This window comes from Carassius gibelio, chromosome B16 (assembly GCF_023724105.1).
Source record: "Carassius gibelio isolate Cgi1373 ecotype wild population from Czech Republic chromosome B16, carGib1.2-hapl.c, whole genome shotgun sequence".
Classification (NCBI taxonomy): Eukaryota; Metazoa; Chordata; class Actinopteri; order Cypriniformes; family Cyprinidae; genus Carassius; species Carassius gibelio.
The window spans coordinates 2648459-2720547 of NC_068411.1; positions in this window are offsets into that span (position 1 = coordinate 2648459).

The following is a 72089-nucleotide window of genomic DNA, read 5'->3' on the forward strand; positions in this document are numbered from 1 at the left end:
TGAAACAGCTTTATCTAATAGAGAGAAAAGCTTTTGAGCAGATTTGGGCTTGATTTCACTTCATTTCAACAGAAACACTATTTCAGCATTACTGGACTCAGAAAGCTGTAAACTGACAATCTTGATCATTGAAGTCCTAACATAAGTTTTTGTGCATATAACTTCTAACACATTAAAAACTGCCTAACAGCATTGCAGAAAACATTGTACTTCATAAGACATAAGCTTGTTTCAGTTTGGCAAGATTTGCACTGAATACTGAATGAAACAGCTTTATCTAATAGAGAGAAAAGCTTTTGAGCAGATTTGGGCTTGATTTCACTTCATTTGAAAAGAAACACTATTTCAGCATTACTGGATTCAGAAAGCTGTAAACTGACAATCTTGATCATTGAAGTCCTAACATTAGTTTTTGTGCATATAACATCTAACACATTAAAAACTGTCTTACAGCATTGCAGAAAACATTGTACTTCATAAGGTATAAGCTTGTTTCAGTTTGGCAAGATTTGCACTGAATATTGAATGAAACAGCTTTCTCTAATAGAGAGAAAAGCTTTTGAGCAGATTTGGGCTTGATTTCACTTCATTTGAACAGAAACACTATTTCAACATTACTGGACTCAGAAAGCTGTAAACTGACAATCTTGATCATTGCAGTCCTAACATTAGTTTTTGTGCATATAACTTCTAACACATTAAAAACTGTCTTACAGCATTGCAGAAAACATTGTACTTCATAAGGCATACGCTTGTTTCAGTTTGGCAAGATTTGCACTGAATATTGAATGAAACAGCTTTCTCTAATAGAGAGAAAAGCTTTTGAGCAGATTTGGGCTTGATTTCACTTCATTTGAACAGAAACACTATTTCAACATTACTGGACTCAGAAAGCTGTAAACTGACAATCTTGATCATTGCAGTCCTAACATTAGTTTTTGTGTATATAACTTCTAACACATTAAAAACTGTCTTACAGCATTGCAGAAAACATTTTATTTCATAAGACATAAGCATGTTTCAGTTTGGCAAGATTTGCACTGAATACTGAATGAAACAGCTTTCTCTAATAGAGAGAAAAGCTTTTGAGCAGATTTGGGCTTGATTTCACTTCATTTGAACAGAAACACTATTTCAACATTACTGGACTCAGAAAGCTGTAAACTGACAATCTTGATCATTGCAGTCCTAACATTAGTTTTTGTGTATATAACTTCTAACACATTAAAAACTGTCTTACAGCATTGCAGAAAACATTTTATTTCATAAGACATAAGCATGTTTCAGTTTGGCAAGATTTGCACTGAATACTGAATGAAACAGCTTTCTCTAATAGAGAGAAAAGCTTTTGAGCAGATTTGGGCTTGATTTCACTTCATTTGAACAGAAACACTATTTCAGCATTACTGGACTCAGAAAGCTGTAAACTGACAATCTTGATCATTGAAGTCCTAACATTAGTTTTTGTGCATATAACTTCTAACACATTAAAAACTGTCTTACAGCATTGCAGAAAACATTGTACTTCATAAGGCATAAGCTTGTTTCAGTTTGGCAAGATTTGCACTGAATACTGAATGAAACAGCTTTATCTAATAGAGAGAAAAGCTTTTGAGCAGATTTGGGCTTGATTTCACTTCATTTCAACAGAAACACTATTTCAGCATTACTGGACTCAGAAAGCTGTAAACTGACAATCTTGATCATTGAAGTCCTAACATAAGTTTTTGTGCATATAACTTCTAACACATTAAAAGCTGTCTTACAGCATTGCAGAAAACATTGTACTTCATAAGACATAAGCTTGTTTCAGTTTGGCAAGATTTGCACTGAATACTGAATGAAACAGCTTTATCTAATAGAGAGAAAAGCTTTTGAGCAGATTTGGGCTTGATTTCACTTCATTTCAACAGAAACACTATTTCAGCATTACTGGACTCAGAAAGCTGTAAACTGACAATCTTGATCATTGAAGTCCTAACATAAGTTTTTGTGCATATAACTTCTAACACATTAAAAACTGTCTTACAGCATTGCAGAAAACATTGTACTTCATAAGACATAAGCTTGTTTCAGTTTGGCAAGATTTGCACTGAATACTGAATGAAACAGCTTTATCTAATAGAGAGAAAAGCTTTTGAGCAGATTTGGGCTTGATTTCACTTCATTTCAACAGAAACACTATTTCAGCATTACTGGACTCAGAAAGCTGTAAACTGACAATCTTGATCATTGAAGTCCTAACATAAGATTTTGTGCATATAACTTCTAACACATTAAAAACTGTCTTACAGCATTGCAGAAAACATTGTACTTCATGAGACATAAGCTTGTTTCAGTTTGGCAAGATTTGCACTGAATACTGAATGAAACAGCTTTATCTAATAGAGAGAAAAGCTTTTGAGCAGATTTGGGCTTGATTTCACTTCATTTCAACAGAAACACTATTTCAGCATTACTGGACTCAGAAAGCTGTAAACTGACAATCTTGATCATTGAAGTCCTAACATTAGTTTTTGTGCATATAACTTCTAACACATTAAAAACTGTCTTACAGCATTGCAGAAAACATTGTACTTCATAAGACATAAGCTTGTTTCAGTTTGGCAAGATTTGCACTGAATACTGAATGAAACAGCTTTATCTAATAGAGAGAAAAGCTTTTGAGCAGATTTGGGCTTGATTTTACTTCATTTCAACAGAAACACTATTTCAGCATTACTGGACTCAGAAAGCTGTAAACTGACAATCTTGATCATTGAAGTCCTAACATTAGTTTTTGTGCCTATAACTTCTAACACATTAAAAACTGTCTTACAGCATTGCAAAAAACATTTCATTTCATAAGACATAAGCTTGTTTCAGTTTGGCAAGATTTGCACTGAATACTGAATGAAACAGCTTTATCTAATAGAGAGAAAAGCTTTTGAGCAGATTTGGGCTTGATTTCACTTCATTTCAACAGAAACACTATTTCAGCATTACTGGACTCAGAAAGCTGTAAACTGACAATCTTGATCATTGAAGTCCTAACATTAGTTTTTGTGCCTATAACTTCTAACACATTAAAAACTGTCTTACAGCATTGCAAAAAACATTTCATTTCATAAGACATAAGCTTGTTTCAGTTTGGCAAGATTTGCACTGAATACTCAATGAAACCGCATTCTCTATTAGAGAGAAAAGCTTTTGAGCAGATTTGGGCTTGATTTCACTTCATTTGAACAGAAACACTATTTCAGCATTACTGGACTCAGAAAGCTGTAAACTGACAATCTTGATCATTGAAGTCCTAACATAAGTTTTTGTGCATATAACTTCTAACACATTAAAAACTGTCTTACAGCATTGCAGAAAACATTGTACTTCATAAGGCATAAGCTTGTTTCAGTTTGGCAAGATTTGCACTGAATACTGAATGAAACAGCTTTATCTAATAGAGAGAAAAGCTTTTGAGCAGATTTGGGCTTGATTTCACTTCATTTCAACAGAAACACTATTTCAGCATTACTGGACTCAGAAAGCTGTAAACTGACAATCTTGATCATTGAAGTCCTAACATTAGTTTTTGTGCATATAACTTTTAACACATTAAAAACTGTCTTACAGCATTGCAGAAAACATTGTACTTCATAAGACATAAGCTTGTTTCAGTTTGGCAAGATTTGCACTGAATACTGAATGAAACAGCTTTATCTAATAGAGAGAAAAGCTTTTGAGCAGATTTGGGCTTGATTTCACTTCATTTCAACAGAAACACTATTTCAGCATTACTGGACTCAGAAAGCTGTAAACTGACAATCTTGATCATTGAAGTCCTAACATAAGTTTTTGTGCATATAACTTCTAACACATTAAAAACTGTCTTACAGCATTGCAGAAAACATTGTACTTCATAAGACATAAGCTTGTTTCAGTTTGGCAAGATTTGCACTGAATACTGAATGAAACAGCTTTATCTAATAGAGAGAAAAGCTTTTGAGCAGATTTGGGCTTGATTTCACTTCATTTCAACAGAAACACTATTTCAGCATTACTGGACTCAGAAAGCTGTAAACTGACAATCTTGATCATTGAAGTCCTAACATTAGTTTTTGTGCATATAACTTCTAACACATTAAAAACTGTCTTACAGCATTGCAGAAAACATTGTACTTCATAAGACATAAGCTTGTTTCAGTTTGGCAAGATTTGCACTGAATACTGAATGAAACAGCTTTATCTAATAGAGAGAAAAGCTTTTGAGCAGATTTGGTCTTGATTTCACTTCATTTCAACAGAAACACTATTTCAGCATTACTGGACTCAGAAAGCTGTAAACTGACAATCTTGATCATTGAAGTCCTAACATAAGTTTTTGTGCATATAACTTCTAACACATTAAAAACTGTCTTACAGCATTGCAGAAAACATTGTACTTCATAAGACATAAGCTTGTTTCAGTTTGGCAAGATTTGCACTGAATACTGAATGAAACAGCTTTATCTAATAGAGAGAAAAGCTTTTGAACAGATTTGGGCTTGGTTTCACTTCATTTCAACAGAAACACTATTTCAGCATTACTGGACTCAGAAAGCTGTAAACTGACAATCTTGATCATTGAAGTCCTAACATAAGTTTTTGTGCATATAACTTCTAACACATTAAAAACTGTCTTACAGCATTGCAGAAAACATCGTACTTCATAAGACATAAGCTTGTTTCAGTTTGGCAAGATTTGCACTGAATACTGAATGAAACAGCTTTATCTAATAGAGAGAAAAGCTTTTGAGCAGATTTGGGCTTGATTTCACTTCATTTCAACAGAAACACTATTTCAGCATTACTGGACTCAGAAAGCTGTAAACTGACAATCTTGATCATTGAAGTCCTAACATAAGTTTTTGTGCATATAACTTCTAACACATTAAAAACTGTCTTACAGCATTGCAGAAAACATTGTACTTCATAAGACATAAGCTTGTTTCAGTTTGGCAAGATTTGCACTGAATACTGAATGAAACAGCTTTATCTAATAGAGAGAAAAGCTTTTGAGCAGATTTGGGCTTGATTTCACTTCATTTCAACAGAAACACTATTTCAGCATTACTGGACTCAGAAAGCTGTAAACTGACAATCTTGATCATTGAAGTCCTAACATTAGTTTTTGTGCATATAACTTCTAACACATTAAAAACTGTCTTACAGCATTGCAGAAAACATTGTACTTCATAAGACATAAGCTTGTTTCAGTTTGGCAAGATTTGCACTGAATACTGAATGAAACAGCTTTATCTAATAGAGAGAAAAGCTTTTGAGCAGATTTGGGCTTGATTTCACTTCATTTCAACAGAAACACTATTTCAGCATTACTGGACTCAGAAAGCTGTAAACTGACAATCTTGATCATTGAAGTCCTAACATAAGTTTTTGTGCATATAACTTCTAACACATTAAAAACTGTCTTACAGCATTGCAGAAAACATTGTACTTCATAAGACATAAGCTTGTTTCAGTTTGGCAAGATTTGCACTGAATACTGAATGAAACAGCTTTATCTAATAGAGAGAAAAGCTTTTGAGCAGATTTGGGCTTGATTTCACTTCATTTGAACAGAAACACTATTTCAGCATTACTGGACTCAGAAAGCTGTAAACTGACAATCTTGATCATTGAAGTCCTAACATAAGTTTTTGTGCATATAACTTCTAACACATTAAAAACTGTCTTACAGCATTGCAGAAAACATTGTACTTCATAAGACATAAGCTTGTTTCAGTTTGGCAAGATTTGCACTGAATACTGAATGAAACAGCTTTATCTAATAGAGAGAAAAGCTTTTGAGCAGATTTGGGCTTGATTTCACTTCATTTCAACAGAAACACTATTTCAGCATTACTGGACTCAGAAAGCTGTAAACTGACAATCTTGATCATTGAAGTCCTAACATAAGATTTTGTGCATATAACTTCTAACACATTAAAAACTGTCTTACAGCATTGCAGAAAACATTGTACTTCATAAGACATAAGCTTGTTTCAGTTTGGCAAGATTTGCACTGAATATTGAATGAAACAGCTTTCTCTAATAGAGAGAAAAGCTTTTGAGCAGATTTGGGCTTGATTTCACTTCATTTCAACAGAAACACTATTTCAGCATTACTGGACTCAGAAAGCTGTAAACTGACAATCTTGATCATTGAAGTCCTAACATTAGTTTTTGTGCCTATAACTTCTAACACATTAAAAACTGTCTTACAGCATTGCAAAAAACATTTCATTTCATAAGACATAAGCTTGTTTCAGTTTGGCAAGATTTGCACTGAATACTCAATGAAACCGCATTCTCTATTAGAGAGAAAAGCTTTTGAGCAGATTTGGGCTTGATTTCACTTCATTTGAACAGAAACACTATTTCAGCATTACTGGACTCAGAAAGCTGTAAACTGACAATCTTGATCATTGAAGTCCTAACATAAGTTTTTGTGCATATAACTTCTAACACATTAAAAACTGTCTTACAGCATTGCAGAAAACATTGTACTTCATAAGGCATAAGCTTGTTTCAGTTTGGCAAGATTTGCACTGAATACTGAATGAAACAGCTTTATCTAATAGAGAGAAAAGCTTTTGAGCAGATTTGGGCTTGATTTCACTTCATTTCAACAGAAACACTATTTCAGCATTACTGGACTCAGAAAGCTGTAAACTGACAATCTTGATCATTGAAGTCCTAACATTAGTTTTTGTGCATATAACTTTTAACACATTAAAAACTGTCTTACAGCATTGCAGAAAACATTGTACTTCATAAGACATAAGCTTGTTTCAGTTTGGCAAGATTTGCACTGAATACTGAATGAAACAGCTTTATCTAATAGAGAGAAAAGCTTTTGAGCAGATTTGGGCTTGATTTCACTTCATTTCAACAGAAACACTATTTCAGCATTACTGGACTCAGAAAGCTGTAAACTGACAATCTTGATCATTGAAGTCCTAACATAAGTTTTTGTGCATATAACTTCTAACACATTAAAAACTGTCTTACAGCATTGCAGAAAACATTGTACTTCATAAGACATAAGCTTGTTTCAGTTTGGCAAGATTTGCACTGAATACTGAATGAAACAGCTTTATCTAATAGAGAGAAAAGCTTTTGAGCAGATTTGGGCTTGATTTCACTTCATTTCAACAGAAACACTATTTCAGCATTACTGGACTCAGAAAGCTGTAAACTGACAATCTTGATCATTGAAGTCCTAACATTAGTTTTTGTGCATATAACTTCTAACACATTAAAAACTGTCTTACAGCATTGCAGAAAACATTGTACTTCATAAGACATAAGCTTGTTTCAGTTTGGCAAGATTTGCACTGAATACTGAATGAAACAGCTTTATCTAATAGAGAGAAAAGCTTTTGAGCAGATTTGGTCTTGATTTCACTTCATTTCAACAGAAACACTATTTCAGCATTACTGGACTCAGAAAGCTGTAAACTGACAATCTTGATCATTGAAGTCCTAACATAAGTTTTTGTGCATATAACTTCTAACACATTAAAAACTGTCTTACAGCATTGCAGAAAACATTGTACTTCATAAGACATAAGCTTGTTTCAGTTTGGCAAGATTTGCACTGAATACTGAATGAAACAGCTTTATCTAATAGAGAGAAAAGCTTTTGAACAGATTTGGGCTTGGTTTCACTTCATTTCAACAGAAACACTATTTCAGCATTACTGGACTCAGAAAGCTGTAAACTGACAATCTTGATCATTGAAGTCCTAACATAAGTTTTTGTGCATATAACTTCTAACACATTAAAAACTGTCTTACAGCATTGCAGAAAACATCGTACTTCATAAGACATAAGCTTGTTTCAGTTTGGCAAGATTTGCACTGAATACTGAATGAAACAGCTTTATCTAATAGAGAGAAAAGCTTTTGAGCAGATTTGGGCTTGATTTCACTTCATTTCAACAGAAACACTATTTCAGCATTACTGGACTCAGAAAGCTGTAAACTGACAATCTTGATCATTGAAGTCCTAACATAAGTTTTTGTGCATATAACTTCTAACACATTAAAAACTGTCTTACAGCATTGCAGAAAACATTGTACTTCATAAGACATAAGCTTGTTTCAGTTTGGCAAGATTTGCACTGAATACTGAATGAAACAGCTTTATCTAATAGAGAGAAAAGCTTTTGAGCAGATTTGGGCTTGATTTCACTTCATTTCAACAGAAACACTATTTCAGCATTACTGGACTCAGAAAGCTGTAAACTGACAATCTTGATCATTGAAGTCCTAACATTAGTTTTTGTGCATATAACTTCTAACACATTAAAAACTGTCTTACAGCATTGCAGAAAACATTGTACTTCATAAGACATAAGCTTGTTTCAGTTTGGCAAGATTTGCACTGAATACTGAATGAAACAGCTTTATCTAATAGAGAGAAAAGCTTTTGAGCAGATTTGGGCTTGATTTCACTTCATTTCAACAGAAACACTATTTCAGCATTACTGGACTCAGAAAGCTGTAAACTGACAATCTTGATCATTGAAGTCCTAACATAAGTTTTTGTGCATATAACTTCTAACACATTAAAAACTGTCTTACAGCATTGCAGAAAACATTGTACTTCATAAGACATAAGCTTGTTTCAGTTTGGCAAGATTTGCACTGAATACTGAATGAAACAGCTTTATCTAATAGAGAGAAAAGCTTTTGAGCAGATTTGGGCTTGATTTCACTTCATTTGAACAGAAACACTATTTCAGCATTACTGGACTCAGAAAGCTGTAAACTGACAATCTTGATCATTGAAGTCCTAACATAAGTTTTTGTGCATATAACTTCTAACACATTAAAAACTGTCTTACAGCATTGCAGAAAACATTGTACTTCATAAGACATAAGCTTGTTTCAGTTTGGCAAGATTTGCACTGAATACTGAATGAAACAGCTTTATCTAATAGAGAGAAAAGCTTTTGAGCAGATTTGGGCTTGATTTCACTTCATTTCAACAGAAACACTATTTCAGCATTACTGGACTCAGAAAGCTGTAAACTGACAATCTTGATCATTGAAGTCCTAACATAAGATTTTGTGCATATAACTTCTAACACATTAAAAACTGTCTTACAGCATTGCAGAAAACATTGTACTTCATAAGACATAAGCTTGTTTCAGTTTGGCAAGATTTGCACTGAATATTGAATGAAACAGCTTTCTCTAATAGAGAGAAAAGCTTTTGAGCAGATTTGGGCTTGATTTCACTTCATTTCAACAGAAACACTATTTCAGCATTACTGGACTCAGAAAGCTGTAAACTGACAATCTTGATCATTGAAGTCCTAACATTAGTTTTTGTGCCTATAACTTCTAACACATTAAAAACTGTCTTACAGCATTGCAAAAAACATTTCATTTCATAAGACATAAGCTTGTTTCAGTTTGGCAAGATTTGCACTGAATACTCAATGAAACCGCATTCTCTATTAGAGAGAAAAGCTTTTGAGCAGATTTGGGCTTGATTTCACTTCATTTGAACAGAAACACTATTTCAGCATTACTGGACTCAGAAAGCTGTAAACTGACAATCTTGATCATTGAAGTCCTAACATAAGTTTTTGTGCATATAACTTCTAACACATTAAAAACTGTCTTACAGCATTGCAGAAAACATTGTACTTCATAAGGCATAAGCTTGTTTCAGTTTGGCAAGATTTGCACTGAATACTGAATGAAACAGCTTTATCTAATAGAGAGAAAAGCTTTTGAGCAGATTTGGGCTTGATTTCACTTCATTTCAACAGAAACACTATTTCAGCATTACTGGACTCAGAAAGCTGTAAACTGACAATCTTGATCATTGAAGTCCTAACATTAGTTTTTGTGCATATAACTTTTAACACATTAAAAACTGTCTTACAGCATTGCAGAAAACATTGTACTTCATAAGACATAAGCTTGTTTCAGTTTGGCAAGATTTGCACTGAATACTGAATGAAACAGCTTTATCTAATAGAGAGAAAAGCTTTTGAGCAGATTTGGGCTTGATTTCACTTCATTTCAACAGAAACACTATTTCAGCATTACTGGACTCAGAAAGCTGTAAACTGACAATCTTGATCATTGAAGTCCTAACATAAGTTTTTGTGCATATAACTTCTAACACATTAAAAACTGTCTTACAGCATTGCAGAAAACATTGTACTTCATAAGACATAAGCTTGTTTCAGTTTGGCAAGATTTGCACTGAATACTGAATGAAACAGCTTTATCTAATAGAGAGAAAAGCTTTTGAGCAGATTTGGGCTTGATTTCACTTCATTTCAACAGAAACACTATTTCAGCATTACTGGACTCAGAAAGCTGTAAACTGACAATCTTGATCATTGAAGTCCTAACATTAGTTTTTGTGCATATAACTTCTAACACATTAAAAACTGTCTTACAGCATTGCAGAAAACATTGTACTTCATAAGACATAAGCTTGTTTCAGTTTGGCAAGATTTGCACTGAATACTGAATGAAACAGCTTTATCTAATAGAGAGAAAAGCTTTTGAGCAGATTTGGTCTTGATTTCACTTCATTTCAACAGAAACACTATTTCAGCATTACTGGACTCAGAAAGCTGTAAACTGACAATCTTGATCATTGAAGTCCTAACATAAGTTTTTGTGCATATAACTTCTAACACATTAAAAACTGTCTTACAGCATTGCAGAAAACATTGTACTTCATAAGACATAAGCTTGTTTCAGTTTGGCAAGATTTGCACTGAATACTGAATGAAACAGCTTTATCTAATAGAGAGAAAAGCTTTTGAACAGATTTGGGCTTGGTTTCACTTCATTTCAACAGAAACACTATTTCAGCATTACTGGACTCAGAAAGCTGTAAACTGACAATCTTGATCATTGAAGTCCTAACATAAGTTTTTGTGCATATAACTTCTAACACATTAAAAACTGTCTTACAGCATTGCAGAAAACATCGTACTTCATAAGACATAAGCTTGTTTCAGTTTGGCAAGATTTGCACTGAATACTGAATGAAACAGCTTTATCTAATAGAGAGAAAAGCTTTTGAGCAGATTTGGGCTTGATTTCACTTCATTTCAACAGAAACACTATTTCAGCATTACTGGACTCAGAAAGCTGTAAACTGACAATCTTGATCATTGAAGTCCTAACATAAGTTTTTGTGCATATAACTTCTAACACATTAAAAACTGTCTTACAGCATTGCAGAAAACATTGTACTTCATAAGACATAAGCTTGTTTCAGTTTGGCAAGATTTGCACTGAATACTGAATGAAACAGCTTTATCTAATAGAGAGAAAAGCTTTTGAGCAGATTTGGGCTTGATTTCACTTCATTTCAACAGAAACACTATTTCAGCATTACTGGACTCAGAAAGCTGTAAACTGACAATCTTGATCATTGAAGTCCTAACATAAGTTTTTGTGCATATAACTTCTAACACATTAAAAACTGTCTTACAGCATTGCAGAAAACATTGTACTTCATAAGACATAAGCTTGTTTCAGTTTGGCAAGATTTGCACTGAATACTGAATGAAACAGCTTTATCTAATAGAGAGAAAAGCTTTTGAGCAGATTTGGGCTTGATTTCACTTCATTTGAACAGAAACACTATTTCAGCATTACTGGACTCAGAAAGCTGTAAACTGACAATCTTGATCATTGAAGTCCTAACATAAGTTTTTGTGCATATAACTTCTAACACATTAAAAACTGTCTTACAGCATTGCAGAAAACATTGTACTTCATAAGGCATAAGCTTGTTTCAGTTTGGCAAGATTTGCACTGAATACTGAATGAAACAGCTTTATCTAATAGAGAGAAAAGCTTTTGAGCAGATTTGTGCTTGATTTCACTTCATTTCAACAGAAACACTATTTCAGCATTACTGGACTCAGAAAGCTGTAAACTGACAATCTTGATCATTGAAGTCCTAACATTAGTTTTTGTGCATATAACTTCTAACACATTAAAAACTGTCTTACAGCATTGCAGAAAACATTGTACTTCATAAGACATAAGCTTGTTTCAGTTTGGCAAGATTTGCACTGAATACTGAATGAAACAGCTTTATCTAATAGAGAGAAAAGCTTTTGAGCAGATTTGGGCTTGATTTTACTTCATTTCAACAGAAACACTATTTCAGCATTACTGGACTCAGAAAGCTGTAAACTGACAATCTTGATCATTGAAGTCCTAACATAAGTTTTTGTGCATATAACTTCTAACACATTAAAAACTGTCTTACAGCATTGCAGAAAACATTGTACTTCATAAGACATAAGCTTGTTTCAGTTTGGCAAGATTTGCACTGAATACTGAATGAAACAGCTTTATCTAATAGAGAGAAAAGCTTTTGAGCAGATTTGGGCTTGATTTCACTTCATTTGAACAGAAACACTATTTCAGCATTACTGGACTCAGAAAGCTGTAAACTGACAATCTTGATCATTGAAGTCCTAACATAAGTTTTTGTGCATATAACTTCTAACACATTAAAAACTGTCTTACAGCATTGCAGAAAACATTGTACTTCATAAGGCATAAGCTTGTTTCAGTTTGGCAAGATTTGCACTGAATACTGAATGAAACAGCTTTATCTAATAGAGAGAAAAGCTTTTGAGCAGATTTGTGCTTGATTTCACTTCATTTCAACAGAAACACTATTTCAGCATTACTGGACTCAGAAAGCTGTAAACTGACAATCTTGATCATTGAAGTCCTAACATTAGTTTTTGTGCATATAACTTCTAACACATTAAAAACTGTCTTACAGCATTGCAGAAAACATTGTACTTCATAAGACATAAGCTTGTTTCAGTTTGGCAAGATTTGCACTGAATACTGAATGAAACAGCTTTATCTAATAGAGAGAAAAGCTTTTGAGCAGATTTGGGCTTGATTTTACTTCATTTCAACAGAAACACTATTTCAGCATTACTGGACTCAGAAAGCTGTAAACTGACAATCTTGATCATTGAAGTCCTAACATAAGTTTTTGTGCATATAACTTCTAACACATTAAAAACTGTCTTACAGCATTGCAGAAAACATTGTACTTCATAAGACATAAGCTTGTTTCAGTTTGGCAAGATTTGCACTGAATACTGAATGAAACAGCTTTATCTAATAGAGAGAAAAGCTTTTGAGCAGATTTGGTCTTGATTTCACTTCATTTCAACAGAAACACTATTTCAGCATTACTGGACTCAGAAAGCTGTAAACTGACAATCTTGATCATTGAAGTCCTAACATAAGTTTTTGTGCATATAACTTCTAACACATTAAAAACTGTCTTACAGCATTGCAGAAAACATTGTACTTCATAAGACATAAGCTTGTTTCAGTTTGGCAAGATTTGCACTGAATACTGAATGAAACAGCTTTATCTAATAGAGAGAAAAGCTTTTGAGCAGATTTGGGCTTGATTTCACTTCATTTCAACAGAAACACTATTTCAGCATTACTGGACTCAGAAAGCTGTAAACTGACAATCTTGATCATTGAAGTCCTAACATAAGTTTTTGTGCATATAACTTCTAACACATTAAAAACTGTCTTACAGCATTGCAGAAAACATTGTACTTCATAAGACATAAGCTTGTTTCAGTTTGGCAAGATTTGCACTGAATACTGAATGAAACAGCTTTATCTAATAGAGAGAAAAGCTTTTGAGCAGATTTGGGCTTGATTTCACTTCATTTCAACAGAAACACTATTTCAGCATTACTGGACTCAGAAAGCTGTAAACTGACAATCTTGATCATTGAAGTCCTAACATAAGATTTTGGGCATATAACTTCTAACACATTAAAAACTGTCTTACAGCATTGCAGAAAACATTGTACTTCATAAGACATAAGCTTGTTTCAGTTTGGCAAGATTTGCACTGAATATTGAATGAAACAGCTTTCTCTAATAGAGAGAAAAGCTTTTGAGCAGATTTGGGCTTGATTTCACTTCATTTCAACAGAAACACTATTTCAGCATTACTGGACTCAGAAAGCTGTAAACTGACAATCTTGATCATTGAAGTCCTAACATTAGTTTTTGTGCATATAACTTCTAACACATTAAAAACTGTCTTACAGCATTGCAGAAAACATTGTACTTCATAAGACATAAGCTTGTTTCAGTTTGGCAAGATTTGCACTGAATATTGAATGAAACAGCTTTATCTAATAGAGAGAAAAGCTTTTGAGCAGATTTGGTCTTGATTTCACTTCATTTCAACAGAAACACTATTTCAGCATTACTGGACTCAGAAAGCTGTAAACTGACAATCTTGATCATTGAAGTCCTAACATAAGTTTTTGTGCATATAACTTCTAACACATTAAAAACTGTCTTACAGCATTGCAGAAAACATCGTACTTCATAAGACATAAGCTTGTTTCAGTTTGGCAAGATTTGCACTGAATACTGAATGAAACAGCTTTATCTAATAGAGAGAAAAGCTTTTGAGCAGATTTGGGCTTGATTTCACTTCATTTCAACAGAAACACTATTTCAGCATTACTGGACTCAGAAAGCTGTAAACTGACAATCTTGATAATTGAAGTCCTAACATAAGTTTTTGTGCATATAACTTCTAACACATTAAAAACTGTCTTACAGCATTGCAGAAAACATTGTACTTCATACGGCATAAGCTTGTTTCAGTTTGGCAAGATTTGCACTGAATACTGAATGAAACAGCTTTATCTAATAGAGAGAAAAGCTTTTGAGCAGATTTGGGCTTGATTTCACTTCATTTCAACAGAAACACTATTTCAGCATTACTGGACTCAGAAAGCTGTAAACTGACAATCTTGATCATTGAAGTCCTAACATAAGTTTTTGTGCATATAACTTCTAACACATTAAAAACTGTCTTACAGCATTGCAGAAAACATTGTACTTCACAAGACATAAGCTTGTTTCAGTTTGGCAAGATTTGCACTGAATACTGAATGAAACAGCTTTATCTAATAGAGAGAAAAGCTTTTGAGCAGATTTGGGCTTGATTTCACTTCATTTCAACAGAAACACTATTTCAGCATTACTGGACTCAGAAAGCTGTAAACTGACAATCTTGATCATTGAAGTCCTAACATTAGTTTTTGTGCATATAACTTCTAACACATTAAAAACTGTCTTACAGCATTGCAGAAAACATTGTACTTCATAAGACATAAGCTTGTTTCAGTTTGGCAAGATTTGCACTGAATACTGAATGAAACAGCTTTATCTAATAGAGAGAAAAGCTTTTGAGCAGATTTGGTCTTGATTTCACTTCATTTCAACAGAAACACTATTTCAGCATTACTGGACTCAGAAAGCTGTAAACTGACAATCTTGATCATTGAAGTCCTAACATAAGTTTTTGTGCATATAACTTCTAACACATTAAAAACTGTCTTACAGCATTGCAGAAAACATTGTACTTCATAAGACATAAGCTTGTTTCAGTTTGGCAAGATTTGCACTGAATACTGAATGAAACAGCTTTATCTAATAGAGAGAAAAGCTTTTGAACAGATTTGGGCTTGGTTTCACTTCATTTCAACAGAAACACTATTTCAGCATTACTGGACTCAGAAAGCTGTAAACTGACAATCTTGATCATTGAAGTCCTAACATAAGTTTTTGTGCATATAACTTCTAACACATTAAAAACTGTCTTACAGCATTGCAGAAAACATCGTACTTCATAAGACATAAGCTTGTTTCAGTTTGGCAAGATTTGCACTGAATACTGAATGAAACAGCTTTATCTAATAGAGAGAAAAGCTTTTGAGCAGATTTGGGCTTGATTTCACTTCATTTCAACAGAAACACTATTTCAGCATTACTGGACTCAGAAAGCTGTAAACTGACAATCTTGATCATTGAAGTCCTAACATTAGTTTTTGTGCATATAACTTTTAACACATTAAAAACTGTCTTACAGCATTGCAGAAAACATTGTACTTCATAAGACATAAGCTTGTTTCAGTTTGGCAAGATTTGCACTGAATACTGAATGAAACAGCTTTATCTAATAGAGAGAAAAGCTTTTGAGCAGATTTGGGCTTGATTTCACTTCATTTCAACAGAAACACTATTTCAGCATTACTGGACTCAGAAAGCTGTAAACTGACAATCTTGATCATTGAAGTCCTAACATAAGTTTTTGTGCATATAACTTCTAACACATTAAAAACTGTCTTACAGCATTGCAGAAAACATTGTACTTCATAAGACATAAGCTTGTTTCAGTTTGGCAAGATTTGCACTGAATACTGAATGAAACAGCTTTATCTAATAGAGAGAAAAGCTTTTGAGCAGATTTGGGCTTGATTTCACTTCATTTCAACAGAAACACTATTTCAGCATTACTGGACTCAGAAAGCTGTAAACTGACAATCTTGATCATTGAAGTCCTAACATTAGTTTTTGTGCATATAACTTCTAACACATTAAAAACTGTCTTACAGCATTGCAGAAAACATTGTACTTCATAAGACATAAGCTTGTTTCAGTTTGGCAAGATTTGCACTGAATACTGAATGAAACAGCTTTATCTAATAGAGAGAAAAGCTTTTGAGCAGATTTGGGCTTGATTTCACTTCATTTCAACAGAAACACTATTTCAGCATTACTGGACTCAGAAAGCTGTAAACTGACAATCTTGATCATTGAAGTCCTAACATTATTTTTTGTGCATATAACTTCTAACACATTAAAAACTGTCTTACAGCATTGCAGAAAACATTGTACTTCATAAGACATAAGCTTGTTTCAGTTTGGCAAGATTTGCACTGAATACTGAATGAAACAGCTTTATCTAATAGAGAGAAAAGCTTTTGAGCAGATTTGGGCTTGATTTCACTTCATTTCAACAGAAACACTATTTCAGCATTACTGGACTCAGAAAGCTGTAAACTGACAATCTTGATCATTGAAGTCCTAACATAAGTTTTTGTGCATATAACTTCTAACACATTAAAAACTGTCTTACAGCATTGCAGAAAACATTGTACTTCATAAGGCATAAGCTTGTTTCAGTTTGGCAAGATTTGCACTGAATACTGAATGAAACAGCTTTATCTAATAGAGAGAAAAGCTTTTGAGCAGATTTGTGCTTGATTTCACTTCATTTCAACAGAAACACTATTTCAGCATTACTGGACTCAGAAAGCTGTAAACTGACAATCTTGATCATTGAAGTCCTAACATTAGTTTTTGTGCATATAACTTCTAACACATTAAAAACTGTCTTACAGCATTGCAGAAAACATTGTACTTCATAAGACATAAGCTTGTTTCAGTTTGGCAAGATTTGCACTGAATACTGAATGAAACAGCTTTATCTAATAGAGAGAAAAGCTTTTGAGCAGATTTGGGCTTGATTTTACTTCATTTCAACAGAAACACTATTTCAGCATTACTGGACTCAGAAAGCTGTAAACTGACAATCTTGATCATTGAAGTCCTAACATAAGTTTTTGTGCATATAACTTCTAACACATTAAAAACTGTCTTACAGCATTGCAGAAAACATTGTACTTCATAAGACATAAGCTTGTTTCAGTTTGGCAAGATTTGCACTGAATACTGAATGAAACAGCTTTATCTAATAGAGAGAAAAGCTTTTGAGCAGATTTGGTCTTGATTTCACTTCATTTCAACAGAAACACTATTTCAGCATTACTGGACTCAGAAAGCTGTAAACTGACAATCTTGATCATTGAAGTCCTAACATAAGTTTTTGTGCATATAACTTCTAACACATTAAAAACTGTCTTACAGCATTGCAGAAAACATTGTACTTCATAAGACATAAGCTTGTTTCAGTTTGGCAAGATTTGCACTGAATACTGAATGAAACAGCTTTATCTAATAGAGAGAAAAGCTTTTGAGCAGATTTGGGCTTGATTTCACTTCATTTCAACAGAAACACTATTTCAGCATTACTGGACTCAGAAAGCTGTAAACTGACAATCTTGATCATTGAAGTCCTAACATAAGTTTTTGTGCATATAACTTCTAACACATTAAAAACTGTCTTACAGCATTGCAGAAAACATTGTACTTCATAAGACATAAGCTTGTTTCAGTTTGGCAAGATTTGCACTGAATACTGAATGAAACAGCTTTATCTAATAGAGAGAAAAGCTTTTGAGCAGATTTGGGCTTGATTTCACTTCATTTCAACAGAAACACTATTTCAGCATTACTGGACTCAGAAAGCTGTAAACTGACAATCTTGATCATTGAAGTCCTAACATTAGTTTTTGTGCATATAACTTCTAACACATTAAAAACTGTCTTACAGCATTGCAAAAAACATTTCATTTCATAAGACATAAGCTTGTTTCAGTTTGGCAAGATTTGCACTGAATACTCAATGAAACCGCATTCTCTATTAGAGAGAAAAGCTTTTGAGCAGATTTGGGCTTGATTTCACTTCATTTGAACAGAAACACTATTTCAGCATTACTGGACTCAGAAAGCTGTAAACTGACAATCTTGATCATTGAAGTCCTAACATAAGTTTTTGTGCATATAACTTCTAACACATTAAAAACTGTCTTACAGCATTGCAGAAAACATTGTACTTCATAAGGCATAAGCTTGTTTCAGTTTGGCAAGATTTGCACTGAATACTGAATGAAACAGCTTTATCTAATAGAGAGAAAAGCTTTTGAGCAGATTTGGGCTTGATTTCACTTCATTTCAACAGAAACACTATTTCAGCATTACTGGACTCAGAAAGCTGTAAACTGACAATCTTGATCATTGAAGTCCTAACATAAGTTTTTGTGCATATAACTTCTAACACATTAAAAACTGTCTTACAGCATTGCAGAAAACATCGTACTTCATAAGACATAAGCTTGTTTCAGTTTGGCAAGATTTGCACTGAATACTGAATGAAACAGCTTTATCTAATAGAGAGAAAAGCTTTTGAGCAGATTTGGGCTTGATTTCACTTCATTTCAACAGAAACACTATTTCAGCATTACTGGACTCAGAAAGCTGTAAACTGACAATCTTGATCATTGAAGTCCTAACATAAGTTTTTGTGCATATAACTTCTAACACATTAAAAACTGTCTTACAGCATTGCAGAAAACATTGTACTTCATAAGACATAAGCTTGTTTCAGTTTGGCAAGATTTGCACTGAATACTGAATGAAACAGCTTTATCTAATAGAGAGAAAAGCTTTTGAGCAGATTTGGGCTTGATTTCACTTCATTTCAACAGAAACACTATTTCAGCATTACTGGACTCAGAAAGCTGTAAACTGACAATCTTGATCATTGAAGTCCTAACATTAGTTTTTGTGCATATAACTTCTAACACATTAAAAACTGTCTTACAGCATTGCAGAAAACATTGTACTTCATAAGACATAAGCTTGTTTCAGTTTGGCAAGATTTGCACTGAATACTGAATGAAACAGCTTTATCTAATAGAGAGAAAAGCTTTTGAGCAGATTTGGGCTTGATTTCACTTCATTTCAACAGAAACACTATTTCAGCATTACTGGACTCAGAAAGCTGTAAACTGACAATCTTGATCATTGAAGTCCTAACATAAGTTTTTGTGCATATAACTTCTAACACATTAAAAACTGTCTTACAGCATTGCAGAAAACATTGTACTTCATAAGACATAAGCTTGTTTCAGTTTGGCAAGATTTGCACTGAATACTGAATGAAACAGCTTTATCTAATAGAGAGAAAAGCTTTTGAGCAGATTTGGGCTTGATTTCACTTCATTTGAACAGAAACACTATTTCAGCATTACTGGACTCAGAAAGCTGTAAACTGACAATCTTGATCATTGAAGTCCTAACATAAGTTTTTGTGCATATAACTTCTAACACATTAAAAACTGTCTTACAGCATTGCAGAAAACATTGTACTTCATAAGACATAAGCTTGTTTCAGTTTGGCAAGATTTGCACTGAATACTGAATGAAACAGCTTTATCTAATAGAGAGAAAAGCTTTTGAGCAGATTTGGGCTTGATTTCACTTCATTTCAACAGAAACACTATTTCAGCATTACTGGACTCAGAAAGCTGTAAACTGACAATCTTGATCATTGAAGTCCTAACATAAGATTTTGGGCATATAACTTCTAACACATTAAAAACTGTCTTACAGCATTGCAGAAAACATTGTACTTCATAAGACATAAGCTTGTTTCAGTTTGGCAAGATTTGCACTGAATATTGAATGAAACAGCTTTCTCTAATAGAGAGAAAAGCTTTTGAGCAGATTTGGGCTTGATTTCACTTCATTTCAACAGAAACACTATTTCAGCATTACTGGACTCAGAAAGCTGTAAACTGACAATCTTGATCATTGAAGTCCTAACATTAGTTTTTGTGCATATAACTTCTAACACATTAAAAACTGTCTTACAGCATTGCAGAAAACATTGTACTTCATAAGACATAAGCTTGTTTCAGTTTGGCAAGATTTGCACTGAATACTGAATGAAACAGCTTTATCTAATAGAGAGAAAAGCTTTTGAGCAGATTTGGGCTTGATTTCACTTCATTTCAACAGAAACACTATTTCAGCATTACTGGACTCAGAAAGCTGTAAACTGACAATCTTGATCATTGAAGTCCTAACATAAGTTTTTGTGCATATAACTTCTAACACATTAAAAACTGTCTTACAGCATTGCAGAAAACATTGTACTTCATAAGACATAAGCTTGTTTCAGTTTGGCAAGATTTGCACTGAATACTGAATGAAACAGCTTTATCTAATAGAGAGAAAAGCTTTTGAGCAGATTTGGGCTTGATTTCACTTCATTTGAACAGAAACACTATTTCAGCATTACTGGACTCAGAAAGCTGTAAACTGACAATCTTGATCATTGAAGTCCTAACATAAGTTTTTGTGCATATAACTTCTAACACATTAAAAACTGTCTTACAGCATTGCAGAAAACATTGTACTTCATAAGGCATAAGCTTGTTTCAGTTTGGCAAGATTTGCACTGAATACTGAATGAAACAGCTTTATCTAATAGAGAGAAAAGCTTTTGAGCAGATTTGTGCTTGATTTCACTTCATTTCAACAGAAACACTATTTCAGCATTACTGGACTCAGAAAGCTGTAAACTGACAATCTTGATCATTGAAGTCCTAACATTAGTTTTTGTGCATATAACTTCTAACACATTAAAAACTGTCTTACAGCATTGCAGAAAACATTGTACTTCATAAGACATAAGCTTGTTTCAGTTTGGCAAGATTTGCACTGAATACTGAATGAAACAGCTTTATCTAATAGAGAGAAAAGATTTTGAGCAGATTTGGGCTTGATTTTACTTCATTTCAACAGAAACACTATTTCAGCATTACTGGACTCAGAAAGCTGTAAACTGACAATCTTGATCATTGAAGTCCTAACATAAGTTTTTGTGCATATAACTTCTAACACATTAAAAACTGTCTTACAGCATTGCAGAAAACATTGTACTTCATAAGACATAAGCTTGTTTCAGTTTGGCAAGATTTGCACTGAATACTGAATGAAACAGCTTTATCTAATAGAGAGAAAAGCTTTTGAGCAGATTTGGGCTTGATTTCACTTCATTTGAACAGAAACACTATTTCAGCATTACTGGACTCAGAAAGCTGTAAACTGACAATCTTGATCATTGAAGTCCTAACATAAGTTTTTGTGCATATAACTTCTAACACATTAAAAACTGTCTTACAGCATTGCAGAAAACATTGTACTTCATAAGGCATAAGCTTGTTTCAGTTTGGCAAGATTTGCACTGAATACTGAATGAAACAGCTTTATCTAATAGAGAGAAAAGCTTTTGAGCAGATTTGTGCTTGATTTCACTTCATTTCAACAGAAACACTATTTCAGCATTACTGGACTCAGAAAGCTGTAAACTGACAATCTTGATCATTGAAGTCCTAACATTAGTTTTTGTGCATATAACTTCTAACACATTAAAAACTGTCTTACAGCATTGCAGAAAACATTGTACTTCATAAGACATAAGCTTGTTTCAGTTTGGCAAGATTTGCACTGAATACTGAATGAAACAGCTTTATCTAATAGAGAGAAAAGCTTTTGAGCAGATTTGGGCTTGATTTTACTTCATTTCAACAGAAACACTATTTCAGCATTACTGGACTCAGAAAGCTGTAAACTGACAATCTTGATCATTGAAGTCCTAACATAAGTTTTTGTGCATATAACTTCTAACACATTAAAAACTGTCTTACAGCATTGCAGAAAACATTGTACTTCATAAGACATAAGCTTGTTTCAGTTTGGCAAGATTTGCACTGAATACTGAATGAAACAGCTTTATCTAATAGAGAGAAAAGCTTTTGAGCAGATTTGGTCTTGATTTCACTTCATTTCAACAGAAACACTATTTCAGCATTACTGGACTCAGAAAGCTGTAAACTGACAATCTTGATCATTGAAGTCCTAACATAAGTTTTTGTGCATATAACTTCTAACACATTAAAAACTGTCTTACAGCATTGCAGAAAACATTGTACTTCATAAGACATAAGCTTGTTTCAGTTTGGCAAGATTTGCACTGAATACTGAATGAAACAGCTTTATCTAATAGAGAGAAAAGCTTTTGAGCAGATTTGGGCTTGATTTCACTTCATTTCAACAGAAACACTATTTCAGCATTACTGGACTCAGAAAGCTGTAAACTGACAATCTTGATCATTGAAGTCCTAACATAAGTTTTTGTGCATATAACTTCTAACACATTAAAAACTGTCTTACAGCATTGCAGAAAACATTGTACTTCATAAGACATAAGCTTGTTTCAGTTTGGCAAGATTTGCACTGAATACTGAATGAAACAGCTTTATCTAATAGAGAGAAAAGCTTTTGAGCAGATTTGGGCTTGATTTCACTTCATTTCAACAGAAACACTATTTCAGCATTACTGGACTCAGAAAGCTGTAAACTGACAATCTTGATCATTGAAGTCCTAACATAAGATTTTGGGCATATAACTTCTAACACATTAAAAACTGTCTTACAGCATTGCAGAAAACATTGTACTTCATAAGACATAAGCTTGTTTCAGTTTGGTAAGATTTGCACTGAATATTGAATGAAACAGCTTTCTCTAATAGAGAGAAAAGCTTTTGAGCAGATTTGGGCTTGATTTCACTTCATTTCAACAGAAACACTATTTCAGCATTACTGGACTCAGAAAGCTGTAAACTGACAATCTTGATCATTGAAGTCCTAACATTAGTTTTTGTGCATATAACTTCTAACACATTAAAAACTGTCTTACAGCATTGCAGAAAACATTGTACTTCATAAGACATAAGCTTGTTTCAGTTTGGCAAGATTTGCACTGAATATTGAATGAAACAGCTTTATCTAATAGAGAGAAAAGCTTTTGAGCAGATTTGGTCTTGATTTCACTTCATTTCAACAGAAACACTATTTCAGCATTACTGGACTCAGAAAGCTGTAAACTGACAATCTTGATCATTGAAGTCCTAACATAAGTTTTTGTGCATATAACTTCTAACACATTAAAAACTGTCTTACAGCATTGCAGAAAACATCGTACTTCATAAGACATAAGCTTGTTTCAGTTTGGCAAGATTTGCACTGAATACTGAATGAAACAGCTTTATCTAATAGAGAGAAAAGCTTTTGAGCAGATTTGGGCTTGATTTCACTTCATTTCAACAGAAACACTATTTCAGCATTACTGGACTCAGAAAGCTGTAAACTGACAATCTTGATAATTGAAGTCCTAACATAAGTTTTTGTGCATATAACTTCTAACACATTAAAAACTGTCTTACAGCATTGCAGAAAACATTGTACTTCATACGGCATAAGCTTGTTTCAGTTTGGCAAGATTTGCACTGAATACTGAATGAAACAGCTTTATCTAATAGAGAGAAAAGCTTTTGAGCAGATTTGGGCTTGATTTCACTTCATTTCAACAGAAACACTATTTCAGCATTACTGGACTCAGAAAGCTGTAAACTGACAATCTTGATCATTGAAGTCCTAACATAAGTTTTTGTGCATATAACTTCTAACACATTAAAAACTGTCTTACAGCATTGCAGAAAACATTGTACTTCACAAGACATAAGCTTGTTTCAGTTTGGCAAGATTTGCACTGAATACTGAATGAAACAGCTTTATCTAATAGAGAGAAAAGCTTTTGAGCAGATTTGGGCTTGATTTCACTTCATTTCAACAGAAACACTATTTCAGCATTACTGGACTCAGAAAGCTGTAAACTGACAATCTTGATCATTGAAGTCCTAACATTAGTTTTTGTGCATATAACTTCTAACACATTAAAAACTGTCTTACAGCATTGCAGAAAACATTGTACTTCATAAGACATAAGCTTGTTTCAGTTTGGCAAGATTTGCACTGAATACTGAATGAAACAGCTTTATCTAATAGAGAGAAAAGCTTTTGAGCAGATTTGGTCTTGATTTCACTTCATTTCAACAGAAACACTATTTCAGCATTACTGGACTCAGAAAGCTGTAAACTGACAATCTTGATCATTGAAGTCCTAACATAAGTTTTTGTGCATATAACTTCTAACACATTAAAAACTGTCTTACAGCATTGCAGAAAACATTGTACTTCATAAGACATAAGCTTGTTTCAGTTTGGCAAGATTTGCACTGAATACTGAATGAAACAGCTTTATCTAATAGAGAGAAAAGCTTTTGAACAGATTTGGGCTTGGTTTCACTTCATTTCAACAGAAACACTATTTCAGCATTACTGGACTCAGAAAGCTGTAAACTGACAATCTTGATCATTGAAGTCCTAACATAAGTTTTTGTGCATATAACTTCTAACACATTAAAAACTGTCTTACAGCATTGCAGAAAACATCGTACTTCATAAGACATAAGCTTGTTTCAGTTTGGCAAGATTTGCACTGAATACTGAATGAAACAGCTTTATCTAATAGAGAGAAAAGCTTTTGAGCAGATTTGGGCTTGATTTCACTTCATTTCAACAGAAACACTATTTCAGCATTACTGGACTCAGAAAGCTGTAAACTGACAATCTTGATCATTGAAGTCCTAACATTAGTTTTTGTGCATATAACTTTTAACACATTAAAAACTGTCTTACAGCATTGCAGAAAACATTGTACTTCATAAGACATAAGCTTGTTTCAGTTTGGCAAGATTTGCACTGAATACTGAATGAAACAGCTTTATCTAATAGAGAGAAAAGCTTTTGAGCAGATTTGGGCTTGATTTCACTTCATTTCAACAGAAACACTATTTCAGCATTACTGGACTCAGAAAGCTGTAAACTGACAATCTTGATCATTGAAGTCCTAACATAAGTTTTTGTGCATATAACTTCTAACACATTAAAAACTGTCTTACAGCATTGCAGAAAACATTGTACTTCATAAGACATAAGCTTGTTTCAGTTTGGCAAGATTTGCACTGAATACTGAATGAAACAGCTTTATCTAATAGAGAGAAAAGCTTTTGAGCAGATTTGGGCTTGATTTCACTTCATTTCAACAGAAACACTATTTCAGCATTACTGGACTCAGAAAGCTGTAAACTGACAATCTTGATCATTGAAGTCCTAACATTAGTTTTTGTGCATATAACTTCTAACACATTAAAAACTGTCTTACAGCATTGCAGAAAACATTGTACTTCATAAGACATAAGCTTGTTTCAGTTTGGCAAGATTTGCACTGAATACTGAATGAAACAGCTTTATCTAATAGAGAGAAAAGCTTTTGAGCAGATTTGGGCTTGATTTCACTTCATTTCAACAGAAACACTATTTCAGCATTACTGGACTCAGAAAGCTGTAAACTGACAATCTTGATCATTGAAGTCCTAACATTATTTTTTGTGCATATAACTTCTAACACATTAAAAACTGTCTTACAGCATTGCAGAAAACATTGTACTTCATAAGACATAAGCTTGTTTCAGTTTGGCAAGATTTGCACTGAATACTGAATGAAACAGCTTTATCTAATAGAGAGAAAAGCTTTTGAGCAGATTTGGGCTTGATTTCACTTCATTTCAACAGAAACACTATTTCAGCATTACTGGACTCAGAAAGCTGTAAACTGACAATCTTGATCATTGAAGTCCTAACATAAGTTTTTGTGCATATAACTTCTAACACATTAAAAACTGTCTTACAGCATTGCAGAAAACATTGTACTTCATAAGGCATAAGCTTGTTTCAGTTTGGCAAGATTTGCACTGAATACTGAATGAAACAGCTTTATCTAATAGAGAGAAAAGCTTTTGAGCACATTTGTGCTTGATTTCACTTCATTTCAACAGAAACACTATTTCAGCATTACTGGACTCAGAAAGCTGTAAACTGACAATCTTGATCATTGAAGTCCTAACATTAGTTTTTGTGCATATAACTTCTAACACATTAAAAACTGTCTTACAGCATTGCAGAAAACATTGTACTTCATAAGACATAAGCTTGTTTCAGTTTGGCAAGATTTGCACTGAATACTGAATGAAACAGCTTTATCTAATAGAAAGAAAAGCTTTTGAGCAGATTTGGGCTTGATTTTACTTCATTTCAACAGAAACACTATTTCAGCATTACTGGACTCAGAAAGCTGTAAACTGACAATCTTGATCATTGAAGTCCTAACATAAGTTTTTGTGCATATAACTTCTAACACATTAAAAACTGTCTTACAGCATTGCAGAAAACATTGTACTTCATAAGACATAAGCTTGTTTCAGTTTGGCAAGATTTGCACTGAATACTGAATGAAACAGCTTTATCTAATAGAGAGAAAAGCTTTTGAGCAGATTTGGTCTTGATTTCACTTCATTTCAACAGAAACACTATTTCAGCATTACTGGACTCAGAAAGCTGTAAACTGACAATCTTGATCATTGAAGTCCTAACATAAGTTTTTGTGCATATAACTTCTAACACATTAAAAACTGTCTTACAGCATTGCAGAAAACATTGTACTTCATAAGACATAAGCTTGTTTCAGTTTGGCAAGATTTGCACTGAATACTGAATGAAACAGCTTTATCTAATAGAGAGAAAAGCTTTTGAGCAGATTTGGGCTTGATTTCACTTCATTTCAACAGAAACACTATTTCAGCATTACTGGACTCAGAGAGCTGTAAACTGACAATCTTGATCATTGAAGTCCTAACATAAGTTTTTGTGCATATAACTTCTAACACATTAAAAACTGTCTTACAGCATTGCAGAAAACATTGTACTTCATAAGACATAAGCTTGTTTCAGTTTGGCAAGATTTGCACTGAATACTGAATGAAACAGCTTTATCTAATAGAGAGAAAAGCTTTTGAGCAGATTTCGGCTTGATTTCACTTCATTTCAACAGAAACACTATTTCAGCATTACTGGACTCAGAAAGCTGTAAACTGACAATCTTGATCATTGAAGTCCTAACATTAGTTTTTGTGCATATAACTTCTAACACATTAAAAACTGTCTTACAGCATTGCAAAAAACATTTCATTTCATAAGACATAAGCTTGTTTCAGTTTGGCAAGATTTGCACTGAATACTCAATGAAACCGCATTCTCTATTAGAGAGAAAAGCTTTTGAGCAGATTTGGGCTTGATTTCACTTCATTTGAACAGAAACACTATTTCAGCATTACTGGACTCAGAAAGCTGTAAACTGACAATCTTGATCATTGAAGTCCTAACATAAGTTTTTGTGCATATAACTTCTAACACATTAAAAACTGTCTTACAGCATTGCAGAAAACATTGTACTTCATAAGGCATAAGCTTGTTTCAGTTTGGCAAGATTTGCACTGAATACTGAATGAAACAGCTTTATCTAATAGAGAGAAAAGCTTTTGAGCAGATTTGGGCTTGATTTCACTTCATTTCAACAGAAACACTATTTCAGCATTACTGGACTCAGAAAGCTGTAAACTGACAATCTTGATCATTGAAGTCCTAACATTAGTTTTTGTGCATATAACTTCTAACACATTAAAAACTGTCTTACAGCATTGCAGAAAACATTGTACTTCATAAGACATAAGCTTGTTTCAGTTTGGCAAGATTTGCACTGAATACTGAATGAAACAGCTTTATCTAATAGAGAGAAAAGCTTTTGAGCAGATTTGGGCTTGATTTCACTTCATTTCAACAGAAACACTATTTCAGCATTACTGGACTCAGAAAGCTGTAAACTGACAATCTTGATCATTGAAGTCCTAACATAAGTTTTTGTGCATATAACTTCTAACACATTAAAAACTGTCTTACAGCATTGCAGAAAACATTGTACTTCATAAGACATAAGCTTGTTTCAGTTTGGCAAGATTTGCACTGAATACTGAATGAAACAGCTTTATCTAATAGAGAGAAAAGCTTTTGAGCAGATTTGGGCTTGATTTCACTTCATTTGAACAGAAACACTATTTCAGCATTACTGGACTCAGAAAGCTGTAAACTGACAATCTTGATCATTGAAGTCCTAACATTAGTTTTTGTGCATATAACTTCTAACACATTAAAAACTGTCTTACAGCATTGCAGAAAACATTGTACTTCATAAGACATAAGCTTGTTTCAGTTTGGCAAGATTTGCACTGAATACTGAATGAAACAGCTTTATCTAATAGAGAGAAAAGCTTTTGAGCAGATTTGGTCTTGATTTCACTTCATTTCAACAGAAACACTATTTCAGCATTACTGGACTCAGAAAGCTGTAAACTGACAATCTTGATCATTGAAGTCCTAACATAAGTTTTTGTGCATATAACTTCTAACACATTAAAAACTGTCTTACAGCATTGCAGAAAACATTGTACTTCATAAGACATAAGCTTGTTTCAGTTTGGCAAGATTTGCACTGAATACTGAATGAAACAGCTTTATCTAATAGAGAGAAAAGCTTTTGAGCAGATTTGGTCTTGATTTCACTTCATTTCAACAGAAACACTATTTCAGCATTACTGCACTCAGAAAGCTGTAAACTGACAATCTTGATCATTGAAGTCCTAACATAAGTTTTTGTGCATATAACTTCTAACACATTAAAAACTGTCTTACAGCATTGCAGAAAACATCGTACTTCATAAGACATAAGCTTGTTTCAGTTTGGCAAGATTTGCACTGAATACTGAATGAAACAGCTTTATCTAATAGAGAGAAAAGCTTTTGAGCAGATTTGGGCTTGATTTCACTTCATTTCAACAGAAACACTATTTCAGCATTACTGGACTCAGAAAGCTGTAAACTGACAATCTTGATCATTGAAGTCCTAACATAAGTTTTTGTGCATATAACTTCTAACACATTAAAAACTGTCTTACAGCATTGCAGAAAACATTGTACTTCATAAGACATAAGCTTGTTTCAGTTTGGCAAGATTTGCACTGAATACTGAATGAAACAGCTTTATCTAATAGAGAGAAAAGCTTTTGAGCAGATTTGGGCTTGATTTCACTTCATTTCAACAGAAACACTATTTCAGCATTACTGGACTCAGAAAGCTGTAAACTGACAATCTTGATCATTGAAGTCCTAACATTAGTTTTTGTGCATATAACTTCTAACACATTAAAAACTGTCTTACAGCATTGCAGAAAACATTGTACTTCATAAGACATAAGCTTGTTTCAGTTTGGCAAGATTTGCACTGAATACTGAATGAAACAGCTTTATCTAATAGAGAGAAAAGCTTTTGAGCAGATTTGGGCTTGATTTCACTTCATTTCAACAGAAACACTATTTCAGCATTACTGGACTCAGAAAGCTGTAAACTGACAATCTTGATCATTGAAGTCCTAACATTAGTTTTTGTGCATATAACTTCTAACACATTAAAAACTGTCTTACAGCATTGCAGAAAACATTGTACTTCATAAGACATAAGCTTGTTTCAGTTTGGCAAGATTTGCACTGAATACTGAATGAAACAGCTTTATCTAATAGAGAGAAAAGCTTTTGAGCAGATTTGGGCTTGATTTCACTTCATTTCAACAGAAACACTATTTCAGCATTACTGGACTCAGAAAGCTGTAAACTGACAATCTTGATCATTGAAGTCCTAACATTAGTTTTTGTGCATATAACTTCTAACACATTAAAAACTGTCTTACAGCATTGCAGAAAACATTGTACTTCATAAGACATAAGCTTGTTTCAGTTTGGCCAGATTTGCACTGAATACTGAATGAAACAGCTTTATCTAATAGAGAGAAAAGCTTTTGAGCAGATTTGGGCTTGATTTCACTTCATTTGAACAGAAACACTATTTCAGCATTACTGGACTCAGAAAGCTGTAAACTGACAATCTTGATCATTGAAGTCCTAACATAAGTTTTTGTGCATATAACTTCTAACACATTAAAAACTGTCTTACAGCATTGCAGAAAACATTGTACTTCATAAGGCATAAGCTTGTTTCAGTTTGGCAAGATTTGCACTGAATACTGAATGAAACAGCTTTATCTAATAGAGAGAAAAGCTTTTGAGCAGATTTGTGCTTGATTTCACTTCATTTCAACAGAAACACTATTTCAGCATTACTGGACTCAGAAAGCTGTAAACTGACAATCTTGATCATTGAAGTCCTAACATTAGTTTTTGTGCATATAACTTCTAACACATTAAAAACTGTCTTACAGCATTGCAGAAAACATTGTACTTCATAAGACATAAGCTTGTTTCAGTTTGGCAAGATTTGCACTGAATACTGAATGAAACAGCTTTATCTAATAGAGAGAAAAGCTTTTGAGCAGATTTGGGCTTGATTTTACTTCATTTCAACAGAAACACTATTTCAGCATTACTGGACTCAGAAAGCTGTAAACTGACAATCTTGATCATTGAAGTCCTAACATAAGTTTTTGTGCATATAACTTCTAACACATTAAAAACTGTCTTACAGCATTGCAGAAAACATTGTACTTCATAAGACATAAGCTTGTTTCAGTTTGGCAAGATTTGCACTGAATACTGAATGAAACAGCTTTATCTAATAGAGAGAAAAGCTTTTGAGCAGATTTGGTCTTGATTTCACTTCATTTCAACAGAAACACTATTTCAGCATTACTGGACTCAGAAAGCTGTAAACTGACAATCTTGATCATTGAAGTCCTAACATAAGTTTTTGTGCATATAACTTCTAACACATTAAAAACTGTCTTACAGCATTGCAGAAAACATTGTACTTCATAAGACATAAGCTTGTTTCAGTTTGGCAAGATTTGCACTGAATACTGAATGAAACAGCTTTATCTAATAGAGAGAAAAGCTTTTGAGCAGATTTGGGCTTGATTTCACTTCATTTCAACAGAAACACTATTTCAGCATTACTGGACTCAGAAAGCTGTAAACTGACAATCTTGATCATTGAAGTCCTAACATAAGTTTTTGTGCATATAACTTCTAACACATTAAAAACTGTCTTACAGCATTGCAGAAAACATTGTACTTCATAAGACATAAGCTTGTTTCAGTTTGGCAAGATTTGCACTGAATACTGAATGAAACAGCTTTATCTAATAGAGAGAAAAGCTTTTGAGCAGATTTGGGCTTGATTTCACTTCATTTCAACAGAAACACTATTTCAGCATTACTGGACTCAGAAAGCTGTAAACTGACAATCTTGATCATTGAAGTCCTAACATAAGATTTTGGGCATATAACTTCTAACACATTAAAAACTGTCTTACAGCATTGCAGAAAACATTGTACTTCATAAGACATAAGCTTGTTTCAGTTTGGCAAGATTTGCACTGAATATTGAATGAAACAGCTTTCTCTAATAGAGAGAAAAGCTTTTGAGCAGATTTGGGCTTGATTTCACTTCATTTCAACAGAAACACTATTTCAGCATTACTGGACTCAGAAAGCTGTAAACTGACAATCTTGATCATTGAAGTCCTAACATTAGTTTTTGTGCATATAACTTCTAACACATTAAAAACTGTCTTACAGCATTGCAAAAAACATTTCATTTCATAAGACATAAGCTTGTTTCAGTTTGGCAAGATTTGCACTGAATACTCAATGAAACCGCATTCTCTATTAGAGAGAAAAGCTTTTGAGCAGATTTGGGCTTGATTTCACTTCATTTGAACAGAAACACTATTTCAGCATTACTGGACTCAGAAAGCTGTAAACTGACAATCTTGATCATTGAAGTCCTAACATAAGTTTTTGTGCATATAACTTCTAACACATTAAAAACTGTCTTACAGCATTGCAGAAAACATTGTACTTCATAAGGCATAAGCTTGTTTCAGTTTGGCAAGATTTGCACTGAATACTGAATGAAACAGCTTTATCTAATAGAGAGAAAAGCTTTTGAGCAGATTTGGGCTTGATTTCACTTCATTTCAACAGAAACACTATTTCAGCATTACTGGACTCAGAAAGCTGTAAACTGACAATCTTGATCATTGAAGTCCTAACATAAGTTTTTGTGCATATAACTTCTAACACATTAAAAACTGTCTTACAGCATTGCAGAAAACATTGTACTTCATAAGACATAAGCTTGTTTCAGTTTGGCAAGATTTGCACTGAATACTGAATGAAACAGCTTTATCTAATAGAGAGAAAAGCTTTTGAGCAGATTTGGGCTTGATTTCACTTCATTTCAACAGAAACACTATTTCAGCATTACTGGACTCAGAAAGCTGTAAACTGACAATCTTGATCATTGAAGTCCTAACATAAGTTTTTGTGCATATAACTTCTAACACATTAAAAACTGTCTTACAGCATTGCAGAAAACATTGTACTTCATAAGACATAAGCTTGTTTCAGTTTGGCAAGATTTGCACTGAATACTGAATGAAACAGCTTTATCTAATAGAGAGAAAAGCTTTTGAGCAGATTTGGGCTTGATTTCACTTCATTTCAACAGAAACACTATTTCAGCATTACTGGACTCAGAAAGCTGTAAACTGACAATCTTGATCATTGAAGTCCTAACATAAGTTTTTGTGCATATAACTTCTAACACATTAAAAACTGTCTTACAGCATTGCAGAAAACATTTTATTTCATAAGACATAAGCATGTTTCAGTTTGGCAAGATTTGCACTGAATACTGAATGAAACAGCTTTCTCTAATAGAGAGAAAAGCTTTTGAGCAGATTTGGGCTTGATTTCACTTCATTTGAACAGAAACACTATTTCAACATTACTGGACTCAGAAAGCTGTAAACTGACAATCTTGATCATTGCAGTCCTAACATTAGTTTTTGTGTATATAACTTCTAACACATTAAAAACTGTCTTACAGCATTGCAGAAAACATTTTATTTCATAAGACATAAGCATGTTTCAGTTTGGCAAGATTTGCACTGAATACTGAATGAAACAGCTTTCTCTAATAGAGAGAAAAGCTTTTGAGCAGATTTGGGCTTGATTTCACTTCATTTGAACAGAAACACTATTTCAGCATTACTGGACTCAGAAAGCTGTAAACTGACAATCTTGATCATTGAAGTCCTAACATTAGTTTTTGTGCATATAACTTCTAACACATTAAAAACTGTCTTACAGCATTGCAGAAAACATTGTACTTCATAAGGCATAAGCTTGTTTCAGTTTGGCAAGATTTGCACTGAATACTGAATGAAACAGCTTTATCTAATAGAGAGAAAAGCTTTTGAGCAGATTTGGGCTTGATTTCACTTCATTTCAACAGAAACACTATTTCAGCATTACTGGACTCAGAAAGCTGTAAACTGACAATCTTGATCATTGAAGTCCTAACATAAGTTTTTGTGCATATAACTTCTAACACATTAAAAGCTGTCTTACAGCATTGCAGAAAACATTGTACTTCATAAGACATAAGCTTGTTTCAGTTTGGCAAGATTTGCACTGAATACTGAATGAAACAGCTTTATCTAATAGAGAGAAAAGCTTTTGAGCAGATTTGGGCTTGATTTCACTTCATTTCAACAGAAACACTATTTCAGCATTACTGGACTCAGAAAGCTGTAAACTGACAATCTTGATCATTGAAGTCCTAACATAAGTTTTTGTGCATATAACTTCTAACACATTAAAAACTGTCTTACAGCATTGCAGAAAACATTGTACTTCATAAGACATAAGCTTGTTTCAGTTTGGCAAGATTTGCACTGAATACTGAATGAAACAGCTTTATCTAATAGAGAGAAAAGCTTTTGAGCAGATTTGGGCTTGATTTCACTTCATTTCAACAGAAACACTATTTCAGCATTACTGGACTCAGAAAGCTGTAAACTGACAATCTTGATCATTGAAGTCCTAACATAAGATTTTGTGCATATAACTTCTAACACATTAAAAACTGTCTTACAGCATTGCAGAAAACATTGCACTTCATAAGACATAAGCTTGTTTCAGTTTGGCAAGATTTGCACTGAATATTGAATGAAACAGCTTTCTCTAATAGAGAGAAAAGCTTTTGAGCAGATTTGGGCTTGATTTCACTTCATTTCAACAGAAACACTATTTCAGCATTACTGGACTCAGAAAGCTGTAAACTGACAATCTTGATCATTGCAGTCCTAACATTAGTTTTTGTGCATATAACTTCTAACACATTAAAAACTGTCTTACAGCATTGCAAAAAACATTTCATTTCATAAGACATAAGCTTGTTTCAGTTTGGCAAGATTTGCACTGAATACTGAATGAAACAGCTTTATCTAATAGAGAGAAAAGCTTTTGAGCAGATTTGGGCTTGATTTCACTTCATTTCAACAGAAACACTATTTCAGCATTACTGGACTCAGAAAGCTGTAAACTGACAATCTTGATCATTGAAGTCCTAACATTAGTTTTTGTGCATATAACTTCTAACACATTAAAAACTGTCTTACAGCATTGCAGAAAACATTGTACTTCATAAGACATAAGCTTGTTTCAGTTTGGCAAGATTTGCACTGAATACTGAATGAAACAGCTTTATCTAATAGAGAGAAAAGCTTTTGAGCAGATTTGGGCTTGATTTCACTTCATTTCAACAGAAACACTATTTCAGCATTACTGGACTCAGAAAGCTGTAAACTGACAATCTTGATCATTGAAGTCCTAACATAAGATTTTGTGCATATAACTTCTAACACATTAAAAACTGTCTTACAGCATTGCAGAAAACATTGTACTTCATGAGACATAAGCTTGTTTCAGTTTGGCAAGATTTGCACTGAATACTGAATGAAACAGCTTTATCTAATAGAGAGAAAAGCTTTTGAGCAGATTTGGGCTTGATTTCACTTCATTTCAACAGAAAAACTATTTCAGCATTACTGGACTCAGAAAGCTGTAAACTGACAATCTTGATCATTGAAGTCCTAACATTAGTTTTTGTGCATATAACTTCTAACACATTAAAAACTGTCTTACAGCATTGCAGAAAACATTGTACTTCATAAGACATAAGCTTGTTTCAGTTTGGCAAGATTTGCACTGAATACTGAATGAAACAGCTTTATCTAATAGAGAGAAAAGCTTTTGAGCAGATTTGGGCTTGATTTCACTTCATTTCAACAGAAACACTATTTCAGCATTACTGGACTCAGAAAGCTGTAAACTGACAATCTTGATCATTGAAGTCCTAACATAAGATTTTGTGCATATAACTTCTAACACATTAAAAACTGTCTTACAGCATTGCAGAAAACATTGTACTTCATAAGACATAAGCTTGTTTCAGTTTGGCAAGATTTGCACTGAATACTGAATGAAACAGCTTTATCTAATAGAGAGAAAAGCTTTTGAGCAGATTTGGGCTTGATTTCACTTCATTTCAACAGAAACACTATTTCAGCATTACTGGACTCAGAAAGCTGTAAACTGACAATCTTGATCATTGAAGTCCTAACATAAGTTTTTGTGCATATAACTTCTAACACATTAAAAACTGTCTTACAGCATTGCAGAAAACATTGTACTTCATAAGACATAAGCTGGTTTCAGTTTGGCAAGATTTGCACTGAATACTGAATGAAACAGCTTTATCTAATAGAGAGAAAAGCTTTTGAGCAGATTTGGGCTTGATTTCACTTCATTTCAACAGAAACACTATTTCAGCATTACTGGACTCAGAAAGCTGTAAACTGACAATCTTGATCATTGAAGTCCTAACATTAGTTTTTGTGCATATAACTTCTAACACATTAAAAACTGTCTTACAGCATTGCAGAAAACATTGTACTTCATAAGACATAAGCTTGTTTCAGTTTGGCAAGATTTGCACTGAATACTGAATGAAACAGCTTTATCTAATAGAGAGAAAAGCTTTTGAGCAGATTTGGGCTTGATTTCACTTCATTTCAACAGAAACACTATTTCAGCATTACTGGACTCAGAAAGCTGTAAACTGACAATCTTGATCATTGAAGTCCTAACATAAGATTTTGTGCATATCAATCAATCACCTTTATTTATATAGTGCTTTAAACAAAATACATTGCGCCAAAGCACTGAACAACATTCATTTGGAAAACAGTGTCTCAATAATGCAAAATGATAGTTAAAGGCAGTTCATCATTGAATTCATTGATGTCATCTCTGTTCAGTTGAAATAGTGTCTGTTTTAATTTGCAATCAAGTCAACGATATCGCTGTAGATGAAGTGACCCCAACTAAGCAAGCCAGAGGCGACAGCGGCAAGGAACCGAAACTCCATCGGTGACAGAATGGAGAAAAAAACCTTGGGAGAAACCAGGCTCAGTTGGGGGGCCAGTTCTCCTCTGACCAGACGAAACCAGTAGTTCAATTCCAGACAGCAGCAAAGTCAGATTGTGCAGAAGAATCATCTGTTTCCTGTGGTCTTCTCCTGGTGGTCCTCTGAGACAAGGTCTTTACAGGGGATCTGTATCTGGGGCTCTAGTTGTCCTGGTCTCCGCTGTCTTTCAGGGATGTAGAGGTCCTTTCTAGGTGCTGATCCACCATCTGGTCTGGATACGTACTGGATCCGGGTGACTGCAGTGACCCTCTGATCTGGACACAGACTCGATCTGGTGGCCACGGTGACCTCGGAACAAGAGAGAAACAGACAAATATTAGCGTAGATGCCATTCTTCTAATGATGTAGAAAGTACAGTGTTATGTGAAGTGTTCCGGTTCCAGTTTACCTAATTAATGCAGCCTAAAAATCCTTTAACGGATTTGGATATTAAAAGCATATTAGTATGTTATGTGTATGCCAGGTTAAAGAGATGGGTCTTTAATCTAGATTTAAACTGCAAGAGTGTGTCTGCCTCCCGAACAATGTTAGGTAGGTTATTCCAGAGTTTAGGCGCCAAATAGGAAAAGGATCTGCCGCCCGCAGTTGATTTTGATATTCTAGGTATTATCAAATTGCCTGAGTTTTGAGAACGTAGCGGACGTAGAGGAGTATAATGTAAAAGGAGCTCATTCAAATACTGAGGTGCTAAACCATTCAGGGCTTTATAAGTAATAAGCAATATTTTAAAATCTATACGATGTTTGATAGGGAGCCAGTGCAGTGTGGACAGGACCGGGCTAATATGGTCATACTTCCTGGTTCTAGTAAGAACTCTTGCTGCTGCATTTTGGACTAGCTGTAGTTTGTTTACCAAGCGTGCAGAACAACCTCCCAATAAAGCATTACAGTAGTCTAACCTTGAAGTCATAAATGCATGGATTAACATTTCTGCATTTGACATTGAGAGCATAGGCCGTAATTTAGATATATTTTTGAGATGGAAAAATGCAGTTTTACAAATGCTAGAAACGTGGCTTTCTAAGGAAAGATTGCGATCAAGTAGCACACCTAGGTTCCTAACTTCTAAACTTCTAACACATTAAAAACTGTCTTACAGCATTGCAGAAAACATTGTACTTCATAAGACATAAGCTTGTTTCAGTTTGGCAAGATTTGCACTGAATACTGAATGAAACAGCTTTATCTAATAGAGAGAAAAGCTTTTGAGCAGATTTGGGCTTGATTTCACTTCATTTCAACAGAAACACTATTTCAGCATTACTGGACTCAGAAAGCTGTAAACTGACAATCTTGATCATTGAAGTCCTAACATTAGTTTTTGTGCATATAACTTCTAACACATTAAAAACTGTCTTACAGCATTGCAAAAAACATTTCATTTCATAAGACATAAGCTTGTTTCAGTTTGGCAAGATTTGCACTGAATACTCAATGAAACCGCATTCTCTATTAGAGAGAAAAGCTTTTGAGCAGATTTGGGCTTGATTTCACTTCATTTGAACAGAAACACTATTTCAGCATTACTGGACTCAGAAAGCTGTAAACTGACAATCTTGATCATTGAAGTCCTAACATAAGTTTTTGTGCATATAACTTCTAAAACATTAAAAACTGTCTTACAGCATTGCAGAAAACATTGTACTTCATAAGGCATAAGCTTGTTTCAGTTTGGCAAGATTTGCACTGAATACTGAATGAAACAGCTTTATCTAATAGAGAGAAAAGCTTTTGAGCAGATTTGGGCTTGATTTCACTTCATTTCAACAGAAACACTATTTCAGCATTACTGGACTCAGAAAGCTGTAAACTGACAATCTTGATCATTGAAGTCCTAACATTAGTTTTTGTGCATATAACTTCTAACACATTAAAAACTGTCTTACAGCATTGCAGAAAACATTGTACTTCATAAGACATAAGCTTGTTTCAGTTTGGCAAGATTTGCACTGAATACTGAATGAAACAGCTTTATCTAATAGAGAGAAAAGCTTTTGAGCAGATTTGGGCTTGATTTCACTTCATTTCAACAGAAACACTATTTCAGCATTACTGGACTCAGAAAGCTGTAAACTGACAATCTTGATCATTGAAGTCCTAACATAAGTTTTTGTGCATATAACTTCTAACACATTAAAAACTGTCTTACAGCATTGCAGAAAACATTGTACTTCATAAGACATAAGCTTGTTTCAGTTTGGCAAGATTTGCACTGAATACTGAATGAAACAGCTTTATCTAATAGAGAGAAAAGCTTTTGAGCAGATTTGGGCTTGATTTCACTTCATTTCAACAGAAACACTATTTCAGCATTACTGGACTCAGAAAGCTGTAAACTGACAATCTTGATCATTGAAGTCCTAACATTAGTTTTTGTGCATATAACTTCTAACACATTAAAAACTGTCTTACAGCATTGCAGAAAACATTGTACTTCATAAGACATAAGCTTGTTTCAGTTTGGCAAGATTTGCACTGAATACTGAATGAAACAGCTTTATCTAATAGAGAGAAAAGCTTTTGAGCAGATTTGGTCTTGATTTCACTTCATTTCAACAGAAACACTATTTCAGCATTACTGGACTCAGAAAGCTGTAAACTGACAATCTTGATCATTGAAGTCCTAACATAAGTTTTTGTGCATATAACTTCTAACACATTAAAAACTGTCTTACAGCATTGCAGAAAACATTGTACTTCATAAGACATAAGCTTGTTTCAGTTTGGCAAGATTTGCACTGAATACTGAATGAAACAGCTTTATCTAATAGAGAGAAAAGCTTTTGAGCAGATTTGGGCTTGATTTCACTTCATTTCAACAGAAACACTATTTCAGCATTACTGGACTCAGAAAGCTGTAAACTGACAATCTTGATCATTGAAGTCCTAACATAAGTTTTTGTGCATATAACTTCTAACACATTAAAAACTGTCTTACAGCATTGCAGAAAACACCGTACTTCATAAGACATAAGCTTGTTTCAGTTTGGCAAGATTTGCACTGAATACTGAATGAAACAGCTTTATCTAATAGAGAGAAAAGCTTTTGAGCAGATTTGGGCTTGATTTCACTTCATTTCAACAGAAACACTATTTCAGCATTACTGGACTCAGAAAGCTGTAAACTGACAATCTTGATCATTGAAGTCCTAACATAAGTTTTTGTGCATATAACTTCTAACACATTAAAATCTGTCTTACAGCATTGCAGAAAACATTGTACTTCATAAGACATAAGCTTGTTTCAGTTTGGCAAGATTTGCACTGAATACTGAATGAAACAGCTTTATCTAATAGAGAGAAAAGCTTTTGAGCAGATTTGGGCTTGATTTCACTTCATTTCAACAGAAACACTATTTCAGCATTACTGGACTCAGAAAGCTGTAAACTGACAATCTTGATCATTGAAGTCCTAACATTAGTTTTTGTGCATATAACTTCTAACACATTAAAAACTGTCTTACAGCATTGCAGAAAACATTGTACTTCATAAGACATAAGCTTGTTTCAGTTTGGCAAGATTTGCACTGAATACTGAATGAAACAGCTTTATCTAATAGAGAGAAAAGCTTTTGAGCAGATTTGGGCTTGATTTCACTTCATTTCAACAGAAACACTATTTCAGCATTACTGGACTCAGAAAGCTGTAAACTGACAATCTTGATCATTGAAGTCCTAACATTAGTTTTTGTGCATATAACTTCTAACACATTAAAAACTGTCTTACAGCATTGCAGAAAACATTGTACTTCATAAGACATAAGCTTGTTTCAGTTTGGCAAGATTTGCACTGAATACTGAATGAAACAGCTTTATCTAATAGAGAGAAAAGCTTTTGAGCAGATTTGGGCTTGATTTCACTTCATTTCAACAGAAACACTATTTCAGCATTACTGGACTCAGAAAGCTGTAAACTGACTGTTGTGTTCATAGTTAACCACAAGGTGGCAGTGGAATGTTGAAGTGTTGAAATGCTGCTTGGAAAAGAGAACGAGAAGTGAGTTGTTCTAAAAATGACAAGCGTGGCATGTGTTAAATAAAAAAGAGCATCTAAGGAATTACTCCGGTCTTGTGTTTAATAATCCAATACACAACAATTGGCGACGATGGTTTCCGTGCCTACGCCTGCATCTTTTCTGCCATGCAGTGGAGAGCCTGCGATTCCTTTTGCTACCTGGCGAAAAATGTTTGAAAATTACTTGCTTGCTATAAATGCTACAGGAGACTCATGGCCGGATGCCAGGAAACGTGCTATTCTACTACACAGTTTGGGGACTGAAGGCCAGAGGCTGTTTTACACGTTTCCTAATACTGGTACTACATTTGCAGAGGCAATGTCAGCGTTGGAGAATCATTTTGTCCCAAAGGTGAATGTTGTGGTCGCTCGACATCGCTTCCGACAGCGCTCGCAACGTGCTGATGAGACAATTTCACAGTTCCTGTCTGCTTTGCGGGACTTATCTTCATCATGTGCTTATGGTGACATGGAAAGTGAAATGCTGCGCGATCAGCTGGTCGAACGATCGTATGCTCCAGCAGTGCGAGACAGACTTCTGCTGGAACCATCACTGACACTTGACACCGCTATGGTCATTGCATGTCAGGTGGAACAAGCGCTCTCTAATTCGGACATGCTTGCAGCGCAAAGTGCAGTTCAGGCCGTAGCTTCTAAACCCTTTCATCGGAAAAAGCGTGATGCACATTCTAACGGAGCAAAATCTGTGGCTGATACTACAAGGCGCGCGTGTTACCGTTGCGGAGCTACAAATCACCTCGCTAATGCTGCCAATTGCCCAGCTGCTCGAGCCAAATGCCGTACTTGTAGTAAGACCGGACATTTTTCTAAAGTTTGCCGTTCTTCTAAGGACGTTCGGGAAGTGGTTCCGGACGTGGTTGTTCTTTTGACTGATACTGTAAATACATCTGCAGACAAACTTTTGTGCAATGTTCATGTTACAACGGCAAATGGTGCTTCTATTGAGACTGAATTAGTCGTGGACACAGGCTCTTCAGTGTCAATCCTGCCTGTGGCTGTGTACAAACGACACTTTTCGGATTGTTCACTTACTGCTCCCAAAGTGAAACTGGTTACGTACATGAAAGAGGATATTCCCGTACTAGGATGTTTACATGCGGACGTTTCACTGAATGAACAGGTAACCACCGCTTGTTTTTACATTGTGCAAGGTGGCTCTGCTTTGATGGGCATGGACCTAATTCGAGCCTTGAACTGTTCTTTTCACTTTGGTACGGTTACTGCTCCTAACGAACTACATGCACTCGTTGGTGAAACTATTTCTGCTCCAGATACTTCTGTGGGGTGCGTGAAAGGCTTTGTTCATAAGCCTACAGTCAAACCTGATGCTACTCCAGTTCGACAGAAGCTTCGTCGACTTCCATTCTCCGTTCGACAAGCTGTTTCTGCAGAACTGGACTCATTACTGCAAAATGGCATAATTGAGAAAATCGATTCTTCCCCTTGGATTTCGCCTATTGTCGTCACCACGAAGAAAGGAGGTAAAATACGTCTCTGTGTTGATCTGCGCGAGCCAAATAAGGCCCTGATTGTTGACAGCCATCCTCTGCCGCATATGGACGAACTGTTGAGTGAATTAAGAGGCACATCAGTGTTCACTACAATTGACTTAGCGGCTGCTTACCATCAGCTTACCTTACACGAGGAGTGCCGGGATATCACCGCGTTTATTACGCATGATGGTCTCTTCAGGTACTGCCGGGTTCCATATGGCCTTGCTTCCGCGCCATCTGCATTTCAAAAAATGATGGAAACTGTCCTAAAAGGCATAAGTGGGGTGAGGAACTACCTGGATGATATAATAGTATATGGTGCCACCCAGGAAAGTCATGATGCGACGCTGCGCTCAGTCATGCAGCGCTTGTCCGACGCAGGACTACAACTGAACTGGGACAAGTGTACGTTCAGCCAGTCATCCTTAAAATTCCTTGGACATGTCGTTTCCAAACATGGAATTTTCCCAGATGAGGAACACAAGTCTGCGATCATTGAGGCTCCTGCGCCACACGATGTTGCTTCTTTGCGCTCATTTCTGGGACTGATTTCATGGTACAGCAAGTTCTTGCCGAACTTCGCTTCTGTTGCTGAGCCGTTGCGTGCGCTACTTAGAGATGCGTCAACTTCTAAATTTGAATGGACTGTGTCTGCTGAACGCAGCTTCAAAGATCTGAAAGAACTGCTCTCTGGAAGTCAGGTGCTTGCGTTGTTTGACCCTTCCCTCCCCACTATAGTGTCAACTGACGCTTCGGACTATGGATTGGGGGGGGTTTTGACACAAATACACCCAGATCGTGTTGAGAGAACTGTAGCATTTGCTTCTAGAACCCTTACTGCTGCCGAAAGGAAATATTCTACGGTCGAGAAGGAGGCGTTGGCTTGTGTCTGGGCCGTAGAAAAGTGGCGGCCGTATTTGTGGGGTCGACACTTTACGCTCAGAACTGATCATTGTGCGCTCACTACACTATTGGCAACCAAAGGCATTGGCCGGGCCGGTATGCGGGTCGCCCGGTGGTCGGCACGCTTGCTTTGCTACACATATGACGTCGTCTACCGACCTGGACGTCTTAATTGTGCTGCAGATTGTCTATCCAGGCTGCCATTACCGACAGGAAATGATAGTGCTGCTGTGGAACCAGAGATGGTTGCTTTCGTTACTGGACTGCCTACATTGTCTGTTGAGGATTTCATGGCTGCTTCGGAAGCTTGTCCTGAGTTAACCCAGCTGCGCTTGCGAATCGGGCAGGGCTGGCCGAAAAAATGCTGTGACCTGGATCCTGTTCTGGTGCCCTTCTTTCGCATTCGTGATGAACTATGTGTGGATGGTGTGCTAGTGAGGAGAGGTGAACATCGTGTTCTTGTTCCTTCTACCTTGCGCTCTAAGATGATAAGCCTAGCACATGAGACACACCAAGGAATTGTCCAGACGAAACAAAGGCTGCGTGAATTATTCTGGTGGCCTCACATGGATGCTCAAGTACAGTCGGCTGTCTCTTCCTGCTTAACGTGCCAATTGAATGACAAATCGGCTAAAACAGCACCAGCTCCTCTTCAGCCTGTCAGCCTGCCATCTGGACCATGGCAGAAACTAGCGATCGATATCGTTGGACCTTTTGAGAGAGGACCTTCTGACTGTCGTTTTGCCATTTGTCTGGTGGATTACTATAGTAAGTGGCCTGAAGTAGCATTTTCTCAGAATGTCACTGCTGAGGTGGTCACATCATTCCTCCAAACAGTTTTCAGTAGAGAGGGAAATCCACAGTGTGTTGTGACTGATAACGGGCCTCAATTTCTCTCCAGTGTGTTTGCAGCATTCTTAAAGGAGAGAGGAATAAGTCACATGCGTAGTACAGTCTATTTTCCACAATGCAATGGGGCTGTGGAGAGGTGGAACAGAGTACTGAAAGAATGCATCCTCTCTGCGGAACAGATGGGGAAACCATGGAAACATGCAGTGACTGAGTTCTTGCAAAGCTACAGAGCTACCCCTCACAGTACTACAGCCGTTTCACCTTCTGAGCTTCTCCATCATCGCAAAATGCGTACAAAGCTGAATGTCTTTCCTGTTGGCCCCAAAAGTGACAAATGTGCTCGAGTGGAAGAGACTGTGAGTAACAAACAGTGCAAGAGTAAAGAGTACACTGACAAAAGACGTGGTGCCAAGTACCACACTTTCAAACCAGGAGACCAGGTGAGAGTGAGACAACCTGGGCATGTGAGGAAGGGTGTTTCTCAGTTCTCACCACCACTGAACATAGAGCAACAAATTGGAAAGAGTACTTTCGTTCTGAGTGACAAAAAGAAATGGAATGTATCGAAACTGGCTCGCTTTACAGCCCCTGTTACCACACAGAATGAGAACTTGCAAGCACCAGTGACATTTAATCTTAGGAAGAGTAATAGAGTGCGTAGAATGCCAACGTGGTTGAAGGAATATGATTTACAGTGAAGTGAAGTGAAATTGTACATGCATGAAAGGGAAAAAAAAAAAAAAAAGTAAAGAAAACATGCATCTTTGATTTGGTTATGTTGTGAGCTTGTGAACAGTTAAAATTGCTTAAATACTTAAAACTATGCATTAGAAAGAGTAAAACAAGGTCAGTTACATTGGTTAAGTTGTTGTGAGTTATTAACAAGTACACAGTAATCTTACGTGATTTTGTTACCTTACAAGAATAACTTTGTTCTGAATACTAATCGGTGATATGAAGAATCTTTCAAGTAAGAGGGGAAATGTTGTGTTCATAGTTAACCACAAGGTGGCAGTGGAATGTTGAAGTGTTGAAATGCTGCTTGGAAAAGAGAACGAGAAGTGAGTTGTTCTAAAAATGACAAGCGTGGCATGTGTTAAATAAAAAAGAGCATCTAAGGAATTACTCCGGTCTTGTGTTTAATAATCCAATACACAACACTGACAATCTTGATCATTGAAGTCCTAACATAAGATTTTGTGCATATAACTTCTAACACATTAAAAACTGTCTTACAGCATTGCAGAAAACATTGTACTTCATGAGACATAAGCTTGTTTCAGTTTGGCAAGATTTGCACTGAATACTGAATGAAACAGCTTTATCTAATAGAGAGAAAAGCTTTTGAGCAGATTTGGGCTTGATTTCACTTCATTTCAACAGAAACACTATTTCAGCATTACTGGACTCAGAAAGCTGTAAACTGACAATCTTGATCATTGAAGTCCTAACATAAGTTTTTGTGCAAATAACTTCTAACACATTAAAAACTGTCTTACAGCATTGCAGAAAACATTGTACTTCATAAGGCATAAGCTTGTTTCAGTTTGGCAAGATTTGCACTGAATATTGAATGAAACAGCTTTCTCTAATAGAGAGAAAAGCTTTTGAGCAGATTTGGGCTTGATTTCACTTCATTTCAACAGAAACACTATTTCAGCATTAGTGGACTCAGAAAGCTGTAAACTGACAATCTTGATCATTGAAGTCCTAACATTAGTTTTTGTGCATATAACTTCTAACACATTAAAAACTGTCTTACAGCATTGCAGAAAACATTGTACTTCATAAGAAGTACAATTTCAACAGAATACTCATGAAACCGCATTCTCTATTAGAGAGAAAAGCTTTTGAGCAGATTTGGGCTTGATTTCACTTCATTCGAACAGAAACACTATTTCAGCATTACTGGACTCAGAAATCTGTAAACTGACAATCTTGATCATTGAAGTCCTAACATAAGTTTTTGTGCATATAACTTCTAACACATTAAAAACTGTCTTACAGCATTGCAGAAAACATTGTACTTCATAAGGCATAAGCTTGTTTCAGTTTGGCAAGATTTGCACTGAATACTGAATGAAACAGCTTTATCTAATAGAGAGAAAAGCTTTTGAGCAGATTTGGGCTTGATTTCACTTCATTTCAACAGAAACACTATTTCAGCATTACTGGACTCAGAAAGCTGTAAACTGACAATCTTGATCATTGAAGTCCTAACATTAGTTTTTGTGCATATAACTTCTAACACATTAAAAACTATCTTACAGCATTGCAGAAAACATTGTACTTCATAAGACATAAGCTTGTTTCAGTTTGGCAAGATTTGCACTGAATACTAAATGAAACAGCTTTATCTAATAGAGAGAAAAGCTTTTGAGCAGATTTGGGCTTGATTTCACTTCATTTCAACAGAAACACTATTTCAGCATTACTGGACTCAGAAAGCTGTAAACTGACAATCTTGATCATTGAAGTCCTAACATTAGTTTTTGTGCATATAACTTCTAACACATTAAAAACTGTCTTACAGCATTGCAGAAAACATTGTACTTCATAAGACATAAGCTTGTTTCAGTTTGGCAAGATTTGCACTGAATACTAAATGAAACAGCTTTATCTAATAGAGAGAAAAGCTTTTGAGCAGATTTGGGCTTGATTTCACTTCATTTCAACAGAAACACTATTTCAGCATTACTGGACTCAGAAAGCTGTAAACTGACAATCTTGATCATTGAAGTCCTAACATTAGTTTTTGTGCATATAACTTCTAACACATTAAAAACTGTCTTACAGCATTGCAGAAAACATTGTACTTCATAAGACATAAGCTTGTTTCAGTTTGGCAAGATTTGCACTGAATACTGAATGAAACAGCTTTATCTAATAGAGAGAAAAGCTTTTGAGCAGATTTGGGCTTGATTTCACTTCATTTCAACAGAAACACTATTTCAGCATTACTGGACTCAGAAAGCTGTAAACTGACAATCTTGATCATTGAAGTCCTAACATAAGTTTTTGTGCAAATAACTTCTAACACATTAAAAACTGTCTTACAGCATTGCAGAAAACATTGTACTTCATAAGGCATAAGCTTGTTTCAGTTTGGCAAGATTTGCACTGAATATTGAATGAAACAGCTTTCTCTAATAGAGAGAAAAGCTTTTGAGCAGATTTGGGCTTGATTTCTCTTCATTTGAACAGAAACACTATTTCAACATTACTGGACTCAGAAAGCTGTAAACTGACAATCTTGATCATTGCAGTCCTAACATTAGTTTTTGTGCATATAACTTCTAACACATTAAAAACTGTCTTACAGCATTGCAGAAAACATTGTACTTCATAAGGCATACGCTTGTTTCAGTTTGGCAAGATTTGCACTGAATATTGAATGAAACAGCATTCTCTAATAGAGAGAAAAGCTTTTGAGCAGATTTGGGCTTGATTTCACTTCATTTGAACAGAAACACTATTTCAACATTACTGGACTCAGAAAGCTGTAAACTGACAATCTTGATCATTGCAGTCCTAACATTAGTTTTTGTGTATATAACTTCTAACACATTAAAAACTGTCTTACAGCATTGCAGAAAACATTTAATTTCATAAGACATAAGCATGTTTCAGTTTGGCAAGATTTGCACTGAATACTGAATGAAACAGCTTTCTCTAATAGAGAGAAAAGCTTTTGAGCAGATTTGGGCTTGATTTCACTTCATTTGAACAGAAACACTATTTCAGCATTACTGGACTCAGAAAGCTGTAAACTGACAATCTTGATCATTGAAGTCCTAACATAAGTTTTTGTGCATATAACTTCTAACACATTAAAAACTGTCTTACAGCATTGCAGAAAACATTGTACTTCATAAGGCATAAGCTTGTTTCAGTTTGGCAAGATTTGCACTGAATACTGAATGAAACCGCTTTATCTAATAGAGAGAAAAGCTTTTGAGCAGACTTGGGCTTGATTTCACTTCATTTCAACAGAAACACTATTTCAGCATTACTGGACTCAGAAAGCTGTAAACTGACAATCTTGATAATTGAAGTCCTAACATTAGTTTTTGTGCATATAACTTCTAACACATTAAAAACTGTCTTACAGCATTGCAGAAAACATTGTACTTCATAAGACATAAGCTTGTTTCAGTTTGGCAAGATTTGCACTGAATACTGAATGAAACAGCTTTATCTAATAGAGAGAAAAGCTTTTGAGCAGATTTGGGCTTGATTTCACTTCATTTCAACAGAAACACTATTTCAGCATTACTGGACTCAGAAAGCTGTAAACTGACAATCTTGATCATTGAAGTCCTAACATAAGATTTTGTGCATATAACTTCTAACACATTAAAAACTGTCTTACAGAATTGCAGAAAACATTGTACTTCATAAGACATAAGCTTGTTTCAGTTTGGCAAGATTTGCACTGAATACTGAATGAAACAGCTTTATCTAATAGAGAGAAAAGCTTTTGAGCAGATTTGGGCTTGATTTCACTTCATTTGAACAGAAACACTATTTCAACATTACTGGACTCAGAAAGCTGTAAACTGACAATCTTGATCATTGCAGTCCTAACATTAGTTTTTGTGTATATAACTTCTAACACATTAAAAACTGTCTTACAGCATTGCAGAAAACATTTAATTTCATAAGACATAAGCATGTTTCAGTTTGGCAAGATTTGCACTGAATACTGAATGAAACAGCTTTCTCTAATAGAGAGAAAAGCTTTTGAGCAGATTTGGGCTTGATTTCACTTCATTTGAACAGAAACACTATTTCAGCATTACTGGACTCAGAAAGCTGTAAACTGACAATCTTGATCATTGAAGTCCTAACATAAGTTTTTGTGCATATAACTTCTAACACATTAAAAACTGTCTTACAGCATTGCAGAAAACATTGTACTTCATAAGGCATAAGCTTGTTTCAGTTTGGCAAGATTTGCACTGAATACTGAATGAAACCGCTTTATCTAATAGAGAGAAAAGCTTTTGAGCAGACTTGGGCTTGATTTCACTTCATTTCAACAGAAACACTATTTCAGCATTACTGGACTCAGAAAGCTGTAAACTGACAATCTTGATAATTGAAGTCCTAACATTAGTTTTTGTGCATATAACTTCTAACACATTAAAAACTGTCTTACAGCATTGCAGAAAACATTGTACTTCATAAGACATAAGCTTGTTTCAGTTTGGCAAGATTTGCACTGAATACTGAATGAAACAGCTTTATCTAATAGAGAGAAAAGCTTTTGAGCAGATTTGGGCTTGATTTCACTTCATTTCAACAGAAACACTATTTCAGCATTACTGGACTCAGAAAGCTGTAAACTGACAATCTTGATCATTGAAGTCCTAACATAAGATTTTGTGCATATAACTTCTAACACATTAAAAACTGTCTTACAGCATTGCAGAAAACATTGTACTTCATAAGACATAAGCTTGTTTCAGTTTGGCAAGATTTGCACTGAATATTGAATGAAACAGCTTTCTCTAATAGAGAGAAAAGCTTTTGAGCAGATTTGGGCTTGATTTCACTTCATTTGAACAGAAACACTATTTCAACATTACTGGACTCAGAAAGCTGTAAACTGACAATCTTGATCATTGCAGTCCTAACATTAGTTTTTGTGCATATAACTTCTAACACATTAAAAACTGTCTTATAGCATTGCAGAAAACATTGTACTTCATAAGGCATAAGCTTGTTTCAGTTTGGCAAGATTTGCACTGAATATTGAATGAAACAGCTTTCTCTAATAGAGAGAAAAGCTTTTGAACAGATTTGGGCTTGATTTCACTTCATTTGAACAGAAACACTATTTCAACATTACTGGACTCAGAAAGCTGTAAACTGCCAATCTTGATCATTGAAGTTCTAACATTAGTTTTTGTGTATATAACTTCTAAAACATTAAAAACTGTCTTACAGCATTGCAAAAAACATTTCATTTCATAAGACATAAGCTTGTTTCAGTTTGGCAAGATTTGCACTGAATACTCATGAAAACGGATTCTCTATTAGAGAGAAAAGCTTTTGAGCAGATTTGGGCTTGATTTCACTTCATTTCAACAGAAACACTATTTCAGCATTACTGGACTCAGAAAGCTGTAAACTGACAATCTTGATCATTGAAGTCCTAACATAAGTTTTTGTGCATATAACTTCTAACACATTAAAAACTGTCTTACAGCATTGCAGAAAACATTGTACTTCATAAGACATAAGCTTGTTTCAGTTTGGCAAGATTTGCACTGAATACTGAATGAAACAGCTTTATCTAATAGAGAGAAAAGCTTTTGAGCAGATTTGGGCTTGATTTTCACTTCATTTCAACAGAAACACTATTTCAGCATTACTGGACTCAGAAAGCTGTAAACTGACAATCTTGATCATTGAAGTCCTAACATAAGATTTTGTGCATATAACTTCTAACACATTAAAAGCTGTCTTACAGCATTGCAGAAAACATTGTACTTCATAAGACATAAGCTTGTTTCAGTTTGGCAAGATTTGCACTGAATACTGAATGAAACAGCTTTATCTAATAGAGAGAAAAGCTTTTGAGCAGATTTGGGCTTGATTTCACTTCATTTCAACAGAAACACTATTTCAGCATTACTGGACTCAGAAAGCTGTAAACTGACAATCTTGATCATTGAAGTCCTAACATTAGTTTTTGTGCATATAACTTCTAACACATTAAAAACTGTCTTACAGCATTGCAGAAAACATTGTACTTCATAAGACATAAGCTTGTTTCAGTTTGGCAAGATTTGCACTGAATACTGAATGAAACAGCTTTATCTAATAGAGAGAAAAGCTTTTGAGCAGATTTGGGCTTGATTTCACTTCATTTCAACAGAAACACTATTTCAGCATTACTGGACTCAGAAAGCTGTAAACTGACAATCTTGATCATTGAAGTCCTAACATAAGTTTTTGTGCAAATAACTTCTAACACATTAAAAACTGTCTTACAGCATTGCAGAAAACATTGTACTTCATAAGGCATAAGCTTGTTTCAGTTTGGCAAGATTTGCACTGAATATTGAATGAAACAGCTTTCTCTAATAGAGAGAAAAGCTTTTGAGCAGATTTGGGCTTGATTTCACTTCATTTGAACAGAAACACTATTTCAACATTACTGGACTCAGAAAGCTGTAAACTGACAATCTTGATCATTGCAGTCCTAACATTAGTTTTTGTGCATATAACTTCTAACACATTAAAAACTGTCTTACAGCATTGCAGAAAACATTGTACTTCATATAAGGCATACGCTTGTTTCAGTTTGGCAAGATTTGCACTGAATATTGAATGAAACAGCTTTCTCTAATAGAGAGAAAAGCTTTTGAGCAGATTTGGGCTTGATTTCACTTCATTTGAACAGAAACACTATTTCAACACTACTGGACTCTGAAAGCTGTAAACTGACAATCTTGATCATTGCAGTCCTAACATTAGTTTTTGTGTATATAACTTCTAACACATTAAAAACTGTCTTACAGCATTGCAGAAAACATTGTACTTCATAACACATAAGCTTGTTTCAGATTGGCAAGATTTGCACTGAATACTGAATGAAACAGCTTTATCTAATAGAGAGAAAAGCTTTTGAGCAGATTTGGGCTTGATTTCACTTCATTTGAACAGAAACACTATTTCAACATTACTGGACTCAGAAAGCTGTAAACTGACAATCTTGATCATTGCAGTCCTAACATTAGTTTTTGTGCATATAACTTCTAACACATTAAAAACTGTCTTACAGCATTGCAGAAAACATTGTACTTCATAAGGCATACGCTTGTTTCAGTTTGGCAAGATTTGCACTGAATATTGAATGAAACAGCATTCTCTAATAGAGAGAAAAGCCTTTGAGCAGATTTGGGCTTGATTTCACTTCATTTGAACAGAAACACTATTTCAACATTACTGGACTCAGAAAGCTGTAAACTGACAATCTTGATCATTGCAGTCCTAACATTAGTTTTTGTGTATATAACTTCTAACACATTAAAAACTGTCTTACAGCATTGCAGAAAACATTTAATTTCATAAGACATAAGCATGTTTCAGTTTGGCAAGATTTGCACTGAATACTGAATGAAACAGCTTTCTCTAATAGAGAGAAAAGCTTTTGAGCAGATTTGGGCTTGATTTCACTTCATTTGAACAGAAACACTATTTCAGCATTACTGGACTCAGAAAGCTGTAAACTGACAATCTTGATCATTGAAGTCCTAACATAAGTTTTTGTGCATATAACTTCTAACACATTAAAAACTGTCTTACAGCATTGCAGAAAACATTGTACTTCATAAGGCATAAGCTTGTTTCAGTTTGGCAAGATTTGCACTGAATACTGAATGAAACCGCTTTATCTAATAGAGAGAAAAGCTTTTGAGCAGACTTGGGCTTGATTTCACTTCATTTCAACAGAAACACTATTTCAGCATTACTGGACTCAGAAAGCTGTAAACTGACAATCTTGACAATCTTGAGAAAAGCTTTTGAGCAGATTTGGGCTTGATTTCACTTCATTTGAACAGAAACACTATTTCAGCATTACTGGACTCAGAAAGCTGTAAACTGACAATCTTGATCATTGAAGTCCTAATATAAGTTTTTGTGCATATAACTTCTAACACATTAAAAACTGTCTTACAGCATTGCAGAAAACATTGTACTTCATAAGGCATAAGCTTGTTTCAGTTTGGCAAGATTTGCACTGAATACTGAATGAAACAGCTTTATCTAATAGAGAGAAAAGCTTTTGAGCAGATTTGGGCTTGATTTCACTTCATTTCAACAGAAACACTATTTCAGCATTAGTGGACTCAGAAAGCTGTAAACTGACAATCTTGATCATTGAAGTCCTAACATTAGTTTTTGTGCATATAACTTCTAACACATTAAAAACTGTCTTACAGCATTGCAGAAAACATTGTACTTCATAAGAAGTACAATTTCAACAGAATACTCATGAAACCGCATTCTCTAAAAGCTTTAGAGCAGATTTGGGCTTGATTTCACTTCATTTGAACAGAAACACTATTTCAGCATTACTGGACTCAGAAAGCTGTAAACTGACAATCTTGATCATTGAAGTCCTAACATAAGTTTTTGTGCATATAACTTCTAACACATTAAAAACTGTCTTACAGCATTGCAGAAAACATTGTACTTCATAAGGCATAAGCTTGTTTCAGTTTGGCAAGATTTGCACTGAATACTGAATGAAACAGCTTTATCTAATAGAGAGAAAAGCTTTTGAGCAGATTTGGGCTTGATTTCACTTCATTTCAACAGAAACACTATTTCAGCATTACTGGACTCAGAAAGCTGTAAACTGACAATCTTGATCATTGAAGTCCTAACATTAGTTTTTGTGCATATAACTTCTAACACATTAAAAACTGTCTTACAGCATTGCAGAAAACATTGTACTTCATAAGACATAAGCTTGTTTCAGTTTGGCAAGATTTGCACTGAATACTAAATGAAACAGCTTTATCTAATAGAGAGAAAAGCTTTTGAGCAGATTTGGGCTTGATTTCACTTCATTTCAACAGAAACACTATTTCAGCATTACTGGACTCAGAAAGCTGTAAACTGACAATCTTGATCATTGAAGTCCTAACATTAGTTTTTGTGCATATAACTTCTAACACATTAAAAACTGTCTTACAGCATTGCAGAAAACATTGTACTTCATAAGACATAAGCTTGTTTCAGTTTGGCAAGATTTGCACTGAATACTGAATGAAACAGCTTTATCTAATAGAGAGAAAAGCTTTTGAGCAGATTTGGGCTTGATTTCACTTCATTTCAACAGAAACACTATTTCAGCATTACTGGACTCAGAAAGCTGTAAACTGACAATCTTGATCATTGAAGTCCTAACATAAGTTTTTGTGCAAATAACTTCTAACACATTAAAAACTGTCTTACAGCATTGCAGAAAACATTGTACTTCATAAGGCATAAGCTTGTTTCAGTTTGGCAAGATTTGCACTGAATATTGAATGAAACAGCTTTCTCTAATAGAGAGAAAAGCTTTTGAGCAGATTTGGGCTTGATTTCACTTCATTTGAACAGAAACACTATTTCAACATTACTGGACTCAGAAAGCTGTAAACTGACAATCTTGATCATTGCAGTCCTAACATTAGTTTTTGTGCATATAACTTCTAACACATTAAAAACTGTCTTACAGCATTGCAGAAAACATTGTACTTCATAAGGTATACGCTTGTTTCAGTTTGGCAAGATTTGCACTGAATATTGAATGAAACAGCTTTCTCTAATAGAGAGAAAAGCTTTTGAGCAGATTTGGGCTTGATTTCTCTTCATTTGAACAGAAACACTATTTCAACATTACTGGACTCAGAAAGCTGTAAACTGACAATCTTGATCATTGCAGTCCTAACATTAGTTTTTGTGCATATAACTTCTAACACATTAAAAACTGTCTTACAGCATTGCAGAAAACATTGTACTTCATAAGGCATACGCTTGTTTCAGTTTGGCAAGATTTGCACTGAATATTGAATGAAACAGCATTCTCTAATAGAGAGAAAAGCTTTTGAGCAGATTTGGGCTTGATTTCACTTCATTTGAACAGAAACACTATTTCAACATTACTGGACTCAGAAAGCTGTAAACTGACAATCTTGATCATTGCAGTCCTAACATTAGTTTTTGTGTATATAACTTCTAACACATTAAAAACTGTCTTACAGCATTGCAGAAAACATTTAATTTCATAAGACATAAGCATGTTTCAGTTTGGCAAGATTTGCACTGAATACTGAATGAAACAGCTTTCTCTAATAGAGAGAAAAGCTTTTGAGCAGATTTGGGCTTGATTTCACTTCATTTGAACAGAAACACTATTTCAGCATTACTGGACTCAGAAAGCTGTAAACTGACAATCTTGATCATTGAAGTCCTAACATAAGTTTTTGTGCATATAACTTCTAACACATTAAAAACTGTCTTACAGCATTGCAGAAAACATTGTACTTCATAAGGCATAAGCTTGTTTCAGTTTGGCAAGATTTGCACTGAATACTGAATGAAACCGCTTTATCTAATAGAGAGAAAAGCTTTTGAGCAGACTTGGGCTTGATTTCACTTCATTTCAACAGAAACACTATTTCAGCATTACTGGACTCAGAAAGCTGTAAACTGACAATCTTGACAATCTTGAGAAAAGCTTTTGAGCAGATTTGGGCTTGATTTCACTTCATTTGAACAGAAACACTATTTCAACATTACTGGACTCAGAAAGCTGTAAACTGACAATCTTGATCATTGCAGTCCTAACATTAGTTTTTGTGCATATAACTTCTAACACATTAAAAACTGTCTTACAGCATTGCAGAAAACATTGTACTTCATATAAGGCATACGCTTGTTTCAGTTTGGCAAGATTTGCACTGAATATTGAATGAAACAGCTTTCTCTAATAGAGAGAAAAGCTTTTGAGCAGATTTGGGCTTGATTTCACTTCATTTGAACAGAAACACTATTTCAACATTACTGGACTCTGAAAGCTGTAAACTGACAATCTTGATCATTGCAGTCCTAACATTAGTTTTTGTGTATATAACTTCTAACACATTAAAAACTGTCTTACAGCATTGCAGAAAACATTGTACTTCATAACACATAAGCTTGTTTCAGTTTGGCAAGATTTGCACTGAATACTGAATGAAACAGCTTTATCTAATAGAGAGAAAAGCTTTTGAGCAGATTTGGGCTTGATTTCACTTCATTTGAACAGAAACACTATTTCAACATTACTGGACTCAGAAAGCTGTAAACTGACAATCTTGATCATTGCAGTCCTAACATTAGTTTTTGTGCATATAACTTCTAACACATTAAAAACTGTCTTACAGCATTGCAGAAAACATTGTACTTCATAAGGCATACGCTTGTTTCAGTTTGGCAAGATTTGCACTGAATATTGAATGAAACAGCATTCTCTAATAGAGAGAAAAGCTTTTGAGCAGATTTGGGCTTGATTTCACTTCATTTGAACAGAAACACTATTTCAACATTACTGGACTCAGAAAGCTGTAAACTGACAATCTTGATCATTGCAGTCCTAACATTAGTTTTTGTGTATATGACTTCTAACACATTAAAAACTGTCTTACAGCATTGCAGAAAACATTTAATTTCATAAGACATAAGCATGTTTCAGTTTGGCAAGATTTGCACTGAATACTGAATGAAACAGCTTTCTCAGAAAGCTGTAAACTGACAATCTTGATCATTGAAGTCCTAACATTAGTTTTTGTGCATATAACTTCTAACACATTAAAAAATATATCTAAATTACGGCCTATGCTCTCAATGTCAAATGCAGAAATGTTAATCCATGCATTTATGACTTCAAGGTTAGACTATTGTAATGCTTTATTGGGTGGTTGTTCTGCACGCTTGGTAAACAAACTACAGCTAGTCCAAAATGCAGCAGCAAGAGTTCTTACTAGAACCAGGAAGTATGACCATATTAGCCCGGTCCTGTCCACACTGCACTGGCTCCCTATCAAACATCGTATAGATTTTAAAATATTGCTTATTACTTATAAAGCCCTGAATGGTTTAGCACCTCAGTATTTGAATGAGCTCCTTTTACATTATACTCCTCTACATCCGCTACGTTCTCAAAACTCAGGCAATTTGATAATACCTAGAATATCAAAATCAACTGCGGGCGGCAGATCCTTTTCCTATTTGGCGCCTAAACTCTGGAATAACCTACCTAACATTGTTCGGGAGGCAGACACACTCTTGCAGTTTAAATCTAGATTAAAGACCCATCTCTTTAACCTGGCATACACATAACATACTAATATGCTTTTAATATCCAAATCCGTTAAAGGATTTTTAGGCTGCATTAATTAGGTAAACTGGAACCGGAACACTTCACATAACACCCGATGTACTTGCTACATCATTAGAAGAATGGCATCTACGCTAATATTTGTCTGTTTCTCTCTTGTTCCGAGGTCACCGTAGCCACCAGATCCAGTCTGTGTCCAGATCAGAGGGTCACTGCAGTCACCCGGATCCAGTACGTATCCAGACCAGATGGTGGATCAGCACCTAGAAAGGACCTCTACTGCCCTGAAAGACAGCGGAGACCAGGACAACTAGAGCCCCAGATACAGATCCCCTGTAAAGACCTTGTCTCAGAGGAGCACCAGGACAAGACCACAGGAAACAGATGATTCTTCTGCACAATCTGACTTTGCTGCAGCCTGGAATTGAACTACTGGTTTCGTCTGGTCAGAGGAGAACTGGCCCCCCAACTGAGCCTGGTTTCTCCCAAGGTTTTTTTCTCCATTCTGTCACTGATGGAGTTTCGGTTCCTTGCCGCTGTCGCCTCTGGCTTGCTTAGTTGGGGTCACTTCATCTACAGCGATATCGTTGACTTGATTGCAAATTAAAACAGACACTATTTCAACTGAACAGAGATGACATCAATGAATTCAATGATGAACTGCCTTTAACTATCATTTTGCATTATTGAGACACTGTTTTCCAAATGAATGTTGTTCAGTGCTTTGGCGCAATGTATTTTGTTTAAAGCACTATATAAATAAAGGTGATTGATTGATTGATTGACATTAAAAACTGTCTTACAGCATTGCAGAAAACATTGTACTTCATAAGACATAAGCTTGTTTCAGTTTGGCAAGATTTGCACTGAATACTGAATGAAACAGCTTTATCTAATAGAGAGAAAAGCTTTTGAGCAGATTTGGGCTTGATTTCACTTCATTTCAACAGAAACACTATTTCAGCATTACTGGACTCAGAAAGCTGTAAACTGACAATCTTGATCATTGAAGTCCTAACATAAGAATTTGTGCATATAACTTCTAACACATTAAAAACTGTCTTACAGCATTGCAGAAAACATTGTACTTCATAAGACATAAGCTTGTTTCAGTTTGGCAAGATTTGCACTGAATATTGAATGAAACAGCTTTCTCTAATACAGAGAAAAGCTTTTGAGCAGATTTGGGCTTGATTTCACTTCATTTGAACAGAAACACTATTTCAGCATTACTGGACTCAGAAAGCTGTAAACTGACAATCTTGATCATTGCAGTCCTAACATTAGTTTTTGTGCATATAACTTCTAACACATTAAAAACTGTCTTATAGCATTGCAGAAAACATTGTACTTCATAAGGCATAAGCTTGTTTCAGTTTGGCAAGATTTGCACTGAATATTGAATGAAACAGCTTTCTCTAATAGAGAGAAAAGCTTTTGAACAGATTTGGGCTTGATTTCACTTCATTTGAACAGAAACACTATTTCAACATTACTGGACTCAGAAAGCTGTAAACTGCCAATCTTGATCATTGAAGTTCTAACATTAGTTTTTGTGTATATAACTTCTAACACATTAAAAACTGTCTTACAGCATTGCAAAAAACATTTCATTTTATAAGACATAAGCTTGTTTCAGTTTGGCAAGATTTGCACTGAATACTCATGAAACCGCATTCTCTATTAGAGAGAAAAGCTTTTGAGCAGATTTGGGCTTGATTTCACTTCATTTCAACAGAAACACTATTTCAGCATTACTGGACTCAGAAAGCTGTAAACTGACAATCTTGATCATTGAAGTCCTAACATAAGTTTTTGTGCATATAACTTCTAACACATTAAAAACTGTCTTACAGCATTGCAGAAAACATTGTACTTCATAAGACATAAGCTTGTTTCAGTTTGGCAAGATTTGCACTGAATACTGAATGAAACAGCTTTATCTAATAGAGAGAAAAGCTTTTGAGCAGATTTGGGCTTGATTTTCACTTCATTTCAACAGAAACACTATTTCAGCATTACTGGACTCAGAAAGCTGTAAACTGACAATCTTGATCATTGACGTCCTAACATAAGTTTTTGTGCATATAACTTCTAACACATTAAAAGCTGTCTTACAGCATTGCAGAAAACATTGTACTTCATAAGACATAAGCTTGTTTCAGTTTGGCAAGATTTGCACTGAATACTGAATGAAACAGCTTTATCTAATAGAGAGAAAAGCTTTTGAGCAGATTTGGTCTTGATTTCACTTCATTTCAACAGAAACACTATTTCAGCATTACTGGACTCAGAAAGCTGTAAACTGACAATCTTGATCATTGAAGTCCTAACATTAGTTTTTGTGCATATAACTTCTAACACATTAAAAACTGTCTTACAGCATTGCAGAAAACATTGTACTTCATAAGACATAAGCTTGTTTCAGTTTGGCAAGATTTGCACTGAATACTGAATGAAACAGCTTTATCTAATAGAGAGAAAAGCTTTTGAGCAGATTTGGGCTTGATTTCACTTCATTTCAACAGAAACACTATTTCAGCATTACTGGACTCAGAAAGCTGTAAACTGACAATCTTGATCATTGAAGTCCTAACATAAGTTTTTGTGCAAATAACTTCTAACACATTAAAAACTGTCTTACAGCATTGCAGAAAACATTGTACTTCATAAGGCATAAGCTTGTTTCAGTTTGGCAAGATTTGCACTGAATATTGAATGAAACAGCTTTCTCTAATAGAGAGAAAAGCTTTTGAGCAGATTTGGGCTTGATTTCACTTCATTTGAACAGAAACACTATTTCAACATTACTGGACTCAGAAAGCTGTAAACTGACAATCTTGATCATTGAAGTCCTAACATTAGTTTTTGTGCATATAACTTCTAACACATTAAAAACTGTCTTACAGCATTGCAGAAAACATTGTACTTCATAAGGTATACGCTTGTTTCAGTTTGGCAAGATTTGCACTGAATATTGAATGAAACAGCATTCTCTAATAGAGAGAAAAGCTTTTGAGCAGATTTGGGCTTGATTTCACTTCATTTGAACAGAAACACTATTTCAACATTACTGGACTCAGAGAGCTGTAAACTGACAATCTTGATCATTGCAGTCCTAACATTAGTTTTTGTGTATATAACTTCTAACACATTAAAAACTGTCTTACAGCATTGCAGAAAACATTTAATTTCATAAGACATAAGCATGTTTCAGTTTGGCAAGATTTGCACTGAATACTGAATGAAACAGCTTTCTCTAATAGAGAGAAAAGCTTTTGAGCAGATTTGGGCTTGATTTCACTTCATTTGAACAGAAACACTATTTCAGCATTACTGGACTCAGAAAGCTGTAAACTGACAATCTTGATCATTGAAGTCCTAACATAAGTTTTTGTGCATATAACTTCTAACACATTAAAAACTGTCTTACAGCATTGCAGAAAACATTGTACTTCATAAGGCATAAGCTTGTTTCAGTTTGGCAAGATTTGCACTGAATACTGAATGAAACAGCTTTATCTAATAGAGAGAAAAGCTTTTGAGCAGATTTGGGCTTGATTTCACTTCATTTCAACAGAAACACTATTTCAGCATTACTGGACTCAGAAAGCTGTAAACTGACAATCTTGATCATTGCAGTCCTAACATTAGTTTTTGTGCATATAACTTCTAACACATTAAAAACTGTCTTACAGCATTGCAGAAAACATTGTACTTCATAAGGCATAAGCTTGTTTCAGTTTGGCAAGATTTGCACTGAATATTGAATGAAACAGCTTTCTCTAATAGACAGAAAAGCTTTTGAACAGATTTGGGCTTGATTTCACTTCATTTGAACAGAAACACTATTTCAACATTACTGGACTCAGAAAGCTGTAAACTGCCAATCTTGATCATTGAAGTTCTAACATTAGTTTTTGTGTATATAACTTCTAAAACATTAAAAACTGTCTTACAGCATTGCAAAAAACATTTCATTTCATAAGACATAAGCTTGTTTCAGTTTGGCAAGATTTGCACTGAATACTCATGAAACCGCATTCTCTATTAGAGAGAAAAGCTTTTGAGCAGATTTGGGCTTGATTTCACTTCATTTCAACAGAAACACTATTTCAGCATTACTGGACTCAGAAAGCTGTAAACTGACAATCTTGATCATTGAAGTCCTAACATAAGTTTTTGTGCATATAACTTCTAACACATTAAAAACTGTCTTACAGCATTGCAGAAAACATTGTACTTCATAAGACATAAGCTTGTTTCAGTTTGGCAAGATTTGCACTGAATACTGAATGAAACAGCTTTATCTAATAGAGAGAAAAGCTTTTGAGCAGATTTGGGCTTGATTTTCACTCCATTTCAACAGAAACACTATTTCAGCATTACTGGACTCAGAAAGCTGTAAACTGACAAACTTGATCATTGAAGTCCTAACATAAGTTTTTGTGCATATAACTTCTAACACATTAAAAGCTGTCTTACAGCATTGCAGAAAACATTGTACTTCATAAGACATAAGCTTGTTTCAGTTTGGCAAGATTTGCACTGAATACTGAATGAAACAGCTTTATCTAATAGAGAGAAAAGCTTTTGAGCAGATTTGGGCTTGATTTCACTTCATTTCAACAGAAACACTATTTCAGCATTACTGGACTCAGAAAGCTGTAAACTGACAATCTTGATCATTGAAGTCCTAACATTAGTTTTTGTGCATATAACTTCTAACACATTAAAAACTGTCTTACAGCATTGCAGAAAACATTGTACTTCATAAGACATAAGCTTGTTTCAGTTTGGCAAGATTTGCACTGAATACTGAATGAAACAGCTTTATCTAATAGAGAGAAAAGCTTTTGAGCAGATTTGGGCTTGATTTCACTTCATTTCAACAGAAACACTATTTCAGCATTACTGGACTCAGAAAGCTGTAAACTGACAATCTTGATCATTGAAGTCCTAACATTAGTTTTTGTGCATATAACTTCTAACACATTAAAAACTGTCTTACAGCATTGCAGAAAACATTGTACTTCATAAGACATAAGCTTGTTTCAGTTTGGCAAGATTTGCACTGAATACTGAATGAAACCGCTTTATCTAATAGAGAGAAAAGCTTTTGAGCAGATTTGGGCTTGATTTCACTTCATTTCAACAGAAACACTATTTCAGCATTACTGGACTCAGAAAGCTGTAAACTGACAATCTTGATCATTGAAGTCCTAACATAAGTTTTTGTGCAAATAACTTCTAACACATTAAAAACTGTCTTACAGCATTGCAGAAAACATTGTACTTCATAAGGCATAAGCTTGTTTCAGTTTGGCAAGATTTGCACTGAATATTGAATGAAACCGCTTTATCTAATAGAGAGAAAAGCTTTTGAGCAGATTTGGGCTTGATTTCCCTTCATTTCAACAGAAACACTATTTCAGCATTACTGGACTCAGAAAGCTGTAAACTGACAATCTTGATCATTGCAGTCCTAACATTAGTTTTTGTGCATATAACTTCTAACACATTAAAAACTGTCTTACAGCATTGCAGAAAACATCGTACTTCATATAAGGCATACGCTTGTTTCAGTTTGGCAAGATTTGCACTGAATATTGAATGAAACAGCTTTCTCTAATAGAGAGAAAAGCTTTTGAGCAGATTTGGGCTTGATTTCACTTCATTTGAACATAAACACTATTTCAACATTACTGGACTCTGAAAGCTGTAAACTGACAATCTTGATCATTGAAGTCCTAACATTAGTTTTTGTGTATATAACTTCTAACACATTAAAAACTGTCTTACAGCATTGCAGAAAACATTGTACTTCATAACACATAAGCTTGTTTCAGTTTGGCAAGATTTGCACTGAATACTGAATGAAACAGCTTTATCTAATAGAGAGAAAAGCTTTTGAGCAGATTTGGGCTTGATTTCACTTCATTTGAACAGAAACACTATTTTAACATTACTGGACTCAGAAAGCTGTAAACTGACAATCTTGATCATTGCAGTCCTAACATTAGTTTTTGTGCATATAACTTCTAACACATTAAAAACTGTCTTACAGCATTGCAGAAAACATTGTACTTCATAAGGCATACGCTTGTTTCAGTTTGGCAAGATTTGCACTGAATATTGAATGAAACAGCATTCTCTAATAGAGAGAAAAGCTTTTGAGCAGATTTGGGCTTGATTTCACTTCATTTGAACAGAAACACTATTTCAACATTACTGGACTCAGAAAGCTGTAAACTGACAATCTTGATCATTGCAGTCCTAACATTAGTTTTTGTGTATATAACTTCTAACACATTAAAAACTGTCTTACAGCATTGCAGAAAACATTTAATTTCATAAGACATAAGCATGTTTCAGTTTGGCAAGATTTGCACTGAATACTGAATGAAACAGCTTTCTCTAATAGAGAGAAAAGCTTTTGAGCAGATTTGGGCTTGATTTCACTTCATTTGAACAGAAACACTATTTCAGCATTACTGGACTCAGAAAGCTGTAAACTGACAATCTTGATCATTGAAGTCCTAACATAAGTTTTTGTGCATATAACTTCTAACACATTAAAAACTGTCTTACAGCATTGCAGAAAACATTGTACTTCATAAGGCATAAGCTTGTTTCAGTTTGGCAAGATTTGCACTGAATACTGAATGAAACCGCTTTATCTAATAGAGAGAAAAGCTTTTGAGCAGACTTGGGCTTGATTTCACTTCATTTCAACAGAAACACTATTTCAGCATTACTGGACTCAGAAAGCTGTAAACTGACAATCTTGATCATTGAAGTCCTAACATTAGTTTTTGTGCATATAACTTCTAACACATTAAAAACTGTCTTACAGCATTGCAGAAAACATTGTACTTCATAAGACATAAGTTTGTTTCAGTTTGGCAAGATTTGCACTGAATACTGAATGAAACAGCTTTATTTAATAGAGAGAAAAGCTTTTGAGCAGATTTGGGCTTGATTTCACTTCATTTCAACAGAAACACTATTTCAGCATTACTGGACTCAGAAAGCTGTAAACTGACAATCTTGATCATTGAAGTCCTAACATAAGATTTTGTGCATATAACTTCTAACACATTAAAAACTGTCTTACAGCATTGCAGAAAACATTGTACTTCATAAGACATAAGCTTGTTTCAGTTTGGCAAGATTTGCACTGAATATTGAATGAAACAGCTTTCTCTAATACAGAGAAAAGCTTTTGAGCAGATTTGGGCTTGATTTCACTTCATTTGAACAGAAACACTATTTCAACATTACTGGACTCAGAAAGCTGTAAACTGACAATCTTGATCATTGCAGTCCTAACATTAGTTTTTGTGCATATAACTTCTAACACATTAAAAACTGTCTTATAGCATTGCAGAAAACATTGTACTTCATAAGGCATAAGCTTGTTTCAGTTTGGCAAGATTTGCACTGAATATTGAATGAAACAGCTTTCTCTAATAGAGAGAAAAGCTTTTGAACAGATTTGGGCTTGATTTCACTTCATTTGAACAGAAACACTATTTCAACATTACTGGACTCAGAAAGCTGTAAACTGCCAATCTTGAACATTGAAGTTCTAACATTAGTTTTTGTGTATATAACTTCTAACACATTAAAAACTGTATTACAGCATTGCAAAAAACATTTCATTTTATAAGACATAAGCTTGTTTCAGTTTGGCAAGATTTGCACTGAATACTCATGAAACCGCATTCTCTATTAGAGAGAAAAGCTTTTGAGCAGATTTGGGCTTGATTTCACTTCATTTCAACAGAAACACTATTTCAGCATTACTGGACTCAGAAAGCTGTAAACTGACAATCTTGATCATTGAAGTCCTAACATAAGTTTTTGTGCATATAACTTCTAACACATTAAAAACTGTCTTACAGCATTGCAGAAAACATTGTACTTCATAAGACATAAGCTTGTTTCAGTTTGGCAAGATTTGCACTGAATACTGAATGAAACAGCTTTATCTAATAGAGAGAAAAGCTTTTGAGCAGATTTGGGCTTGATTTTCACTTCATTTCAACAGAAACACTATTTCAGCATTACTGGACTCAGAAAGCTGTAAACTGACAATCTTGATCATTGAAGTCCTAACATAAGTTTTTGTGCATATAACTTCTAACACATTAAAAGCTGTCTTACAGCATTGCAGAAAACATTGTACTTCATAAGACATAAGCTTGTTTCAGTTTGGCAAGATTTGCACTGAATACTGAATGAAACAGCTTTATCTAATAGAGAGAAAAGCTTTTGAGCAGATTTGGGCTTGATTTCACTTCATTTCAACAGAAACACTATTTCAGCATTACTGGACTCAGAAAGCTGTAAACTGACAATCTTGATCATTGAAGTCCTAACATTAGTTTTTGTGCATATAACTTCTAACACATTAAAAGCTGTCTTACAGCATTGCAGAAAACATTGTACTTCATAAGACATAAGCTTGTTTCAGTTTGGCAAGATTTGCACTGAATACTGAATGAAACAGCTTTATCTAATAGAGAGAAAAGCTTTTGAGCAGATTTGGGCTTGATTTCACTTCATTTCAACAGAAACACTATTTCAGCATTACTGGACTCAGAAAGCTGTAAACTGACAATCTTGATCATTGAAGTCCTAACATTAGTTTTTGTGCATATAACTTCTAACACATTAAAAACTGTCTTACAGCATTGCAGAAAACATTGTACTTCATAAGACATAAGCTTGTTTCAGTTTGGCAAGATTTGCACTGAATACTGAATGAAACAGCTTTATCTAATAGAGAGAAAAGCTTTTGAGCAGATTTGGGCTTGATTTCACTTCATTTCAACAGAAACACTATTTCAGCATTACTGGACTCAGAAAGCTGTAAACTGACAATCTTGATCATTGAAGTCCTAACATAAGTTTTTGTGCAAATAACTTCTAACACATTAAAAACTGTCTTACAGCATTGCAGAAAACATTGTACTTCATAAGGCATAAGCTTGTTTCAGTTTGGCAAGATTTGCACTGAATATTGAATGAAACAGCTCTCTCTAATAGAGAGAAAAGCTTTTGAGCAGATTTGGGCTTGATTTCACTTCATTTGAACAGAAACACTATTTCAACATTACTGGACTCAGAAAGCTGTAAACTGACAATCTTGATCATTGCAGTCCTAACATTAGTTTTTGTGCATATAACTTCTAACACATTAAAAACTGTCTTACAGCATTGCAGAAAACATTGTACTTCATATAAGGCATACGCTTGTTTCAGTTTGGCAAGATTTGCACTGAATATTGAATGAAACAGCTTTCTCTAATAGAGAGAAAAGCTTTTCAGCAGATTTGGGTTTGATTTCACTTCATTTCAACCGAAACACTATTTCAGCATTACTAGACTCAGAAAGCTGTAAACTGACAATCTTGATCATTGAAGTCCTAACATTAGTTTTTGTGCATATAACTTCTAACACATTAAAAACTGTCTTACAGCATTGCAGAAAACATTGTACTTCATAAGACATAAGCTTGTTTCAGTTTGGCAAGATTTGCACTGAATACTGAATGAAACAGCTTTATCTAATAGAGAGAAAAGCTTTTGAGCAGATTTGGGCTTGATTTCACTTCATTTCAACAGAAACACTATTTCAGCATTACTGGACTCAGAAAGCTGTAAACTGACAATCTTGATCATTGAAGTCCTAACATAAGTTTTTGTGCATATAACTTCTAACACATTAAAAACTGTCTTACAGCATTGCAGAAAACATTGTACTTCATAAGACATGAGCTTGTTTCAGTTTGGCAAGATTTGCACTGAATGAAACAGCTTTATCTAATAGAGAGAAAAGCTTTTGAGCAGATTTGGGCTTGATTTCACTTCATTTGAACAGAAACACTATTTCAACATTACTGGACTCAGAAAGCTGTAAACTGACAATCTTGATCATTGCAGTCCTAACATTAGTTTTTGTGCATATAACTTCTAACACATTAAAAACTGTCTTACAGCATTGCAGAAAACATTGTACTTCATATAAGGCATACGCTTGTTTCAGTTTGGCAAGATTTGCACTGAATATTGAATGAAACAGCTTTCTCTAATAGAGAGAAAAGCTTTTGAGCAGATTTGGGCTTGATTTCACTTCATTTGAACAGAAACACTATTTCAACATTACTGGACTCTGAAAGCTGTAAACTGACAATCTTGATCATTGCAGTCCTAACATTAGTTTTTGTGCATATAACTTCTAACACATTAAAAACTGTCTTACAAGCATTGCAGAAAACATTTTATTTCATAAGACATAAGCATGTTTCAGTTTGGCAAGATTTGCACTGAATACTGAATGAAACAGCTTTCTCTAATAGAGAGAAAAGCTTTTGAGCAGATTTGGGCTTGATTTCACTTCATTTGAACAGAAACACTATTTCAGCATTACTGGACTCAGAAAGCTGTAAACTGACAATCTTGATCATTGAAGTCCTAACATTAGTTTTTGTGCATATAACTTCTAACACATTAAAAACTGTCTTACAGCATTGCAGAAAACATTGTACTTCATAAGATATAAGCTTGTTTCAGTTTGGCAAGATTTGCACTGAATACTGAATGAAACAGCTTTATCTAATAGAGAGAAAAGCTTTTGAGCAGATTTGGGCTTGATTTCACTTCATTTGAACAGAAACACTATTTCAACATTACTGGACTCAGAAAGATGTAAACTGACAATCTTGATCATTGCAGTCCTAACATTAGTTTTTGTGCATATAACTTCTAACACATTAAAAACTGTCTTACAGCATTGCAGAAAACATTGTACTTCATAAGGCATATGCTTGTTTCAGTTTGGCAAGATTTGCACTGAATATTGAATGAAACAGCATTCTCTAATAGAGAGAAAAGCTTTTGAGCAGATTTGGGCTTGATTTCACTTCATTTGAACAGAAACACTATTTCAACATTACTGGACTCAGAAAGCTGTAAACTGACAATCTTGATCATTGCAGTCCTAACATTAGTTTTTGTGTATATAACTTCTAACACCTTAAAAACTGTCTTACAGCATTGCAGAAAACATTTTATTTCATAAGACATAAGCATGTTTCAGTTTGGCAAGATTTGCACTGAATACTGAATGAAACAGCTTTATCTAATAGAGAGAAAAGCTTTTGAGCAGATTTGGGCTTGATTTCACTTCATTTCAACAGAAACACTATGTCAGCATTACTGGACTCAGAAAGCTGTAAACTGACAATCTTGATCATTGAAGTCCTAACATAAGTTTTTGTGCATATAACTTCTAACACATTAAAAACTGTCTTACAGCATTGCAGAAAACATTGTACTTCATAAGACATAAGCTTGTTTCAGTTTGGCAAGATTTGCACTGAATACTGAATGAAACAGCTTTATCTAATAGAGAGAAAAGCTTTTGAGCAGATTTGGGCTTGATTTCACTTCATTTGAACAGAAACACTATTTCAACATTACTGGACTCAGAAAGCTGTAAACTGACAATCTTGATCATTGCAGTCCTAACATTAGTTTTTGTGCATATAACTTCTAACACATTAAAAACTGTCTTACAGCATTGCAGAAAACATTGTACTTCATAAGACACAAGCTTGTTTCAGTTTGGCAAGATTTGCACTGAATATTGAATGAAACAGCTTTCTCTAATAGAGAGAAAAGCTTTTGAGCAGATTTGGGCTTGATTTCACTTCATTTCAACAGAAACACTATTTCAGCATTACTGGACTCAGAAAGCTGTAAACTGACAATCTTGATCATTGAAGTCCTAACATAAGATTTTGTGCATATAACTTCTAACACATTAAAAACTGTCTTACAGCATTGCAGAAAACATTGTACTTCATAAGACATAAGCTTGTTTCAGTTTGGCAAGATTTGCATTGAATACTGAATGAAACAGCTTTATCTAATAGAGAGAAAAGATTTTGAGCAGATTTGGGCTTGATTTCACTTCATTTCAACAGAAACACTATTTCAGCATTACTGGACTCAGAAAGCTGTAAACTGACAATCTTGATCATTGAAGTTCTAACATTAGTTTTTGTGTATATAACTTCTAACACATTAAAAACTGTCTTACAGCATTGCAAAAAACATTTCATTTCATAAGACATAAGCTTGTTTCAGTTTGGCAAGATTTGCACTGAATACTCAATGAAACCGCATTCTCTATTAGAGAGAAAAGCTTTTGAGCAGATTTGGGCTTGATTTCACTTCATTTGAACAGAAACACTATTTCAACATTACTGGACTCAGAAAGCTGTAAACTGACAATCTTGATCATTGCAGTCCTAACATTAGTTTTTGTGTATATAACTTCTAACACATTAAAAACTGTCTTACAGCATTGCAGAAAACATTGTACTTCATAAGGCATAAGCTTGCTTCAGTTTGGCAAGATTTGCACTGAATATTGAATGAAACAGCTTTCTCTAATAGAGAGAAAAGCTTTTGAGCAGATTTGGGCTTGATTTCACTTCATTTGAACAGAAACACTATTTCAACATTACTGGACTCAGAAAGCTGTAAACTGACAATCTTGATCATTGAAGTTCTAACATTAGTTTTTGTGTATATAACTTCTAACACATTAAAAACTGTCTTACAGCATTGCAAAAAACATTTCATTTCATAAGACATAAGCTTGTTTCAGTTTGGCAAGATTTGCACTGAATACTCAATGAAACCGCATTCTCTATTAGAGAGAAAAGCTTTTGAGCAGATTTGGGCTTGATTTCACTTCATTTGAACAGAAACACTATTTCAACATTACTGGACTCAGAAAACTGTAAACTGACAATCTTGATCATTGAAGTCCTAACATAAGATTTTGTGCATATAACTTCTAACACATTAAAAACTGTCTTACAGCATTGCAGAAAACATTGTACTTCATAAGACATAAGCTTGTTTCAGTTTGGCAAGATTTGCACTGAATACTGAATGAAACAGCTTTATCTAATAGAGAGAAAAGCTTTTGAGCAGATTTGGGCTTGATTTCACTTCATTTCAACAGAAACACTATTTCAGCATTACTGGACTCAGAAAGCTGTAAACTGACAATCTTGATCATTGAAGTCCTAACATAAGTTTTTGTGCATATAACTTCTAACACATTAAAAACTGTCTTACAGCATTGCAGAAAACATTGTACTTCATAAGACATAAGCTTGTTTCAGTTTGGCAAGATTTGCACTGAATACTGAATGAAACAGCTTTATCTAATAGAGAGAAAAGCTTTTGAGCAGATTTGGGCTTGATTTCACTTCATTTGAACAGAAACACTATTTCAACATTACTGGACTCAGAAAGATGTAAACTGACAATCTTGATCATTGCAGTCCTAACATTAGTTTTTGTGCATATAACTTCTAACACATTAAAAACTGTCTTACAGCATTGCAGAAAACATTGTACTCCATAAGGCATATGCTTGTTTCAGTTTGGCAAGATTTGCACTGAATATTGAATGAAACAGCATTCTCTAATAGAGAGAAAAGCTTTTGAGCAGATTTGGGCTTGATTTCACTTCATTTGAACAGAAACACTATTTCAACATTACTGGACTCAGAAAGCTGTAAACTGACAATCTTGATCATTGCAGTCCTAACATTAGTTTTGTGTATATAACTTCTAACACCTTAAAAACTGTCTTACAGCATTGCAGAAAACATTTTATTTCATAAGACATAAGCATGTTTCAGTTTGGCAAGATTTGCACTGAATACTGAATGAAACAGCTTTCTCTAATAGAGAGAAAAGCTTTTGAGCAGATTTGGGCTTGATTTCACTTCATTTGAACAGAAACACTATTTCAACATTACTGGACTCTGAAAGCTGTAAACTGACAATCTTGATCATTGCAGTCCTAACATTAGTTTTTGTGTATATAACTACTAACACATTAAAAACTGTCTTACAGCATTGCAGAAAACATTTTATTTCATAAGACATAAGCATGTTTCAGTTTGGCAAGATTTGCACTGAATACTGAATGAAACAGCTTTATCTAATAGAGAGAAAAGCTTTTGAGCAGATTTGGGCTTGATTTCACTTCATTTCAACAGAAACACTATGTCAGCATTACTGGACTCAGAAAGCTGTAAACTGACAATCTTGATCATTGAAGTCCTAACATAAGTTTTTGTGCATATAACTTCTAACACATTAAAAACTGTCTTACAGCATTGCAGAAAACATTGTACTTCATAAGACATAAGCTTGTTTCAGTTTGGCAAGATTTGCACTGAATACTGAATGAAACAGCTTTATCTAATAGAGAGAAAAGCTTTTGAGCAGATTTGGGCTTGATTTCACTTCATTTGAACAGAAACACTATTTCAACATTACTGGACTCAGAAAGCTGTAAACTGACAATCTTGATCATTGCAGTCCTAACATTAGTTTTTGTGCATATAACTTCTAACACATTAAAAACTGTCTTACAGCATTGCAGAAAACATTGTACTTCATAAGACACAAGCTTGTTTCAGTTTGGCAAGATTTGCACTGAATATTGAATGAAACAGCTTTCTCTAATAGAGAGAAAAGCTTTTGAGCAGATTTGGGCTTGATTTCACTTCATTTCAACAGAAACACTATTTCAGCATTACTGGACTCAGAAAGCTGTAAACTGACAATCTTGATCATTGAAGTCCTAACATAAGATTTTGTGCATATAACTTCTAACACATTAAAAACTGTCTTACAGCATTGCAGAAAACATTGTACTTCATAAGACATAAGCTTGTTTCAGTTTGGCAAGATTTGCACTGAATACTGAATGAAACAGCTTTATCTAATAGAGAGAAAAGCTTTTGAGCAGATTTGGGCTTGATTTCACTTCATTTCAACAGAAACACTATTTCAGCATTACTGGACTCAGAAAGCTGTAAACTGACAATCTTGATCATTGAAGTTCTAACATTAGTTTTTGTGTATATAACTTCTAACACATTAAAAACTGTCTTACAGCATTGCAAAAAACATTTCATTTCATAAGACATAAGCTTGTTTCAGTTTGGCAAGATTTGCACTGAATACTCAATGAAACCGCATTCTCTATTAGAGAGAAAAGCTTTTGAGCAGATTTGGGCTTGATTTCACTTCATT